The sequence below is a fragment of the Lathyrus oleraceus genome, chromosome 3 (genome assembly GCF_024323335.1).
Source record: "Lathyrus oleraceus cultivar Zhongwan6 chromosome 3, CAAS_Psat_ZW6_1.0, whole genome shotgun sequence".
In the NCBI taxonomy this organism is placed as follows: Eukaryota; Viridiplantae; Streptophyta; class Magnoliopsida; order Fabales; family Fabaceae; genus Lathyrus; species Lathyrus oleraceus.
The window spans coordinates 398,709,091-398,781,179 of NC_066581.1; the positions used below are offsets into that span (position 1 = coordinate 398,709,091).

The following is a 72,089-nucleotide window of genomic DNA, read 5'->3' on the forward strand; positions in this document are numbered from 1 at the left end:
AGTTCAAATAAATCCCAATACTTGCACCAGATGAAGGCTCAAATCTCAATGACTTGGTTTCAAAATATTGTCATTGGCCAAGTCCTTTTGCATATGGAATGTTGCCTAATCCTAAGTCCAAAAGTTTAGTTCAAGCTCCACAGTCCACCAAACATTTTTTAGGGTTTTTTGTTGTTTATTAGGTATTTTAAGGTCCTAAGACCACAAGCACAACCAAAATACACAAACAAATATATACAATCACAAGATATGGCTCAAATGAGCAAAGTGAAAATGGCATAAACATAAACAAGTTAAATGAGATGTAAATGGTAATGAATGGTAAATGACTAAAAATTAAATTGCATAAAGTAAATGACTTGAAAGTAAAACAATATTAATAAGAGTTAGTCAAATGTTAGTCAAAGTTAATTGAATGTTAGTGAAGTTTTGCTTTTTAATTGATTAAGTCATTCTTTGGAGAACACTCAACCATCTATTCATAAGCATGGATCCTTGAACCAAGACATCTTCCATAGGAAGGAAAAAAGGCCAAGTTTCCATACAATACCATGAGAGATAGGAGACTTACAATCTCACTTACTAGAATGATATGCCTTTATGGTCAATTTTAGCTCTATGTTAAGCAATTGTAATTGGACTTATGTAGAAGTCACAGCTATCTAAGGTCGGGCAATAAAAATTTAGGTGTTAATGCATGTTAGAGATTTAGTATGATGAACCAAACTCCTAAAACATACCACGCACTAAAAGAAAAGATCAAGAGGGATGGACATATCTCATCCATACTTGTATTGATTCATCTGACACAAGGTCATTAATGAACCAATTAGCCTTAGGATATTGAGACTTCATTGGTCAATGAAAGGAATGGGAAAGAATAGGGATGAAGACGAAAGAGGAGGGGAAGTGAGAGAAACACAAATTGGTCATGGGAGGAATTTTATCAAGTTAAAATCATCCATTCATTTTGGGAGATGAAATGTACATTTCATCAATCCCCTAAATCCAATGATTTTAATCCAATAAAAGTCAAATCAACCTTGACCAAGGCCCAAACAAATAGTCAAACATCACAAGACCATAAAAATGCCTCAACATAATTTTTAAATAATTAATCAATTAAAAATCAAATTAAAAATGCATTAAAATTCAATTTAATTTGGTAAAAACCTAAATCTCTTCAAAACACCAAATAAATGGCCAAGAGATTTATCCTAGGTCAAATAAGGTCAAAGGACCTTGACAAAAAATTTCGTCATTTTTGAAAAGTCAGAAGTATTTTTAAACAATTAAAAATATGCACAAAAACATTTAATTCATGAAAAATATCAAAATTAATCCCAAAAATATTTTTAATTCAGAAAATGAAAGAGAAAAATATTTAAAGATTTTTGGTGAAAGTCCCATATTTTTTGGATTAAAAATGAAATTATTATGAATTAAACAAAATAAAGCAATTAAATGAAAAATCAGAAAATACAAAAAAAACAAGGGCCATCAGATCTCCCTCATTAATTGAGGTGGCAGATCTGATGGTCACGCACGCGCTATTCATGGTGGATCTGAGTCATAGCGCCACATGCGTGGTAATCAAAACCAGGGGCCAAGATTAGAACGTTAGACCAAGATCAGATGGATGAGATGAAGCCAACTCACCACCGGAGCCCTGGCTTCGGTCATCTTCTCCGGTGATCACCACTGGACTGGTCCAACCTAAACTTCGTGAAAAATGAAAAATAAGGCCATTATTTTGAAGAGAAAATGCTTAGGAACACGAATTTGGTCTCAATTTTCTCCAATTCCAAGTATATAAAAAGATACAGGGATTTGAATTTTGAGGATCATGAATTGAGTTGCTTCAATTTGACCTCAAAGCAACTCAATCTTGTTGCCTACATTGGTAGGACTTCAGCCAACCAAAAATCACAAAGAATAGTGAAGAACTGGGAGAGAATTGAAGAGATGGAGTTTCTGAAATTTAACCTTCGAGTAGCTTCAATTCAACTTGATCTTGATCTGGATTTTCTTGATTCTTCCTCCTCTTGCTTGCAGTGATCAATTGAGATGAAAAGGGAAATAAATTCTTGGAGTTTGAACTTCAAAACAGAAGGTGAAATTCAAACTCGATTTCAATGAAATCCTCAAGAAATTCTACGGTGTGAGGGTATGAGTTCTCTTGGAAAAGCTTGGGCAAGGTGTTGATGTCATTTCTGAAGCCATGAGCTTGTTTAAATAGGTGAGGGAATTGATTTTTACACCACTTGAAACTTTGCCAAAATTGAAAACCAACTTGCATAGATGCATGGGTAATGATTTGGGCCTAAGGAATGATGTAATCCATCTCCAATTCGTGTGCAATTGATGCTGAAGTCATTACATGGAAGCATGCAAAGAGGAATGATCACTTGAATCCAAAACTTGCCAAAATAAATCCCACAATGGAGCCATGTGCAAGTCCCTCAATTTTGATCCAAATGAGATGATCTTGGACTTTTTGGAAACTTGAGATCAAGGGGGACAACTTTCATGTTGAACACTTTTCCATTTGAATCTTGGATCATGATGAATTTTGAGGTGGAAGTTTGGAAAATCAAACATATTTGAAAATTTTCTAAGTACCAAGTCAAATGTTCACTTCTTCCACTTTCAATAACTTTTGCTATGGACTTCAAGTGGAAACGGTTCCTTCATAAAAGTTGTATATATTTCAAACCTCTTCAATTTGGTCATAAATTTGACCTCATCTAGATTTGGCATGAAGGAGTTATGCATTTTAGAAGTTGGGGAAAATCATTTATTCAATGGTAGTGGCCCAAAATGACATATAATGTTTCCCCTTGGCACATGTATTTTCAAGTTGAATTTGAACTTCTTCCGAACATAAAAGTTGAATATGACATCTTGAATTTAATCATGAAACTTGAATGGATTTTATATCATAAGAATTGAGCAAGTTATGGTCTTGGGTAGTTGACCTCCTAACTAGGGTTCAGACAAAATGACCTATAATCTTTCATCATAAAAAATGACTTTCCAAGCAAAACTAGCTATTGACTTAAACATGAAAGTTGTTTGTAATGTCATAAGAAGTAACGTTTCTCTTGGAACCATTTTCATATGACAAAAATTGTAAGAGATAGGGTCTAGGGAACCCCAGTTTTGACTAGTTGACTTTCTCTAGTCAACCACCATGAACCAACTTGCTAACTTGACATTCTCTTGATTTTTGGGACTCATGGAGGATCATATATGTATAATATGGTGTAATATAAAGTATCCCTTGATATATTTTATCAAATGATGAAGAGACGTATTGAGGAAGTCACACAAGATACCCAGATGAATTAGGGTTTCCAATGCAATCAAGCTTCACACTCTTGATGAATTCTTGATCAAAATGATATGTGAATATCATGGGGATCCATATATGATGATTAGAGTCAATGTGAACCATCTCTTGATTGATCTCCTTGCATTGAGGGTCTTAAACCCTAGATATGAGCTTGATGAGACATTGGTGGATGTGCAAACTACCTACAAAAGCAACAAACTATACATTGACATATTTTTGGTATTTTGGTTAGTAAATAATGAAAAACAAAGTATGACACAATCAAAATGTGCTTGGTGATCTCTCCCAATGCAAACCCAATGAATTGGGGGGGGGGGGGGGGGGGGGGGGGGGGGGGGGGGGGGGGGGGGTAAAGAGGATGCCAAGGTGTGATCCCAAAGCTAATGCATATGATGGGATAGCATGAGGGATCTTATGGTCAAAATTTGGGTCTTACAATGTCTATAATATATATATATATATATATATATATATATATATAATATATAGATATATATATATATATATATATTATATATATATATATATATATATATATATATATAATATATATATATATATATATATATATATATATAACTTGTATATCATGTTTATTAAAAAAGTGTCAAAATTTTAAGAAACTTGCTAAATAAATTACAATAACTTGGTCCAGAGATTGTTATCCGAACTCACCCTTGGATTAATTCAGAGATTAATATTCGGGTTAGTTTTGGAGGGTGGGAGGGGAATGAAGGTACTGCTCTAATGATGTCCTTTTGTGTTATTAAATAGCGTGCAAAAGGGTAACCGATAACCCGTAGGATAGAGCATTTAACTTGACACTCTCCCAATTAAAACTGACATCCTCCATTTAGAGCTCTCTTATCATTATTTATTTTTTAAAAATCAGATTTTTTTTGAAATTTACCTATTTTTATCGAAAAATTGTAATATGTATCAAAAAAATTCGAATTTTCCATGTTTTTACTGAAAACTCTAAAATTTCCGATTAAAAAATCAATATTTCCGAGAAAAAAAAACATGAAGAATACCAAATTTTCAAAAAAAAAGAATTACACTTCCAAAAATTTTGAAATTTCTAATACAGTATTGAAATTTTCGATAGTGTAAAAAAAATATATTATTTTTTAATTAAATATGAACTATCAAAAATTTTATTTTAGTTGAAATTTCTGGTATAAAATAGAATATTTAGAATTTCCGATAATATTTTTAAATTTACGTAAATTTCAAAATTTTCGGTATACCAAAAATTATAAATACACTACTGAAAGTTCTGATATGTCCACTAAAAATTTCTTACAAAAATTTGTTTTAAATATTTTTAAGGACAATTTTGAAATTATGAATTTATGGAGAGTATCAGATTTAATTGAGGGGGTGGCAGGAAGAATTCTCCAAAAGAGTGAAATATGCAATGGCCCAAATTTATACAGACCTAACAATTCTATTGGGCCTATGCTTATCCACCAGCCCAACCAATCATTGATGACATACTCCATCACCCACTAGCCAATAAGATTATAGAAAACCGTGCAATCACTCATCAGCATAAATTGGAAAAAGCAATCATCATTCATCAATGGGAGGTGGAACTATGCATGTTGAACATATTGTAACTCAATTGAGGAACACCCTCAATAATAATTTCTCATCTTCATCTTCTTCCAATCTCAACCCTTCACTTCCAACAGACAGCAACACCAATAAAACCTTATCTTCTTGTTGCTGTAATGGCAAACTATGCAGAAAACAAGAGATGACATCAAGTGAGTGTCTTTATAAACATGTATTTGAGACTGTTCCATCTCAAAGGGAAGTTGAAGATGCAATTTCAGCTCTTCAAGAGTAAGTTCCTTGCTTATTCTCAACTATAACTTATTAAGCTTTTGGATTGTGGATTAAATGGTTGGTTTTCAAATTTCTGTATCAGGTTTATGAAAGCAATATCATCAACAATCACTATTCAGCAAATTTCAGACTCTTATGATTCAAGGATTATGTTGTCTCAGGGATATAAAAGACTTTATGATGCTCTTCAGATGCTACAAGCTGATCCTGCTGTTAAGGTTTATCTCTTCACTTTAGATATTTAATCTTTTCTGAGTTTAATTGTTGATATCGTCAAATTTTCTGTGTCCATGTAATCTGTGGGACTATAACTTGTAGAGATTAGTGGTTTCATTATCATCTGATGAAGCCATTTGGGATGCTGTCATAAGAAATGTGTTGCATCAAAGGCTTCTGGAGTTGCCTCATTCAGGTCTGTATATTCAACATCCTCAAACCATTTTTGATAAGGCAGCATATAATTGCAATATACTTCTATGGCTCATCTAACACTATCAATTCTTTCATTCAGTTAATTGTGAAAGGCCTCAGATTTCAGGACAAAGAGAGATTGGCATAGAAATCATAAGCTGGATATTTGATATCATGAAAGGAAAGATTTTGGAGCTGATAGAAAGTTTTCAGTCACTTGTAAATGATTTATTTCAGTCGCCTAGGATTGGTAATGCAACACAGTTGGATGAAAAAGTTAGGTCATCAACCCTTCTCTCCATTGTTATCCTCTTGATTGTAATCGTGGCTAGATCCCAAAGTCGTCACGTCTAATGTGTGTAGTCAGATGGACCGTGCAACCATGCATTTGGGGTATTGGTTTGAACAGTTCAGATTTAAGTTCAACATTTTAAATTATAAATAGAAATTATTATGTATTTTGTTGGACCACATTTTAAATTATAAATGGAAATTATTATGTATTTTGTTGGACCACCTCATCTTGATCTGACAGACATCAATATCTTTTAAACTTTAAAATTTTTTACAGGAACCTGATTCTGAACCATATAGAATCGACCACATAACCAAAAACACACGCTTTATACGCTTTAGCCATGTAAATTGTAATATGGAATCAAGTACAGAGATAAAAGGCATGGCAGGACCTGCTAAAATATTTAGAATTTAAATGCTACCTTGTTTATCAATTACAAAAATCATGTTTTGAAGGAGTTCGCTTAAACTATTTGCAAATTCACAAGCAGAAACCAGTACAGATCTCAACTTTTTCAGTAAGGGATCTAACAAGAAACAACTAACAATCTTCAAATTTTCATAATGCTTCAAAACGAAGTTATAGAAGAGATATTGGGAGTCAATAGGAAAATTGATGGTAATAATAATTCTAAAACAGTTCATCCAGAATCTTCGCAATTTACGCTGGCTGCTTCATACAAATGTGTGCTCTCTCTAGCTTGTATTTGAAAGTGTTGATATACTATACAAATACAAATTTGAAATATCAAGACATCCAGCTCCCAGGTACCACCAGTTCACGATCTGAAGCAGAGCCTTGGTTAGCTAGCTTCTGAATGCGGGAAGAAAATTCTTCAGCCTGAAGTAGATTGATCAATGTCAAAGGCAGGTCACTTAAAGACAAACCATAAATAAGAATGAAAATGTTTGAGCATTTAAAATACTACCAGGCTCCATGCAGGAAGAAAAAAAAAGTTATGATTTTTCTCAAAGCTACTAGGAAATGATTCTGCTGAAATTAATTCTAGTGGGAAGAATACAACTAAAACTTTATTCCCTGCTTTTACAACTCTTTACTTTCACTTAAGCAATAATTAGGAGCTTTATGCACATTTCATAAATAATTTCAGAGGTAGACTGGTTAAAGAAAATATTCTAAAACAGAGGAGTGCAGACCGGACTCAAATATTAGAGTGACAATGCATATAGATACCACATCAAACTACGGCCCTTCAGACCCAAATAATCAATTGATTGTTGAATTTGAGCTCAATTTCAGTTTCATTTTCATCCCTCATAACTGAAGCTAAAGAGGGAATTCCCATCCATTAAAGGTAAAAAGATGTAAGAAACCTTTTGAATAAATCTATCAGGACCCACATCAGTCATTTGTCCGCATTTTCCATATTAAATCTTGCTTTTCAGTCCATATCCGTTATTCAACTTGCCTACCAAGATGAAGCAATCATTACCCTTATTTGTCTTTTTACGATCTTATCTATGGGAACATGTTAATGTAAGATAAAAGCACCTTTATTAGGGTTTTGCACAATAAAGAGATATAAATTGTAAAAATAAAAATCTCAATACCAATTAAAAATAAAAAAGTAAATGAAAAACAAGATATCGAAAATATTTATATCAAGCAGCTAAAGTTATACACACATATTTGTAGGTGCGTGTAACATTGACAAACACAAACCTTTTCATCAATCCACATCAGAGAAGTTAGTTGATTATTTAAAATTCGAACTACAGCATCTAGTGGAGTCATTCCATCTGGGGCTTCAACCTCTCCACCCTGAATGAGACACTATTGTAAGCACAATTTCATTTAGTTTGTGTAATAAAAGATCAACTGACAACCTTCACCTGGTTTGAATTAAGGGAATGAATAATTGACTTGATCTGCTCTGTCATTTGCTCTAATTCCCTTTCAATCAGTTCCGACTGCTCATACCTGAAAAAAAAAACATAAATGAAGGAATGCATCAGAAAAGAATGTAAAAGGAGAAACATGGGCACGTCACTTTTAAGAGATATATGATATATGGCTTTCACTTGCATATTGAATTTCATTGAGTTTCATATTATTAAAAAACTATAGAATATTGAGATGACACAATGTTGAAACTACTAACAAATTATTTGGACTTTCTGAATTTAATTTTAATCTAATAAAGGTAATTAAGCCTGGTAGTTTGTCCATATAAATTTTACTAAACAGTTCTGTTTGTAACCAGGATTGTGGCTGGGGGGATAAACTATCGACCTCCCCAGAAGGGGGAGGGGGTCTCATTATATCCTAGTTTCATATATTATGCCAAAAATTAGTCTTTTTCCACTAGGCAGAGTCTACCACGTAAATCAAACAACAAAACGTGACTTATTGTAAATCATGTATATAGACAAATCATTTAAATCTAAAATCATTCTATATAATTTTTCTTGATCCCCCATTTAAATCTAAAATCATTCTATATAGTTTTTTTTTATCCCCCACGGCCCCACCCCATTTCCTCAAACAATCAAACTATACTCCATTAAATATGTGTGTGTGTGCACGCGCGCATTAACATAGTAGCAATTCATATTACATTACAAGAGTTAAACTAAACAATTCGCATACATTAGACCAAGATACCAGTTAAGGGAAAAAATGAGAATTTGAAACTCACATTGCATCTCTTGTGGAAGCAGCTTCATCATCAAGAAGTAAACCACGCTCATCCTTGTAAATACGTTCAGCCTCTTCTTCCACACTCTGTAAGGCCTTATCAACCTGATACAGGGGTTGCAAGAAATGAAGAGACTTTTTCACAATATCAAACACGATCCAAAATTATTTTACATGCAATAGTGAACAGTTAAAATGGTGAACTATTATACTTATGTGAAGGTTTTGAGGGCAACTAACTAGCTTTTGCTTATTACATGACATTGCAGATTTTCTTTCTAATACTACAAAGAAATATTTGACAGCCCGAAAGAGAAGTTAGATGAAATGACTAATATCATCTAGCTTCATCTATAAATTAAATGTTAGAATAAAGGTACAGTAGTCAAACAAACTCAATTGTGATTCAGAATGTTATAATCATAAAACACTGAAGATTTCCTTTGGCCTTGGAGCTTATTCCCAACAATCTACACTTGTTGGTGGAATTGATCCAGGATATGGTAGCATGTAAAATTGTCATGAAAGTTCAGCTCCAAATGGGGTCCAAGTTTCCTACTAAAATGTGATTTTTTGTCGGTCGGAAAATGAAAAAGCCCAGTTTCACTCAGCTATTACAAAAACAATGGCATCTTATTTCCATTCAACCATCCGAACCTTCTCAAGATAAACCCTAACATTCGGGTAGTGCGATATGTGTTGCTTCTAGATTACATTACCTAATTCGTGCAAGACCCACTATGCGACCATGTTTTCTCTTTTGTAATGTGAACTGTTTTTTATTAGGTTCAAAAGTTTCACCAGTTTTCTTTGTGAATACTGTTGGCTGGTGTTCTTGTCATCTGTTTCTACTCTGTTTCACCAGTTTCCTTTGCTCTAAATGGTCTAGAAATAAAGCAACTCCAATAATGCTAATGCTCTAAACACTTCTAGAAGTGGAAAGTGTTTAGGAAGACCATTTAAAATTATATGTTAATTAGGATCATCATTTTTTTGTTTTTTAATCATTATTTTATGTGTTATTTTATTTCATATGCATACATATTCAAGAGCATTGGCAATTCAATGTTAGAATAAATGCACTAAATTTTTGGAACTTTTAAAAATAGAATACATGCACTAAATTTGATGAACACTGAGCCAGAACAATAAAATGAAATTAACCCCGAGAAATGCATGAAAAATAAGTTCACCAAACAATTTAGGAAGAGAAAAGTTCTCAAATTACCTCATGTTGATGAGTCTCTATCAACTCCAATTGCCGCTCCAAATTTGATTGTGTTTCAACTACTTTTGCCACTTCAATCTAGATTATAACAACATAAATAAGCTATAGAGAACTAGTAATTATGATAGAACCTGGTTGGTATTGTGATTGTTTATTTAGGGCAGTATACTAGAGAACGGATACTGCACCGGTCATAGATATTGGTGATATGATGAACATGTGAATAAAGGATAAGAATAGAAACTCTAGAACGGAGAAACAAAGCCTGCGGATGTAGCTTCCAGCAAGGAAGTTATTAATAATACAAACTGTCTACAACCGGCAATTGACAAATAAACCAACCTCTAGGATTTAGAGTCTAGTCTCTCCCAAACCAACCAGCATACAAAATACCTAACCCCCTCCCTTTTCCCTTTCCCCCTATAGTTATAATTCTGACTACCTAAAGCAGTCACATAGCGGTTACATAAATAAACTGCCTATAACTAACAAATGAGGGCTAAATTAAACTGTTTTCATATAGAAATCATGGAAAAGGATAATTTAAAGACAGACAAACCTCAAGCCTCAATAGAACATCACGATTTTGTAAAATCCTGCGGTCCCATTCAGCTATTGCATTAGCTTGTTTTCGAAATTTTCCAGTTCTCTCTTGCAACTCGGAATTCCACTCCTTGATAATCTACATAAAGTTACAAGAATAGGGAGGAGAAATAGAGAGAAACAGAGGATAAATTAACAAAGAATCCGTAAAAGAATGTTAGTGTGGGCAATACCAAACAAATTTCCCATCAATCATTTTATTATAAAAGAAAACATTTGCAAACAGAAAACAATATTTGTTAGTGGTTTGTGCTTTCTTTAGTACAATTTGACGAAACGGTGGTTCCAGTCTTACTCATTAACAATCAAATACAGTCTCATTTTAAGGCTCTAAGTTAAATATACTCATTATTAATAGCTAATTTACTAACAACAAATCTTGGATGATAAAATAAACTCATTACTAATAGTCTTACTCAAATAAAAGAACACATTCAATACCTCCTCCACAGTCTTCCCTGTGATTTCAGATGGCAATTTTGGTGTAGCAGCTACTGATGTGCTGACAGTTGAAGTAGTTCTACAGGACAAATAGAAAAGGAAGTATTAAAAGCATCGTCCTATAATTTATTAGTAACTTCTCAGTCCTCATGCATATATAATGAAATTAAAAGCATTGTATTCAATATAAAGTGAGGAAAAATAAAGCACTAAACTAGATGCAATAAACAGCATAACAAGTGTGATTAGTTCTACTTTAGAAAAAGCATAGCAAGAAAACAATCAATTATAAGGCTTGCTCTGGAATATCAGAGCACACAAGAGAAAACAATGCAAAACCCTCCTAGTGAAACTTATAGGCAAAAAAGTAGGTTTGATATTCAAATAAGCATTAGCATTCTTTATTTGTTTTTACATAAGAGTATAATGCATATGTTTCAGAATTAAATTAGCATCAATTTGCTACCAATGTAATTAATTGCAAATGGAAAAACTTAAATCAGAAAATCCAGAGTGAAAAGAAAATGAATACAAATATACAGAATAAAGAAATATTTTGGTTGTGTTTTTCCAGAAAGGTAAAAAGGATATTACTTTAACTACATCCATATAAAAATGTCTGCATACCCACTACTGGAAGCCACAACAACAGCGGATGACAACTGGGTTGCACTGGTGCTCGAACTAGAAATTGCTGGAGCAGTAGAAGTTGAAGTGCTCACCCCTGCAGAATAAATGATCAACAATGAGAAAAGAATGTAATAGAGAAAAGAAACTAATTTACAAGAATGAGAAGGTAATTTTCTTCAGTGAAAAAAAAAGTATTGAAATGCAAATATGAATCCCGAATTCGTGCAAAATACAAGGACAGGCATCAGAAAAGTCTGGACACTTCTTGTCCTACTTCTAAATTTTTTAACTTGACAAATTTAAATCAAATGCATCTGGTACCAATATTAAAAAGTTATTCGGTTTCAACTGAAAAAGTTTAGTAATTTAAGAGAAAAGATATCTTGACACATTAAGTTGACACAAACACCGTATCATTATGTGATTTAGATTTTTTAATTACTTTCTTGTTTCTCTTCCAATCAAATCAATGTTTATATTGAATGTATTTTAGACAGTGTCCCTATACAGTGTCAGATTTTTGTGTCAAAATATTCCTCCTTACAGTTTAGTAGTTCTAGGACAAGGTAAGAAAGTATGGTTAGGCTAGGTACAAGTAGATTTAAGGGCTGAACCCCTATATAAATCCCAATCAATTTTAATTTCATGCTAAATAAATAGTGTGTCAAAAGTAAATAATTATGTATCAGATTCCTGTTTTACAACTTTAACTACCACAAACAGTGGTTCTCACTGTGGTTATCAAATCAAGATGTGCGTGTATTAGAGGACAAATTCTCCAAGTCATTATGTGATTTAGATTTTTTAATTACTTTCTTGTTTCTCTTCCAATCAAATCAATGTTTATATTGAATGTATTTTAGACAGTGTCCCTATACAGTGTCAGATTTTTGTGTCAAAATATTCCTCCTTACAGTTTAGTAGTTCTAGGACAAGGTAAGAAAGTATGGTTAGGCTAGGTACAAGTAGATTTAAGGGCTGAACCCCTATATAAATCCCAATCAATTTTAATTTCATGCTAAATAAATAGTGTGTCAAAAGTAAATAATTATGTATCAGATTCCTGTTTTACAACTTTAACTACCACAAACAGTGGTTCTCACTGTGGTTATCAAATCAAGATGTGTGTGTATTAGAGGACAAATTCTCCAAGTCATATTTAAGCATTAAAATAAGTAACATTAGTATATAAAAAAAACACAAGCTAATATATAATATATGAACTTAAAAATAAACCAAAGTTCAAGTCCTAAATAAATAAACAAAGGTTCCACCCAACTCCTAAAAACATGATTTAACTACACTTCCTTTTCAATTATGATTTACCCTGTGATATTAATCGACGGCAGCATAATTCATTTTGTAATATACTTTCTACTTACTATCATGGTTTTCACCATGTCTATAAAGTAAAATCTATGATGAAATGCTAATCAATCCAAGCTTTGAATCCAGGCAGCTCTCATCCTTTAACTCAACAAATATTCCTACCTACAATATTTTAACTCGTTCAAGTTTAAATTTGCTGAAATAAAAGTAGAATCTGGATCAGTATCTTCCATTGATTGTTTGCAATTACATAATATCCAAGGCATGGCTCACAGTTTAAGTATAACATACAATGATACTATTTCCTTCCAAAACAGACCTACCCAGTTATGTTGGAGGAAAATTGAACTTAACTTTTGATCCCATTATACTCTCTAGCCACCTAGCAATTTAAAGAAACCTCACCCTAAAGTAATACAATAGAAAACTTAGATATATTTGTCCAAAAGAAAAACTTAGATATATGAAGAATACAAGTTAAAATTTGACACAAGGTAACCCATAGATATTACAAGTAAATGAACTTAATAAACTTATCTCATTATATTTGATAAATATAAAGCAGGCCTACGAGGGGTTTTAAATCTAACACTACTAGAATAATTACCATCAAATTTAAATTGACCAACAATTTCTCAAACTAATGCAAGAAATAACGGATATCCTACCAGAAGCAAAAACAAATAACATAATATCATGATCAATGAATCAAAACAACTAACTCACAAACCCTTGCAAGTTTGTCTTACAACATATTCTACTTGTAGAATTCACCATCCTACCGTCTTTACATTGAATTACTGTAGATACAAATTCAGAATATAGAGATTAACAGAAATAGATTAAGGACAATTTAGTGAATATCACTCATGAATGAATGAACATTGAGGGTCAAGAAGAGAAAGAATCATACATGATAGTATCATGATCATCCACAAAGATTTGAGAGCCTGGTCACACACCTAAACCTAACGGATCAACTAACTCGCCTCACTTACATTCTTTAATTTTTCTCCTACTGCAATTAGATGAGTAACTAAATATATAACTAACAAACTCTAACAAGTTCAACTAATAAGATGTAACCAACAAAGGACAGGCCAATTGGCTCTTTGAATCCAAATCAATTCGCCAAAGTTGTAACATGTTATTTAAATAATTCCCCTTCCATCCACCCTATACTACATCTCAGTTAGTCACTCAACATTTTCAATCTACCACATTCTATAGCACAACTTCATTTGTGCAAGCATCAAATAAATTCAAATATAAAAAAGAAAATCATATATGAAAGAAAAAATATCCATTCTAACAGTAATAGAGACAATTCACACACCTTAAAGACAGACCACTAAACATGATCTCAATTCCAAAAACATGGCTTACCAAATGCAGGAGCAGTAGCTGCCGATACGGCAGGAGTTGAAGCCTTGTTAGCAAATGAAAACCCGGTCCCAAAAGAAACAGTTGATGCAGTAGATGCAGTGCTTCCTACACCAAAACCTGCAAAAGATGATCCTCCACTGGCTGACGACGAGCCAGCACCTGTAGATGCCACCGGAGTAGCTGTCAATGAAAAGCCGCCACTCGCTGGAGCAGAAGAAGCAGCAGTGGCACCAAAGGCAGGCACAGAAGCCGAAACAACTGCAGTCCCAGTCGTGGTTGCCGAGGTTGTGGTCGTAGTCACCGTCGAAAACAGTGGTGCTGAAGATGTTGTGAACGAGAAAGAACCCGCCGGCTTGGAAGCCGCCTGTGTGCCGGAAACAGTGGAGGCGGTCGAAGAAGCTGTAGATGAAGGTGCATTACCGAACCCAAATGAGGGTTGAGAAGCAGAGGAAGTTGTGTTTCCTAAGGTGAATCCCGATGAGCTAGACGAAGTTGTTGCAGTTAAAGTACTTGCTGGAGCAGATGGCTTTGCAAACGATGAAAATGGCGTTGTCGTGGTTGAAGTTGAAGAAGCATTTGTAGAGAACGCGTTAGAAAACAAAGGAGGTGTTGTAGTTGTAGCTGAAGAACCAGCAAACGCTCCAAACGATTGTGTTGCAGCAGAAGAAGATCCGCCAAACTGCGTCGGTGTGGCAGAAGCTGTTCCGCCAAACAGAGTTGAAGTCGTTGAAGCAGATGAAGTTCCTCCAAACGGTGTGGTTGAAGCTGATGAAGTTCCTCCAAACGGTGTGGTTGAAGCTGATGACGACACAAATCCAAACGGAGTCGAAGAAGCCGAGGACGATGACGGTGCCCCAAACAGTGTTGAAGAAGTCGAAGAAGCCGAGGACGGTGCTCCAAATGCTCCAAATGGCGTTGAAGAAGTCGAAGAAGCAGAGGGCAGTGCGCCAAACAGATTTGAAGAAATAGAAGAAGCCGAAGACGGGGCTCCAAATGGTGTCGAAGAAGTCGATGCCGGTGCTCCAAATGGCGTCGAAGAAGCCGATGACGGTGCTCCAAATGGTGTCGAAGAAGCCGATGACGGTGCTCCAAATGGTGTCGAAGAAGCCGATGACGGTGCACCAAACGGTGTTGAAGAAGCCGTGGACGGTGCACCAAACAGAGTAGTTGAAGCCGTAGAAGTTCCTCCAAACTGCGGTGTGGAAGCCGTTGCTGACGCCGATGATGTTCCTCCAAAAAGATTCGTTGGAGTTGGGGGAGTTCCACCAAACGGTGTCGTAGCAGATGAGGATGAGGAGAACAGTGACGATCCTGTGGCAGCGGAACCGAAAATGGAAGGAGCTGAGGAAGCCGGCGCGGAGGAAGCCGATGAGGAGCCGAATAGAGAAGAAGGTGCAGTGAACGAAGAGGATCCAAAGTTGAAGGCAGAGCCAGTGGAGGAGGAAGAGGGGGCGAATGCGAAAGAAAGAGGGGAAGGAGAAGAAGAAGCGGCGGAGGTAGGGTTTGTGGTGGTGGAGAAAGGGGAAGAGGATCCGAATGAGGGGGATGACCCGAACGAAAATGGGGATGAGGATGAAGATTGGGTGGAAGAGGAAGATCCGAATGAGAAACCCGACATTGTAGCAAACTTGCAAGCGAGCTCTGGAGTGGAGATTGAAGGGTTGGAGCTTCTTTTGTTTTTGGTTTTCAAAATGAGGAGGAGCGGGTTCGATTGCGCAGGGGTTTGAGAGTTTAGGTTCAGGGTTTTGCTTCTACAAAGCCAGCGAAAAGTTTAACGGGATTCAATTTTGTCAATTCCAATTCTAACCCTGTAAAAATATTTATTTAACAATCTATCTTATTTTTAGATTGATAATTCAAACCGATTGAGAAATAAATAGACATATCTATCTAGTGTTAAAATTGATGGGAAAATATGGAATGAAATACAATGATATCATGTTGCTATGATATCATGTTGCTTTATAAAAAATGAAATAAAATGGGATGGAATGGAATATAGTGATATCAGGAATGGAATACAGTGATATCATTACCATCTCCCATTTGTATTATTTTATATGTTTTTAAAATAAAAATCAAGGTCTGGTCCAATATTCAATGTCTATGATTAATTGATTGTGTAAAATCTTTTTACACTGTCATTGTATTATTTTATATGTTTTTAAAATAAAAATCAAGGTCTGGTCCAATATTCAATGTCTATGATTAATTGATTGTGTAAAATCTTTTTACACTGTCAGTGTATTTCAATTAAATTCATTATAATTTTATCTTTCAAATTTTATATTCATTAATAATATTAATGTTTTTGAAGTAAAGGATAAAAATGAAATAAAAAAATTATAATATTTTTTTTCTGTCTATTTCCAAACATTAGAATTATGGATGTTTGTGATGCGATTTGCGCGGTTTTGACGCAAAAAGTCATTCGAATAGTAAGAAAAAAAATATGCGGTTTGTTTTGGTTCGGTTGACTTTTAGAAATAAAACTGAATCAAACCAAACGAAACTAATGTGGTTTAGTTCGATTGATTTGATTTTTTACAAAGAAAATCATTGAGTCATGCATACACATATAGATGACAACATAATTTTATATTTAGTCATTCATACACTATCAAGTAACAAAAAAACTCATCATATTTGGACAATAACTTCTCGTTTAATATCTAAAAATTATATAAGACAAAAGTGAAATAATAAACATTTTATAATAACATAAAATAATATCAAAAACATTATAAAAAAATTATTTTCTTTTCATCTTATTCTTTTTTTATTGATGACAAGGGAGAGAAAAAGAATATGACTTTGATATATCTTTAACCCGTATAAAATTCCAAGCATGCTATTCTAATGCTTTAAATTGTTGGAGATTTATTAATCAGGAAATCAGGTTTGTGTTAAGATTATCAACCACACAATCATATTTCTCGTTGAAACAAAGCAAGAATTGAAACTATTATGTTATACAGGTGAACGTTTTTATCATACTGACTATTTATTTCTGAATTATCAAATTTTTTCTAGTCTCAATCTCAGGGGGGAGCTTACAAACTCCACCCTGAAGTAGTTGAAAATAATTTTGATAAGTATAAAACTCAGGGGGAGCTTATATAATTGATTATCCAAGTAAAAAAGTGTTCATCAAAATATATGGATTTGTCATTATCAAAAAGGGGGAGATTGTTGAAACAAGTTTAGTTCTACAACTAACCTTGAGTTTTGATGATAACAAAGTTATATATATATATATATATATATATATATATATATATATATATATATATATATATATATATATATATATATATATATATATATATATATATATATATATATATATATATATATATATATATATATATATATATATATATATATATATATATATATATATATATATATATATATATATATATATATATATATATATATATATATATATATATATATTCTAATTATTTTGTTAAGTGCCCAGATCATAAAAAACAAGTTTGGACTCTAAAGAAGTAAACTCTGAACGACAAGACTCTGAATTGTAAGACATACTCTGAACCAAAAGAAGAATCAAAAGCGTGTTTAAATGAAAGTCAATAATATGGATTACAAAGTTAATGCTTATGTGAAGATCTATCCAAAATGACTCTGATGATGACTTTGAAGTTTCAAGCCTTTGAAGTCTCAGGAATCTGAACTCAATAGACTATGAAGTCTCATCTTCACCAATTTCTGAAGAAGGACTCTGAACTTTACTCAAGCTTCATCAACTATTATACGAAGCCTCTAACTAGAAGTTAATGACCTAAAGTCAATGACTGAAAGGAGAGCACGTGGCAAAAGTATAATCAGTACAAAAAGCAAATATCCTTTCCACTACCCTAAAGATTGGGAAAAAGGACTATACTATTCTACCAATGTCGTTTCTCACGCCCCATCCTCGCTCACTATCTACTGCAAGCGTCACTCTAATGTTGTAGAAATAAGTCTTTGTCATACATTTATGATATTGAGGATATTACAAATTCAGCCTCCAACGGATCTATTCTTCATCTATATAAAGAGGTCTTAGAAAGTTAGAAACATTATAACACTAAATAATGCTCATACTGAAGAAATAATAGAAAGAAAAAGTAGTGTTTTCACACTAAGAACACTTGCTTGAATATATTTCTTAAGTGTGATCTTTGATTATAACTTGTGTATTTGCTTATTTTTTAGAAGCAACTTGTAAACATAATCTTGTATATTAACTTTTGATTAAATTCCTTGAGAGACTAAGGTATAGTCAGGATTCTCAAGAAGTCTTTGACAGATTGTCATTGAGTTTGTAATCATTTCTTTGATTAGTGGATTAAATCCTTATTAAGAATGCAAAATCACTTTGACAGGTGGACTAGACGTAGCCTAGTTAACAACGAAGTATGATAAAAAGAATTGTGTCTTTTATCATCGTTGAATATTTGCTAGTTGTGTTCTTGTGTTTTTTGAACCTTCAACTATGAAGAACAACTAAAAAATGCTGATATTTGAAGTTCTTGGAATTTTATATGAAGACATCAAACATTTTCTTTTCATGATTGAATGAAAGAAACCTTTGTTATATCTTTGCCTTGGTGAAAATATGTTGCACATTAAATAGATGAAAGAATAACTTTCGACTTGGCAATATGTTCTTGTACTTGAACCATTATTAAAATACCTTCACATATGCCCAATCATTGGGTGAAGTTGTGAACGAAAAAGTTGTAGACGATTTAATATCCCCACTACAAACTCGTTGAAAGGGATTCTAAATCCCATCTTAAAGAACAACCACTTATGAAAAAACAACAAAAATTGTGCATATCAATTTATAACTATTACCTTCTTTTAAAAGTAAGGCAAAAATCATGTAATTTTTAGGCATAATGTTTTATGAAAATATAATCAATGAAATTTAAATAGTCGGGAATAACATAGGAAAAATAATCATAGTTGCACTTGATTTAATACCATTCATATAATACTTGTACATCTTCCTCAATAAGCTTGAAATTTATCTAATACTTACTACATAATAGTTTACAACTTAGCCATGTGAACAATGTTTCTCCTTCCATGTGATGGTTATCTCTTTTGAGTTTTTACTCCTTCAGTTGATAACAAGTTATCATTTTATTTTGCAATCTTACTCATCTCATCACCTTTAATCATATAACACACATAAGAATCATTCATATTTTAAAAACAAAAATGATATTCTTACGCTATATCATACACTTACATCGTATTTCACTGTTCATCAATACGATGAATAGTAAAATATTATAATAATATTTTTTAAAAAATATTTATTTATTTTTATTAAGGGATACCGATATAAAATTGTGTGATTAGTCAACTTCGTAATTTTATTAACCAACGTTTTACATTTCATTAACCAACTTTGTTTTATTACAAAAGTTATTTTTAATATCTAGACATTTATTAACCAATTTCATCACTTCATTAACTAACATTTTACTTTTCATTAACCAACTTTATTTTACTACTAAAAACTATTTTTAATATCTTTCGTTTATTAATCAACTTCATCATTTCATCAACCAATTTTTTATATTTCATTAACCAACTTTGCTTTACTATAAAAAGTCATTGTTAATACATTGTACACAACCACTATTCATGTACCTAAGACTGTTCATTTGGAAATGTTCACAATATTATTCATGCATTGTTCACGATATTATTCATGCACTGTTCACGATACTGCTTATTGTATTTGTGAGAATGCATATGGTGTAGGTATAAGTGTGAGTGTAGGAATAACATTGATGTTTTAAAGATCTTGTGAAGCGATACGGAAATCTCATCAACTACCTACCTATTAATTGAATATGCCACCAAAAAATAAAAAATGTCATTTACTGTTTTCAAAATTACATTTGTAATTGTCTTTTTTTATAATTAACTAAGTAAATCTAAATCATTCACAAAATTCTCTGAATGACTTACTTGTCAACATCAAAATGCAACATCACAGTACTAGAGTACCATAAATTTTAAATTTGAATCCTCTAAATTAGCTTTCAATCTAAATCATTTCTCCCTCTCCCTTTCTCTCTCTTCCTTGTCTTTCTCTATGTTACTACCTATTCTTATTCTTATTATTATTATTTTCTCATTCTTTTCTCTTCTTTCTTTTCCATATTCTTCTTTCTGTTCCATACTTCTTCTATTTTTCCATACTTTTCGTAATGAAATTGTCTGGAAAAAAATGGGAAGATCAGAAGATTAGATATGGGGTTAAAGTTGAAAGTAAAATTATAACCCAAGATGAAATCAAAGACAGAGATAATATTCGATCGATTTGGAAACAGAAAAACCCTAGATCTAATGGAGAGAAATAAGTGGATTACGAGATATATCTATATTAGAGTTTTTATAAATTTGATGTTTTTTTCTTGTATTTTTCTATTTCTCCTCAATGTTATCCTTTTTGAGATCTCTATTTCTTTATTTGGCATATTGATATATTTTTGTTATTTACATGTTATTTCTTATTTTATTACTTCATTTGATTTAAATGGAATAATCCTCTGTTCTGTGTGTTTGGTTCACTGTTGAGATTTTTGTGCAGATTGATGAACATGTTCTAAGAGAAATCATAAATCATATATCGATGAAGCATTCTAATAGCATTAGATTCAAAGAGGTTAGTTAGTTTACTCAAGATCCTTTTTATTTTGTTAGATTCAAAGAGGTTAGTTAGCTTAACCAAAATATGAATCTTTTCCTTTTATTCACGATTCATTCTTTTTTTTTTCAAGTTAAATACTATGTTTATCTTCTTATGCATAAGTTTTCCATAAACTCACAAACTTTAGTAACTTTGTTCACTCATTTGAGGTACTTTGGTGATGAACAAGTATGCTTAATACGTCATTTATTCAACTAAATATTAGGAAGAACTAAATATTTTGTTTCGAATCTAACTTAGATGTTTCATACTCATATTGTTTATGTTATATGCTTTGTCTCAACTTAAATTTTTTTTTATATTTTAAGAGCTGTCAAGAATACTTTGAACAAAGGCTTCAATCTGAGAGGGGGGAAAGGACTAGGCAAATAAAGGAACATTGAGATTCACAATGTAAGCTTTCATGGGCGTTTAAGAAGATCATCAACTTTATTAATGCTTTTTTGTATAACATATGATTACTTTATAGGTTGAAAAAATGCATACATATTATTGTTATTTTACTAGATGAATGAAGACTACAATGTTGAGTTCTTCTTTATCACTCAACATATATAAAAAAGAAAAAAGTTTCATTGGGTTAATTATATGAGAATCTGTTAATCATGTCATTTGATGTTATTGGTATTTTATGTGTTCCGGTGATTGTCATTGATAGTATTGAGTTAGATTTAGAAGACACTATAGATTATGAAAAGATTGTTATAATTGTGGAAACTCCTCCTGCAGCAGAGATAAGATATTTATTGATAGAATAGAAAGATATTTGTTACCAACAATATATGTTGTTTGGGGCGTTGATCTTGGTACCGACACTACTAACTTACTCTAAAAAAAATTATAATGTCATTGACAACCTATGGAGCTCCGACATGCCATTCACACGACATGTCGTTGTGTCATATACGTGTCCGATACGGATACACATACGACACGCGTACGACACATATCTGACACGTTTTTGAAATGTACAACCAAAAAAATTGAATCACAACGGACATAATACAACATCTTAATTTAAATAAAGGACACAACAAAACTCAAAAGAATTAAAAATTAAAAATTAAAAAAAAAACATTTTCAGATATAAAAAATAAAGGTTTTTTTTACCTTTTATATTTCACTTTCCACTACAAAAACAACATAATTAGGACTCGTTATTTTTTCATATTCCACTTCCCACTATAAAAATAACATAATTAGGACTCTTTATTTTTCATATTCCACTCTTTTGTCTCCCCGAGATATTTTTTATCTTTTTTTTTCATATTCGTCGCACACCGTTGCTTCGGTCTTCACAAGATTTTTTCATCTTCTCCATCTTTTAATATAAACTATTATTTTATTTTTTAGATATTTTTGGATTTTTATTCTTCACCGCCACAAGATACATATATTAGATGACAATGAATTTCTTAAAGTTGTTGACTTATCTTTGGATGAGTCAGACTTAGAGATTGATTTTCTCAATGTGGAGTGACTATGATATGATTTATATCATTTTGTTTTGATAGATCTATGTCTTTTTTTTCGTTGATTGAAAATATTAAATTTAAATAAATATAAATTTTTCTTCTCATTTTAAACTCTTTATAAATTATGCTCATAAATTACATTATTATATTAGTATATAAAATATATAAAGCCATGTTTGTGTCCTGTGTTTTTTATATTAATAGGGTCCTCGTATCCGTGTCCCGTGTCCGGGTTCAGGCTTCATAGTTGACAACAATGAGGATTTCAAATCTACAAAATATTTATTGAAGATAGATTCATGCATTAGTTGTTATGTCTTGTATAGAGATCGTAATATATATATATATATATATATATATATATATATATATATATATATATATATATATATATATATATATATATATATATTCTGATGATCATTTACAAATTTATCCTATGACATGTCATGTTAGGTTATTAGCCACCGCAATCGCTCCATTATATATATTATGTATCTCCTGTGACTATGTGTTTAGAATATCACATTGTTGTTTTTAAAAATAACTATAATCTTACTGAGCCACAAAGATTAAATTATTATCATATTTTGACTTTATTACACATCTCAGACAAATCACAAGCATTTTATTGTGTGGTGGATCTTTTCAGTTAAGACTTGAGGTTTTTTTACAAAAATAATCCACTTTTTCAAAGAAATTCCCAAAATACCCTTGGTTTTAAAAAAAATCCCAAAATACCCCACTTTTAGGAGGAGTCGCCAATTGAATTGGAGACTCCTCTTAAAACTTGAATGGAGGCGCCAATTGGATTGGCTAGGGCAGGTGCCCTAGCCAATCCAATTGGCGCCCCTGTGTAGGTTTTAAGAGGAGTCGCCAATTCAATTGGAGACTCCTCCTAAAATGCATTTTTTGTCTTATAAATAGATGTGTTGTGTGACTAATTGTTCCACATCTCATATAATCATTTGGCAATCATGTTTGGTGTTTGTTGCCGATACAGAAAGGTGATTTATGCGAGAGACAAACCTCAAATGCTGATGCTATTTTGGAACATCACCACGTTCGATCAACTGAAGAGGGAGCTGGTTCGTTGGTTAGATTGGAAAATACCAGAAGGGGGAAAAATCAGAAGTATTGAGAGATTTGACAATATCTTTGGTTGGGTGCGAATGAAGACTGATAAGGATGATAGAGAAATGATGTTTGGTCGAGACGACATCAATTTGATTGTTGTAATTAGTTAGAAATATATATGTTTTCAGATGTTTTATACTGATGTTTGTTGTGAACCTCATTGTAACAAAAACTTAATGATATATAATGATTGAAGGTTACAGAAATACAATGTTACAAAAAGCTTAAGACCTAGATGATGCTCCTCGATTGGGACAGTTGTTCTTATTGTGTCCTGGTTGACGAGAGATACTACATAATCTTATCATTTTATTTATGGAATCCATCTCTGTTCTGATACGTGTGTTGTTTGGCCTTCCTTTCTTCTTTCTACGCATCTCGTCATTGTGCCAAATAATATCACCTTCATATGGAGGCCAGTAATCCTCCATTGGTAGTACTGGGAAGCTTTAAGTATATACATTTATGATGGTGTTGGCCTTGTACACATCAGATAAATGGTTGTAAGCGTCTTGACGAATATAAGCGCATGCTACTATGACATGGGAGCAAGGTATGCGGAAGACCTGGAATTTTCAACAATCACACCAACTTATGTTTAGTCTAACAGCGTAGGCTAAATTTGGTCTCCCCTCATTGTGGTCCATTGTTTCCTGGACGCTGAAATTTTGTCCATGACGGTCAAAGACTGTTACAGCGTGTGTGCTAGCTTTGATGCTCTCCTTTTTCATGACCTTCATGCAACACTCACTGAATACTTGCCCGGACATTAACACCGTACTCCATCTTTCACCTCTGGTTGCGAACATAGAAGCCAACCTATAATAGGTTGATCTTACCAAGGCGGTTATCGGCAGATTTCGAATTCCTTTGAATACCCCATTCATGCATTCCACAATGTTTGTTGTCATGTGGCCCCATCGATAACCTCTGTCAAATGCCCTTGTCCACTGCTTTACTGGTATGTTATTTAGCCATCTCCCTGCGTCTTTATTAGACAGTCTAATTTCATTACGATAATATTGAAATGACGAATGAGTTAAAGCATACCCAACATTCACAATCTTCTTGCGAAGATTCTTATCTTTTGTAACACGCATGAAGTTTTGTGCAATGTGTCTGATACAGTGGACATGGGTAGAAGGAGGATCATGTCATCCGTTGTCATGTTTGTTGTAGGCACTCTCAATGACATGCGTTCTGAGATGTCGAAGAAAGAAACCCCATCCACCAGCCGTTTCACCTTCAACAAGAGCAAAGGCAATGGGAAAGACATTGTTGTTGTCGTCTTGTGCAACCGCCATGAGCAAAGTACCCTTGTATTTTCCGTATAACCAAGTGCCTGATCGCGACTTTATGAGTCGAATTTGGGGTACAAACTGCAAGTGCATAGTTCTATCATGTAGTTTTAAAAGATATCGATCCCACAGGGACTTATGAATCGATATACCGTTATCTAAGGTTACTTCGTAAAGCTAAGGCGGATAATACTTTGATTGTTTGGGGGAAAAGTTAAAAATAAAATAAGATCTAAATTAAATATTAATTAAGCGGATATCGGTATGTAGTTCGTCGTAATTAGGGAATCAATTCTTCGTTGGTTTCTTGGTTTTAAAACAAATCCTTTCAGTAGACACTATTGATTAAAAGTCATATCTCAAACTCTCGCTCTGTTGAATAAACTATGGTTTTATATTAACGTAGCTGTCACTTATTAGTTAAGTCCAAAATCACTTTTTGAAAACAATAGAATCCGTAGAAACTCTTTTTAAGAAAACACTAAACGTTTAAACATCCTTGTCTCAAACTCTCGCTCTGTTGACTTAGATTATATAATTAAATTCAAATGCTTAACTCTCGTCCTCACATTCAACCTTTAAAAATACTTTTTGAAAAAGATTAGAATTTAATTAACTCTAAAAATTGCTTTCGCCCTGATCTAGAATTAATGTCTAATTTACACTGTCCAGTTAAAAACTCAAACTCTCGTTCTATTGATTTTAACTTCTTTATGTCTTTTACTTTCGTACAAAACCTTGTTATTAAACCTGTAAATTGAGACCGTAAAAAGAGTGATTTTATTTTTAAATGTAATTGAACCAACTTAGTTTTGATTCCTTCATTCCGCTTACTCTACATACCGATACCTAAATAAATTAGCCAGACATGCTTAACAGATCTAAATAATCAGCATGCATAAATAATTCTATCTCAGGCAAATAATATAAATAAACAGTAAAGCAGAGCATATATAAATTCAAACAATAATTAAAGAACCTGAATAATTTATAGCAATCTTGAACACTCCACCACAGACCGGTTGGATTTGTTCTTGAATTCTTCAATCGGACAGGAAAACAAAAGTGAAGGAATAAAAATCTAGGGTCTAACGTAAGGTTAGATCTAGTAAAAGATACACAATAGTTTCCGGTGTAGAAACTATTGTGCGAAAAGATAATTAAGTGCTGAAAGATTAACTGGAAAAGAAAGTAAAAATAAGAATTGCAATTAAAAGCAAAAACAGTAAAGGAAAAATAATGATGGTATGCTTGCACGGCTGGAAGAAGAAAATTGAACGAAGCGGAGAGTCTCGCAGGGTTTGCCAAAAGCTACTATTTATATTGGTCACTTGTTGTAACTGTTTCCAGAGGTCTTCCGTGTAAAGAGTCTTCACGTTGCAAATGGTCAAGCGTAACAATAGGCCTCAACGTCTTTGTTGCGCTTCCGAAGCCAAAAATATAGGGGAATGGTGTGACGTACGTCACACCATTACGCTCGTAACACAAGTACGTAGGGCGTGACGCTCGTCACAGCTTGTGTGACGCTCGTCACGGGCGCAACGCCTTGCTTTTGGTCTGGGCTTTGGCTTGGTGGAATTTGCTTCTTTTCATTTTTTTTTGCACCTCCTTTTCTTCCTTTTTCACTTGTGCTTCAAATAAGCTACCTGAGATAAATAGAAAGAAAATACCGAGTAATATCGAATAAAATGAAGTAAATTGAAGTAAATAATAATATAATTTAATTAAATCGAGTCCTAGAATGTGATATTATTTCATGTTATCAAACTCCTCCATACTTAGACCTTTGCTTGTCCTCAAGCAAAATACAGTATAGAACTCGTTTTAAAAATTTAGCTAGATGAAATTTCAAAACACACATCAATTCGTACTAGGTTGCAAGTAGATTTTGTTTAGAAGCAACTTGAATTTAATCTCGACATCAAGAACTACCGTTACCACATCTGATAAACTTACCTCATGCAAACCAGTTCGAGTCATGCTATTATAGCTAGCCTGGTTCTTTTTCTCTTATTTCACCCGTTTTCATTCTAGCGAAATCACATTAAGCCCTTTATCGTTTCGCGCACATAGTGGAGTGACCGGTTAGTGATTCTGATCCCCTTTTTAGCTTGAAGCTCTGGTACATGAGTCGGATAACTTCGTTATTTAGTCCATTGTGAATTGTGGGGGATCGGACCGTAGTCCTCCCTACCAAGTTCAGTACCAGATACCTCCTGAACCAACTCATAATGGGTCTTTCGTATTATGTTTTTGTATGATCTGCAACCTTTAGATTAAATGATCTGGTAAGGATCACCTAACTTAGTTAGTGCATTTCCTGATATATATTTTTATTTTGGGAATCATTCACTTATATTCATCGGCCCTCCACGTAGTTTGCTATTAAGATGGTGCTGACTTCTTGTATAAACTACTCGGGGTTACTATAAAGTTAAAAATCCAGGGACTTGTATAACAGTTGCCTTTCTGATCTAACAAGTTGAGGTTTGTTTAGAGTGTTGGGGTGGTAATAGTTTTTGTCTTAATTTGTTCAAGTTCGATAAAATAAGCAACCTTTATACTTACTGAGTGTGTTGAATTTTTGTTACGGCTCATGAAAATTTTTGAGGGAATAGATAATAGAAAATTTTCACACTAGGGACTTAACTTAAAATATATTATAAGATTTTTTTTTTTTTTATAATTCAAGGGAAATAACAATGAAAAGAAAGGTACATACTTGAAGAAGGGAGGATAGAAAGAACACGGTTTTCCCCCCAATACTTAAATGAAACATTGTCCCCAATGTTTCAAGGAAATCAAAAGAAATACAAAAAGAAAAGGAAATTAAATCAATGTTGCCTTCCGCCTCTTGTTCTTGGACCTGGTGATCGTTGACGTACTTCTAAGTCGTCAAACCTGCTGAGCAACTCAGTGAACCGCTGATCGGTTATAACATTCCTCGCTTCTTGTTGTTGTTGCATTTGGCGCATCATTTCGAGATTCTGCGCTTGCATACCATCAATAGCATCCATGATGTCGTTGTTGGTTGCAGGTCTTCTTCGTCGACGACGTCGTGAGGATGGGCCAGCTGCATTATCGGAAGGGTTGAGCGGGACTGATTGTTGTGCTGGAGCATGATCACCTAGCTCCATTTCTTCGAACTCGTCTGTAGACGGGTTTGCGTGTGAAGGCTCGGTAGCTTCGGGAGCATTCAGATCATAGAGGTGGCGGTTGGGGTTGGTGACATCCGTTAGGGCAATGTTGGGTAGAACAACGCTTGGGACTTCCTGGTTATTCACCATAAGGTAATATTTTCCACCTACTCTGTTCTTAATTAGGCGGCTGGACCGACAATAGCTTATATCCATAAATAGGGGAGGTAAAGATTCTAAAGTTTGGAGTCGGTCCCCTAGGTTTAAGCCAAGTGCTATGGTGGTGATTAATCCACCAATTACAAAAGGTTGACTTTGCTGTTGTTCGGTCTTCCAAAAACTGTGTTTTGCAGGATGCGGATAAAGTACCGGATAGTTGGGTTATGTATATGGGAAACAAGGAGCTCTTCCCAGTTGTTGGCATCTACACCGGATATTTTCCTAAAGAGGTCGAAGACGTGTATGTTCCACTGGGAATTCGGAGGGATTCTCGGGTGGACTTTACCTTCTACAGGGAACTGTAGCATGGTACTCAATTGGTTTTGGGATAAGGAGTATTCGGTGTTGAACATACGGAAGGTTGCGGTACCGGTTAAGTACTCGTCTTCACCGGTGGGAGTGTTGTACGCATATGAACTTAAAAATTCTAAGGTTAGGGAGGGGTAGGTAGGTTGATTATGCGTGCATAGAAAGGTTAAATCAGCAAGACGGAGCATCCATTCTATACCTTGAAGTAATCCTAATTCTTGTAAACAAGTTAGATCAGGATACCTGGTAGAGGTGACACGTCGTTGTTGGAAACGCTCGAACTGCTCCCTTTGATAATTGTCATCTTTGGATCGGAAGATGATATTTCCGAAAGCTTGGTTGCCCGCCATATCGGTAAGCGGTTTGAAAGAAGTAAAGGTAATAGGAAGAAATGTAGTTTATAGAATGATTTGTGGTGTATGAAGAAAGGTATGGTGGGTATTTATAGGAAAAAAATTGGAAGTTGGAAAGGGAGTGGTTGAAAAGTAAATAAATGTGGGTAAATGTGAATAAATGGGGAAGGTAAAAAGGTGAAGTGGTGTAACGGGCATCTCCCAACGGTTAGTAACGTTAAAATGGTCAGACGGTGCCACGCTCGTGACAGGGGCGTTACGGGCGTCACAGGCACTTGGTGTGACGTCCGTGATAGATTGTGTGACGCTCGTCACACAGTCTTTCTGTGGCACGTTACTGCTTGCGTTCTTTATAATAATTATAGTAATTTATTTTTATTATTTTGTTTTGCTTCAGTTTATTTTATTTGGCTATTGTGATACTTTAAATTGCCTTGCATGCTATTCTACTTTCCATAATATATATATATCTTTAATAAGTTATGTAGGTAGCATACAGTAGAAAGCATTATTGCTAGATATTGCATAATTCATAGTAAAGTAAAATAAATCAATAGCTTCATAAAATAATCATAATGTAACATTGGAGGAGAAAACAAAAAAAAAATGCGAAAGAGAAACAAATACAAACATAATTTGAAATAACATTAATGAATAATCTAACTAAAACTAAATAACTAAGAAAAACAACTTCTATCCATCCGCACGATCTCTGGCCGAATGAGCAAAGGAGTTAACATGGTTCAGCAACTCGTGGAATTGAGTTGTCATACTGTTCATGTATCCCAGAAATTCTTGTCCCATGTTAGCTAACTCTTCTCTGAGGGCGTTCTGTTCTGACATCAAAGCTTGAATGGTGGTGTTATAATCAGCTCCGGGCATATGATGTCTAGGATCAGGTATTGCCGACTCTTCGGTCGGGGTAGGTTGAGGAGGAGGATCAATATCATAATAACCAAATGGTGTCTGAGGGTCAGATTCAGCATAAGGGATCTAGTCATCACAAATCTCATAGTCCTGGATGGACTCAGTAGATCTAGCTGGAGAGGGTGTTGCGTTCAGATTGTAGAGCCAGTTATTGCGGTTATGAACACTAGTCCTAGGACTGGGCAAGGTGAATAGGCAAAGAACTTGGTTATTAATTATAAGCTCAAACTCTTCAGATCCTAGGTTTGCTATAAACATAGTGTTGAAGAGGAAGGGTATACTCATAATCGTAATGCCACAAAAAGGGCTTAAGTCAGCATAGGTTGACGTAATCCGATAGCATTACCAATCATGGTTATCAAACCGCCTATTCGAATTGGTGCTCGTTCATCTTGGATAAGGTGGTCAAAATTTGCCAACATAAAAGTGGCACCGTTTATTGGACGGTTCTGGGAAGCACAAAATATGATGAAGAGCTCATCACGTGAAACTGAGGTACTGTTTGACTTCTACCCAAATAAGGTGTGGGTCAGGATCTTATGGAAATAACGGAAGGTCGGGTTATGTATGTTCCCAGAGAGAAACTCATGTTCCTCGGGATCGTCATTTCCAGTCAAGCTTCCCCAAAAGTGTTCAAGTTCTCTATATTCAAAAATTTCTTCTTGGCTCACTGTGAATGTATCAAGGGAGGTAGGGAAACCTAAAAGGTTGGTAAAGTCTTGAATATTAAATTGATACTCCATGTTAAACATTCTGAACTGGATGAAACCTCTACTTATTCCTTTCCCATGGCTGGGTAGATAGATCAGGGAGTTAAGGAGTTCTAGTGTTAGTCTCCGGTAGGTGACGAAATGTCTACGGATAGGAGAGGTTTCCCACCCAATCTGACTCAACAAATACAGGACACTTTCTCAGTCCAAGGGCAGTCATTGCCCAGTCATCAGCGTACAAACTAGGCAGCATCTCTCTCGTGGCTAGTTCCTCAAACCTTTGTTTCTGAGCTTTCCCTCTGAATTTGATACCCATACGATCAATTTGTCCCATCAGGTTAGTGTTAGCTAGAGAAAAAGAAAACAAGAGTTTTAGTCAGGATTTGGCCAAATGCCGAAAGAAGAAGAGAAAAGTTTTTAATAAAATAAATTAATAAAGAATACTTAATAAAATTTAAAAGAATAATTAAGGAAGAAATGAAAATATAAATATTTGTGGGTTGTCTCCCACTAAGCGCTTTGTTTAATGTCGCAAGCTCGACATAAAAACTATCAATTATAATCTATAAATTCTGGAGGCATTTCGTCTAAGTGCAAGACTTGTGAATCTTCATTGTTTTCTGCATAGTGATAATGTTTTAGACGTTGCCCGTTTACGGTAAATGGTTCCATAGATTTTCCTTTAATTTCCACCGCTCCACTAGGGAAAACATTGGTAATTTGAAATGGACCTGACCATCTAGATCGTAGTTTTCCCGGGAATAACTTTAGTCTAGAGTTAAATAACAGGACTGTATCGCCTTGTTTGAAGATTTTCCTTGCTATGCGCTTGTCATGCCATTGCTTTGTTCTTTCTTGGTAGATTCTGGCATTTTCGTAAGCGTCTCGTCTGAGTTCCTCTAATTCACTTATATCAAGGATTCTCTTTTCGCCGGCGGCCTTATAGTTTAAATTTAGATTTTTAATAGCCCAATAGGCTTTATGTTCTAATTCTACCGGGAGGTGGCAGGATTTTCCATAAATGAGCTTAAATGGGGCTGTCCCTATGGGAGTTTTGTAAGCAGTTTGATAAGCCCATAAAGCTTCTGGTAATTTCAATGACCAGTCTTTCCTTGAGGCAGCGACTGTTTTTTCTAATATCTATTTGATTTCTCTGTTAGACACTTCCACTTGCCCACTAGTTTGAGGGTGGTAAGGTGTCGCTACTCTATGCCTTACGCCATACTTAAACAGTAGTTTTTCGAGTACCTTGGATATGAAATGCGATCCACCATCACTGACTACTATTCTTGGGACACCAAATCTTGGAAATATTATATTCTTAAAGAGTCTAGTTACTACTCGTGTGTCGTTTGTTGGAGAAGCTATAACTTCAATCCATTTTGATACGTAGTCAACTGCCACGAGTATGTATTTGTTACCGAAAGAGGATGGAAAAGGTCCCATGAAGTCTATCCCCCACACGTCGAAAATCTCTACTTCCAAAACGCCCTTTTGTGGCATCTCGTCACGTCTAGATATGTTTCCTGTGCATTGACATCTATCACATTTCTTAATAGCCGCATGCACATCCTTCCATATATTTGGCCAATAAAAACCGGCTTGTAGGATTTTAGAGCAGGTCTTGGATGTACTTGCATGTCCACCATAAGGAGCGGAGTGACAGTGTTGGATTATATTTTCTACCTCTTCTTCGGGTATACACCGACGGAAAATACCATCGGGGCCTCTTTTAAAGAGTAAGGGGTCATCCCAGTAATAGTGTTTTATGTCATAGAAGAATTGTTTCTTCTGCTGATAGGATAAAGTAGGTGGAACTATTCCGGCAGCTAAATAATTGACGAGATCAGCGTACCATGGTGTAACAGATATGGTTAAGGTGGTTTCTACCTGTTTATCAGCGTTATTTTCTCCCAAAGTAGCTATAAGTTTATCGTACGAGAAATCATCGTTAATTGGTGTTCTTTCCGGTTCAAGGTTCTCAAGTCTAGAGAGGTGATCTGCTACTACGTTTTCAGTTCCTTTCTTGTCTTTGATTTCCAAATCGAACTCTTGTAGCAACAGGATCCACCTTAGGAGTCTAGGTTTAGCATCCTTTTTTGTTAAGAGGTATTTGATAGCAGCGTGGTCAGTGTAAATGATTATTTTGGCTCCGACCAAGTAAAAAACGAAATTTATCTAGCGCAAATACTACTGCTAGAAGTTCTTTCTCGGTCGTGGCGTAATTCATTTGTGCTTCATCTAGAGTTCTACTTGCGTAATATGTAACGTGAAGCTTTTTATCCTTTCGTTGTCCTAAAACAGCACCTACAGCGTAATCACTGGCATCACACATTATTTTGAATGGTTCATTCCAATCTGGTGTCTGCATTATGGGTGTGGAGATCAATGCTTGTTTAAGCGTTTGAAATGCTTCTAAACATTTATTGTCGAATATGAATTCAGCATCCTTCATCAATAGCCCGGTTAAAGGTTTAGTTATTTTAGAGAAGTCTTTAATGAATTGTCGGTAAAAACCGGCATGTCCTAAGAAGCTTCGTACTTCTCTCATAGTTTTCGGAGGTTGAAGGTTTTCGATTACCTCTATTTTGGCTTTGTCTACTTCAATTCCTCTATTTGATATAATGTGTCCTAAAACAATTCCTTCTTGTACCATAAAGTGACATTTTTCCCAATTAAGTACTAGGTTTACTTTTACACATCGTTCTAGAACTCTTTCTAGGTTTTCAAGACATTCCTCAAAGCTTTGTCCGCATACGGAAAAGTCATCCATAAATACTTCCATGATGTTTTCGAGAAAATCAGCGAATATTGCCATCATGCACCTTTGGAAGGTTGCAGGAGCATTACACAAGCCAAACGACATTCGTCTATAAGTGAAGGTACCAAAAGGACACGTGAACGTTGTCTTTTCTTGGTCATCAGGATGAATTGGTATTTGAAAGAAGCCTGAGTAACCATCTAGATAGCAGAAATGAGAATGTTTTGCTAATCGTTCTAACATCTGGTCAATGAATGGTAAAGGGAAATGATCTTTTCGGGTTGCTTTGTTTAGTTTCCTATAGTCAATGCACATTCTCCATCCCGATTCGATTCGTTTGGTTATAGTTTCTCCTTTTTCATTTTCAATAACTGTTATACCTCCTTTCTTCGGTACTACGTGTACAGGACTAACCCATTTGCTATCAGATATAGGATATATGATACCTGCCTCTAATAACTTGGTTATTTCCTTCTTCACTACCTCACTTAGGATCGGGTTTAGTCTCCTCTGGTGTTCCCTAGAAGTTTTACAGTCTTCTTCTAGCATGATGCGGTGCATACAAATAGAAGGACTTATTCCTTTAAGATCGGTGATGTTGTATCCTAGTGCGGTTGGATATTTTCTTAAGATATGTAGGAGTTTTTCTGTTTCGAGTTTTCCTAGGTCTGCATTAACTATCACTGGTCGTTCAAGTTCTAAGTCTAGGAATTCATATCTCAGATTTTTGGGAAGTGTTTTCAGGTCTAGGGTTGGTTTCTTAAGGCATTGCGTAGGGTCCGGTGTTATTGCTAAACATTGGTTAAGTTTGTCTTCTGCAAGATAGTCAGATGATTTGTCTTTTTCTAACTCTGTTTCTTTTATGCATTCATCGATAATATCCATGAAGTAACATGTATCTTCTATTGCAGGTGCTTTCAAAAATTGGGAAAGAATGAACTCAATTTTCTCTTCTCCCACTTCGAAAGTGAGTCGTCCTTGTTTTACGTCTATGATCGCACCGGCAGTTGCTAAGAACGGTCTTCCCAGTATAATGGGTGTAACTTCATCTTCTCTAATGTCCATAATTATAAAATCAGTTGGAATGTAGAATTGACCTATGCGCACGAGAACGTTTTCAAGAATTCCTACAGGATATCTAACGGAACGATCTGCTAGTTGCACATACATTTTAGTTGGTCTTAATTCTCCCATTTCCAGTTTCTTGCATATGGATAAAGGCATAACACTAATACCGGCTCCTAAATCGCATAAGGCTTTGTCGATGACAAATTTTCCTATGTGACAGGGTATAGAGAAGCTACCCGGGTCTTTGAGTTTAGGAGGCATATTCTGGATTATAGTGCTACTTTCAGCAGTGAGTGTAACGGTTTCGCTATCTTCAAGTTTCCTTTTATTAGAAAGAATTTCTTTTAAGAACTTGCCATATGAGGGCATCTGCGTAATAGCTTCTGTAAACGGAATTGTGACGTTTAATCGTTTCAGTAGGTCAACAAATTTTTTAAATTGGCCCGCATCTTTGGTTTTAATAAGCCTTTGAGGGTAAGGGATAGGTGGTTTATAAGGTGGTGGAGGTACATAAGGTTCCTTCTTTTCTACGGTTTCCTTATTACTCTCTTCCTTTTCCTTAGTTTTATTTTCTTCCTTAGTTGACTTTTTAGAGTTTTGGTTTTCTATCCTTGGGTCAGACGGTCCTTCCACTTCCGTTCCACTTCTTAGTATGATTGCATGAGCGTGGCTTCTCGGGTTAGGTTGGGGCTGTCCAGGAAATATACCAGTTGGGGCAGCAGTAGGCGCTTGTTATTGAGCTACTTGTGATATTTGTGTTTCCAGCATTTTGTTATGGGTAGCCAGGGCATCTACTTTACTTGCTAGTTGCTTAATTTGTTCGCCAGTATGTACATTCTGGTTTAAGAAATCTTTATTGGTTTGCTGTTGAGAAGCTATAAAGTTTTCCATCATGATTTCCAAGTTGGATTTCCTAGGGGCGTTATTGTTAGGTGTAGATGGGATCAACTTTTGATATCCCGGAGGTATAGCTGGGGCTTGATTCGGAGATTGTCCAGGTGCGTATAAAGCATTATTACTCTTATATGAAAAATTTGGATGATTCTTCCAATTTGAGTTATAGGTATGCGAGTAGGGGCTTCCTTGAGCATAGTTTACTTGCTCCACTTGGATTCCTGTTAGGAGTTGACAATCTGCAGGAGTGTGACCTTGGATTCCACAGACTTCGCAATTCTGAGTTAGGGCAACCACGGTGGCTGGAGGTGATACATTTAAACTTTCGATTTTCTGGACCAGAGCATCCACTTTTGCGTTAACATGATCAAGGTTACTTATCTCGTACATGCCACTTTTAGTTTGAGGTTTTTCTACCATTGTTCGTTCGCTTCCCCACTGATAGTGGTTTTGGGCCATGCTTTCGATAAGTTGGTAAGCATCAGCATAAGGTTTGTTCATTAGTGCACCACCTGCGGTGGCGTCTATTGTTAACCTCGTGTTGTACAAGAGACCATTATAGAAGGTATGAATTACTAACCAGTCCTCTAAACCTTGGTGTGGATAAAGTCTCATCATGTCTTTGTATCTTTCCCATGCTTCGAAAAGAGACTCGTTATCTTTCTGTTTAAATCCATTTATCTGGGCTCTTAACATAGCTGTTTTGCTCAGCGGAAAATATCGGGCAAGAAAGACTTTCTTTAACTCGTTCCATGTGGTGACTGAGTTGGAAGGAAGAGACTGGAGCCATCTTCTAGCGCTATCTCTTAACGAGAAAGGAAAAAGACGAAGTCGAATTGCCTCTGAAGTGACACCGTTAGCTTTAACAGTATCAGCATATTGGACAAATACGGATAAATGAAGGTTTGGATCCTCGGTAGGATTTCCAGAGAATTGGTTCTGTTGTACTACTTGCAACAGTGAAGGTTTAAGTTCGAAGTTGTTTGCTTCGATTGCGGGTGGAGCAATACTCGAATGCGGCTCATCTTGCGATGGAGCGGCGTAATCTCGAAGAGCACGAGCTGGTTCTGCCATCTCGGGTATCGGCGAAGGAAGAAGATTTTTGAGATCAGGAAGTTCGACAGGAGGGAGATTGTTCACAGCACGGTATTCCTGAATTCGTCGTAAGACTCGGAGATATAGTTTGATATCGTTGATTCGCAAGTAGAACGGCTCGCCTTGTGAGCGAGTATGTGGCATACAAATCAACGAAAGAAAGAAAAGAAAAGAAAAAAATAAGCCTTAGTCTCTACAGCGTAACAGAAGAGTTACGATATCGACTAAATAAAAGTCCCCGGCAACGGCGCCAAAAACTTGATCGCGACTTTATGAGTCGAATTTGGGGTACAAACTGCAAGTGCACAGTTCTATCGCGTAGTTTTAAAAGATATCGATCCCACATGGACTTATGAATCGATATACCGTTATCTAAGGTTACTTCGTAAAGCTAAGGCGGATAATACTTTGATTGTTTGGGGGAAAAGTTAAAACTAAAATAAGATCTAAATTAAATATTAATTAAGCGGATATCGGTATGTAGTTCGTCGTAATTAGGGAATCAATTCTTCGTTGGTTTCTTGGTTTTAAAACAAATCCTTTCAGTAGACACTATTGATTAAAAGTCTTATCTCAAACTCCCGCTCTGTTGAATAAACTATGATTTTATATTAACGTAGCTGTCACTTATTAGTTAAGTCCAAAATCACTTTTTGAAAACAATAGAATCCGTAGAAACTCTTTTTAAGAAAACACTAAACGTTTAAACATCCTTGTCTCAAACTCTCGCTCTGTTGACTTAGATTATATAATTAAATTCAAATGCTCAACTCTCGTCCTCACATTCAACCTTTAAAAATACTTTTTGAAAAAGATTAGAATTTAATTAACTCTAAAAATTGCTTTTGCCCTGATCTAGAATTAATGTCCAATTTACACTGTCTAGTTAAAAACTCAAACTCTCGTTCTATTGATTTTAACTTCTTTATGTCTTTTACTTTCGTACAAAACCTTGTTATTAAACCTGTAAATTGAGACCGTAAAAAGAGTGGTTTTATTTTTAAATGTAATTGAACCAACTTAGTTTTGATTCCTTCATTCCGCTTACTCTACATACCGATACCTAAATAAATTAGCCAGACATGCTTAACAGATCTAAATAATCAGCATGCATAAATAATTCCATCTCAGGCAAATAATATAAATAAACAGTAAAGCAGAGCATATATAAATTCAAACAATAATTAAAGAACCTGAATAATTTATAGCAATCTTGAACACTCCACCACAGACCGGTTGGATTTGTTCTTGAATTCTTCAATCGGACAGGAAAACAAAAGTGAAGGAATAAAAATCTAGGGTCTAACGTAAGGTTAGATCTAGTAAAAGGTACACAATAGTTTCCGGTGTAGAAACTATTGTGCGAAAAATTAATTAAGTGCTGAAAGATTAACTGGAAAGGAAAGTAAAAATAAGAATTGCAATTAAAAGCAAAAACAGTAAAGGAAAAATAATGATGGTATGCTTGCACGGCTGGAAGAAGAAAATTGAACGAAGCAGAGAGTCTCGCAGGGTTTGCCAAAAGCTACTATTTATATTGGTCACTTGTTGTAACTGTTTCCAGAGGTCTTCCGTGTAAAGAGTATTCATGTTGCAAATGGTCAAGCGTAACAATAAGCCTCAACGTCTTTGTTGCGCTTCTGAAGCCAAAAATATAGGGGAATGGTGTGACGTACGTCACACCATGTGTTACGCTCGTAACACAAGTAGGTAGGGCGTGACGCTCGTCACAGCTTGTGTGACGCTCGTCACGGGCGCAGCGCCTTGCTTTTGGGCTGGGCTTTGGCTTGGTGGAATTTGCTTCTTTTCATTTCTTTTTGCACCTCCTTTTCTTCCTTTTTCACTTGTGCTTCAAATAAGCTACCTGAGATAAATAGAAAGAAAATACCGAGTAATATCGAATAAAATGAAGTAAATTGAAGTAAATAATAATATAATTTAATTAAATCGAGTCCTAGAATGTGATATTATTTCATGTTATCAGTGCCATCAATTTGAATAATAGGTTTGCAGAATGCGAAACCTTTGATGCACGGGTCAAATGCCCAAAAGAGACGGTGAAATATTCTATTACCTGTAGCACATGTTCCGTCTGGCATCATCACTGACAATGTCTCCATAATTGCCACAGTTCCTGGGACATATGTTTTTAGTGCCCATAAAAACCGTGGCAATTCCTTGTATAAATCCTCCCAGTTGCCGAAAACTTGTTCAACAGCCTTTGTCCTCGCAATCCAGGCTTTCTTGTAAGATGGAGTATAATTATATGTTGTTCTGATATGGGATATAATTATACTCACCTTCACTGATGGATCTTTATTAACCAACGACAGAATGTCTTGACATATCAAAGTTGCACTTAGTTTACGGTGATCTTGTATAACGTTAGTTGCAATGAAACTGTGTGGTGGGTCTATTGAAGCGATCTCCCAAGAGTCGTTTTTCTTCTTGTAAGACGCAGCCAAACGAAACTTATAAAGCATGTTACGACATTCGATAACATACCTTCTAGAATCAGTGTGTTTCACTGTAAAGTCAGGAGAGTTGTTCATGTGGAATTTTTTGATTGCCAGAACACATTCTTCTTTGGTACGAAACATGTCTCCCACCTTTAATTCGCCTTCTGATCTCGGATACGGATTATAGAAAACACTGTTGGATGTTTCATCATCGTGAAGATCCATATTTATCATATGTTAAGGCGGATTGTAGACATGACTAGGAGGTATTAGTGGTGGTTGATCATCATCTTCATCGTTGTTGTTCAGCATGTGATCAACCTGTATCTCGGTCTCCTCTTCTTCTTCATCAACAACGTCCACTTCTGCTTCTGCTTCTGGGGTGACGTCATCTGACCATTGTCGATCATCTTCACCAGATTCATCCTGACCGGTTAGTTGAGATGGTATACATGGTTGAAGAGTAATGTACAACTCAATACAGTTGCAACCTGAATGTTCATGACTAACAAACACGTATTCAACATCTTCATCGTCTCGTACCTTAAGGGGGAAATACTTGCATTGACCATTCTCAAAAAATATTGGATTTTGATATGTGATCTTTGACACAATACCCGATCCTATAAAGGATTGTATTCTTTTTGTCAAATGCAAGAAGGTTGCATTTCTCTTGATCGTGAGTCTAATGGTATCGGTGTTTCGAAAACAAAAACCATGTAGCTCAGACTCGTATGTTTCATCGTTGTAGTGAATGTTGACATTCTATAATGATGAAGATGACATTGTGCAGATCAAACTATTTTCTTACTGCAAATGAATGTGAGTGAAGTGTCTTGGATGTTGATAGTAAGACACTTAAATAGAGGAGTGAAGTGTCTCACATGCTAGCTAGTTCGGAGTGACGTGTCGCACATGCAAGCTACTCCGAAATGACGTGTCGCACATGCAAGCTACTCCGAAATGATGTGTCAACCATGCAAGCTACTAAGAAGTGACATGTTCAGCATGCAAGAGACAAGACAGCCATGTGTCAGACATGCAGACACACACTCCAAATGAATTGGTGCCCCCACTCATTCCTTGCACATGGGCGCCAATTCAAGTGGAGACGCCATGCATTTAGACCTCGAAACCAAGCAATCAGACCTAGGTATTGCATGCATGTCCCTATGGAGGCGACAATTTGAATGGCGACCCCTCTTAAAGGTTGTACATGGTCGCCAATTCAAGTGGAGACACCATGCAAGCACAATTTTTCATGCTCCCATTCATTTTGCCTATAAATACATCCACTCCATCAACACTTCTTCCACACCATCACTCTCACTACTTCTTCTACAATACTTCTTCTACAATTTCATCTACAACAACTTCTTGTAGTTTCATCTACACCAACCCCCCGATAAAATGTCTATCCTCACAATGGGCGAAGCACATAGAGGAACGATTGCAAACATCGCAACATATATAAGTTTTTTCTTTTGTTAACTTTTTATCTTTCATCTTCACCAACACCTTTTTATTTTGACATACCAACTTAGTCAAGTTTTTTATTCTTTCTTTTATAGGATGTATCAAGGTTCCGAACTCGGGTCCACGAATATGTCCATATGGACCCGATGATTCAACCTTATGTTGAACTCGTCGGTTTTGGTCATATTAGCAAGATTTTGTCTTGGTCCATAGATAACAAATTCATTCTAGCTTTATGCGAAAGATGGAGACCAGAGACACACACATTTTGGTTCCCAACCGGTGAGTGTACCGCGATGTTAGAAGACGTCTACATGCTTTTAGGACTACCCATTAAAGGTAAGGCTATTAATGGTAAGACCAACTATGCAAATTCAATTTGCATGGAGCTCTTAGAGACTGATTTGTTAGATGATAATGCAAGAGGTCAAGGTATACTACTCTCACGCCTTAAGTCATACTATAATAGTTTATACTTAGATGAGCATTCTACCGAAGATGCTCGAATAATAAAAACCAGGTGTTACATTATGCTGTTAATTGGCTCGTTTTTATTTCCCGAAGGTAGTGGTTCTAGCATGCATAATATGTACTTACCTCTACTTAGATATGTAGATAGAATAGGAAGTTACAGTTGGGGATATGCTTGTCTAGCCTATCTCTATAGCTCATTGTGCAAAAACTCACACAAAGACACACCTATATTTTCTGGATGTGCTGTTTTGCTACAAGCATGGGGTTGGTCAAGACTACCGTCTCTAGCACCCGTCAATAACAACCCTTTCACATTTCCGTATGCACAAAAGTGAGTTGTTTAAATTGCTATATCTTTACTTACTTCTTCAAAGATTATTACCTCTAACTAATATTTTTTTACTTTTTGGTGTAGATGGTCTGCACATGGTATGAGTTACAACAGATGTCCAAGAAACTGTATTACTCAGTATCGCAACCTGTTGGATCACCTTCGACCGACAGACGTAAGGAAAATAACTTAATTATTTCGTTATATTTTGTTAACTTCTTCTACATTGACTATAATCCTATCTTCTTTCACATTTCAGTTCATTTGGCATCCATACCTTAATTTGGATCATGACCATGAGGTCAACGCTGAAGACGCGGCCGTATGGACTGCATGCACACCGATAATACGGTTCACAACTATGGAGATGCACAATAGTGATCGTGTCAAGTTGCAGTTCGGTATGCTCCAAAATATCTCAGATCCCCCAGCTAGCCTAGGAGAACGGCATCTGCGCAAAGTTAACGACCAATGGAACTTCAATCCATGGCAAAGCTTCGCAAGATCGGAGTATCGCAAATGGAAGCACCGTCATGACGATGTGTTAACTGACGCAGTCATGCCAACTGAAGAAAAACCAAGTCGTACTTATATGGCTTGGTACAGATCAGCTGGTTTTCAATTCATTGTCGAGGATATGTACTTGTACGACCCACGCCAGATGACTTACACACTTGACACCTCAACATCAAACCCCCAACAACAGTGTCAGACCGGATATACACAACCCCCTGTCCGTCAAACGTTCCGTTCAACCAACACACAATACCTCATTGGAGTCTGAATCTGATTTTGATCCATAATAAGATGCCTCTGAGCTAGTCGTTAGTGCCATCTGCACATGCTCTTCTTCAGGATCATCTTCCAAACTTTCTGAGTCATCCCAGGTATCCATTAAAACCTTCTTTTCTCTAGAGAGTTTCTTCACATACATGAGTTTAGGATACTCATTTTTGTAATGCCCAGGTTTTTGGCATTCCTAACAAGTGAAATCTTGATCGACTCCATACTTTCTCTTCCCAGAGGTTGACTCAGCATGTCCACTTGTTCTTCTGTGGCCTCTGAATTTTGTTTGTATTTTCTTCCATAGAGGGTTGACCCTTATGGAGAGAAGAGATAGTTCATCTTCTTCTTTTGAGCTTCCTTCAGACTCTTATTCTTTAGCTTGAAGAGATTTAGTTCTCTCAAATTTGTCCTTGGACTTTAAAGCCATAAACTTGACCTTTTTATAAGACTCATCTTCCATGAGTTCAACTTCATGACTTCTCTGAGAACTTATAAGTTCCTCCAGAGTAGCCTTGTTCATATCTTTTGACACCTTTAATGCTATCACCATTGATCTCCATTTCTTAGGTAGACTTATGATGATTTTCTTAACATGATCTATAGTGGTATAACCTTTATTTAGGACTTTTAGTCCATCCACAAGAGTTTCTTGAGAAAATTTCTTTAACTATTTCATTCTCTTCCATATTGAAGGATTCATATTTCTAGATTAAGGCCAAGGCTTTTGTTTCTTTGACTTGCTCATTTCCTTCATGAGTCATTTTAAAAGAATCAAATATAGACTTAGTAGAGGCTCTATTTGTTATATTCTCATACTCAGTGTAGGAAATTGCATCCAACAATATAGTTATGGATCTATGATGATTCTTATGATAGTTCTTTTTCTGATCGCTCATTTATTTCTTTCAATCCGAGAACCGCTGTCATCTACAGGATATGTGTAACCATCTTACACCATATCCATAATTAAACATCATACCAAAGGAAGAAACTTTCAATTCTATTCATCCAGTAATCAAAGTTTTCTCTGTAAGAAAAAATCCAGTATCTACAATGTATCTCTAAGATTTTGATGATAACAAAGGATGAAACAAAAATGATACCCTAATATAATTTATTTAAGTGTGCAAAACTCTAATCAGAATATTCAGATAGGCATTCATCAAATACATATACAAGTTCTGAAATACCACTTAGAAGATACACAAGCAGAAGCTATGACTATGATTAAAGAAAGTGTAAACTCAACAAGAGACATCAGACACTCTAAAGTGAAAGAATCCACTCTAGGATCTGAAGCTTTGCACTCTGATTTAATCAATCAGAAGAAACTTTGAAGACAGTCAGCGACAAGCATCTATCTGAAGATACACCTACTGAATAGAGACTCTAATATTCGATCCTTCTGATTCAGAATACTTAGCTACGAAGACTTTCACTTTTGGAAAGAATCTAATTCAGGAAGAAAGTTATGGCGCCCCAAAACTGCTTTGGAAAGAACACAGAGATTAATGACATTAATCATCCATCATTGCCAAAGATTCTGACATTCAAACATTCAACGGTCTTCTCATCACTCTTATATAAAGGATGGAACGCTTCACTAAGAACACAACTAAAACACACGAGAATTCAAGACCACCTTCATATCTATTATTCATTCTCTTTCTCACACGAGTTGCTGCTCTAAAAGTGTGAACAATTCTTTTGCTCTTACCTTGTGTAATTTCTGCTTACCTAGAAGTACTAAGCATTACTGTAATTTTATTTTATTTGTTGAGTACTCCTCAAGTGACTTGTGAAGTCTGTAAACTTGAGAGGGCTAAGAGATCTTTATTCTCTTAGACGATCTATTTGTAATCTTTCAAGATTAGTGGATTAAGTCCTTATTTATACTATCAATTGCGCTTGTCAGTTGATATTATAATCGAATAGGAATAGTTAATCTGCGGTTGGAATTACGATAGTCGATGATAGGCAAAGACCGAATCAGTAAATTGTTGCTACAACTTATTTCAATAATCACTTATTTTAATCTATTTTTTAATTGAATCCTAAACCAAACAAAACCCCATTAATCGTTACTATCATTGGTTAATTCATTCAAGAATCCTTGTGAGAACGATAATCCGAGTCAATTTGTCGCTAACTATGTTTTGTAAAAAATACTCGTTTTTGATCCGCGCGCGACAGCGAATCAAATTGGCGCTGTTGCCGGGGATTCTTGATTATATTAATTGTCTTTATAGTCATATGTGTTGTTTTTTTATAGCATTTTTTGCCTTAACTTTCTTGCGTTCGGGTCTTTTTGCGGTTTAGGAAAAAAAATCTGTTTTTAAACAAATTGTCTCAGATTATTCCGATTTTTTGTCGATTCATTAGGAAAAAATCAGTAAGGATGCCGCCCTAAAAAACTGAAATTCCTTATTTTTCTATTTTTTATGATTTATTTTCGGTTTTGGTAGTTTTAAAAAAATCTGAAAAAATTCTCAAAATTCTTAATTGACGTCATTAGATTAATTTCGGTGTTAGTTTATTTTTCTAAATTTATTTTAATTGTTTTCCTTCATTGTGTTTGTTTTTGACTATGGCTGACCAAAGAACTTTAAGGCAGTTAGCTGTCCCTGATGTGAATTATAATGGCATGTGTATTGAATATCCTGAAGCTGACACTCCTTTTGAATTGAAATCTGGTTTAATACACTTGTTTCCAAGGTTTAGTGGTCTTGTAGGTGAGGATCCGCATGAGCATCTGAAGGAATTTGAGGTTGTGTGCTCTGCACCTTTTGGACCTTCACTAGAAGATATTGTCAAACAAATGGCTGCAAATAATCTCCAGTTTCAACAACAAGTAGATTCTACTTTAAAGACTTTGCAAACACAGATTGGGCAGCTTGCCACTTTGGTGAATGCCATGCAGCAAGCTCAAGGATCAAACCAATAACCCATGGAAGAACATTCTGTTTTTCAAATAGATTTGATTTCTGAAATTGTTGATGATACTTGTAGTGATTTGTTTGCATCTGATTTTCCATCATTGTCTGGTTTTGATGATGTTTATTCTTGTGATATTTGTACTGAAACTAAAATTTGCTCTGTTTGTGCTGAAATTGAGGCTGCCTTGCAAGTTGATATTCTTACTGCAGATGAGGTTGCAAATAAAGTTGTTCATGTAGATAAAGCTCTTGACATCCCGACTGCCCCAAACACTCCTTCTATTGAGCAACCACCTTCCCTCGAGCTGAAGCAACTTCCTGAAAATATGAAATATGCTTATTTAGAGATGAATGAAAAACTACCGGCTATAATTTCTTCTAACATTGATTTCGATCAAGAAAATAAGCTTTTGCAGGTCTTAAGGAAGCATAAAAAGGCATTTGGTTGGACATTGGCTGACCTTCCAGATCAGATCATCTTCACGTGTCCATATGACACTTTTACTTTTAGAAGATTCTTTGATCCTGGAATAAAAGGCAAAGATACTAATAAAAATTTCAAGTTCAATGAACATTACCCAAAGCTATTCCATGACAGCCCCACTTTGGAAGAAGAAAATGTAGAATATATCTCTTTGGGAAAGGCTGCTTATGTGATCACCTATCCTCCTTGACTACTCGGGTGTGTTATTTCCTCTCTCTTCTCTCTCTTCTTTTATGTTTGTTTCTTTCATTGAGGACAATGCATATTTTAAGTGTGGGGGAGGGAATACTTTATTTTCTTTGTTTTTGTTCTTTGTTTTGTTTTTTTTGTTTTCTTTCTAAAAAAAAATTGCATTTTTGTTGAAAGTTTTAGGCTATAGACTAACTAATTTGAGATTAGTTTGCGGAGACTTGAGAAAAATTCACAAGATCGGTATCGTCTTAACACCGTAAGTCTCCTGTATATGGAAATTGATTCGAATTCTTATTATGTTTTAGCCTTAAATTCTCATTCTCTGACAGCTCTTGAGTAGTTTATTTCAGCAGTCAGCACCATCTCACACGCACTCTACGCAGGGAAGCCGATGAATATAAGTGAGTGCTCCGGAAAAAAAAAACAAGGAATGCACCTTCTAAGTTTGGTGACCCTCACCCGGTCACTTAACCCAACAGATGTAGAACCTTCAATTATTTTTTTGAAAATAAGACTAGTTGTCAGTTGGTTCAGCGGTTTCTGGTACTGAACTTGGTAGGGCGGATTACGGTCCGATCCCCCGCAACTACAACTGAATAAGCAAAGGATTATGCCACGTAAGTACTAGAATCCCGTGTAAAAAGGATCAGAGCCACTAACCGGTCGCCTTGCTATGGGTGTGTGGAGATAACGGGCTTAATGTGATTGCGCCTGAATGAAAAAGAGCAAAAAGAAGGATGAGTAAGTTAGACTTTAACATAATAACATGATTCAAGTTGATTTGTGTATTCAGAAGGTTTATGATTGCACAATTACGGATTAGTGTTCCTACGATATCCTTAGTGTGCAAGATTAGTACCTATCGATGCAAACTTAACCGAAGAAGACTTGTAGCCTAGGATGAGTAACTAATGATGTGTTTGTGTTTTCTTTGTTTTATTTTAAATTTTGCTCGGAGTGCAAAAGTTCAAGTGTGGGGGAATTTGATCAGTGCATTTTGGATGCACGTTCTTCCATGTTTGTACTTAAGCATTTCTTCGGTTTGCTTTGATTATTTTTATGTTTTAATGTGTTTTCATAATTTATGTTATTTTTGCACTTATTTAATTTTCGTTTTTAATTTTCAGCATTAGCAGCTTTCGCGAGAAAAATCATATCTTGAGCTAGGAGTATCGGATTGAGACGTGCTACCAGTAGATGGAAAGTTAAGAAAAAGATCTACAACTTTTGTTCAGAAGTCGAGAGCTGAATCAGACTGTAGCAGGGCCAGAAAATTCGTTGAAGTTGCAGCATTAGTTTTATTTAAGTTTTGGGTCATTAGTTTTGGGCTTGGGTTATGTTTTCGATCCAGTTGGGTTGTAAACCAAATTCCTTGTTTTCCATATACCTAGCAGCCGCATGACATTAGGATCATCATTATTCACGAAATACTAGAAAGCTTTGGCAAGAATTCTCATGAAGAACTAATCGATCCAAACAATTTGCTGTATTCGGGTTCCGATACCTTGAGATTTTAGTAATTCTTATTCAGGTTTTCTTTATTCCTTTCAATATTAATATATGTATTTTGTTTGCTTAATCCGATTTACATATGCTATATTGATTTAATCCGATTGATTATGCGATCCTAACTATAGTCACGATTTTGTTTGCTTAATTCGTTATCGAGTCCGTTTAATTCATGTTTGCTTAATTCATGAAACTTAATCCCGTTTGCTTAATTCGGATAATAGGAACATACAACTTATACTATCAATTGTGCTTGTCAGTTGATATTATAATCGAATAGGAATAGTTAATCTGCGGTTGGAATTACGATAGTCGATGATAGGCAAAGACCGAATCAGTAAATTGTTGCTACAACTTATTTCAATAATCACTTATTTTAATCTATTTTTTTAATTGAATCCTAAACCAACCAAAACCCCATTAATCGTTACTATCATTGGTTAATTCATTCAAGAATCCTTGTGAGAACGATAATCCGAGTCAATTTGTCACTAACTACGTTTTGTCAAAAATACTCGTTTTTGATCCGCGCGCGACAGCGGATCAAAAGATCCTGATCAGAAGTAACCTTATCGATTTTTATTCTTGATTCTGGATAGTTATTCCATTTAATGGTTGTTATTTCGTTTGATATCATGTGGTTCTTAGTGGTGACAGTTGTCCCATTTTCTGAGCATTCGTGATAATGGAGTGACACATTGGGTTTCTCCTTCTGGGAGCTAGGTTAAAACTTTGACCTTTTCCCCTATGGCAGTGTATCACTTGTTTTCATCATTACTAAAATATTTATATACACCCACTTCACTCACATTTCAAACTACGCTCACAATATTCCCACACTTTTTTCTCTTTCAAACTGCCAACCTCTCTCTCTCTCTCTCTCTCTCTCTCTGCAACTATTCATCTCCTGGAACCTTCCAGAAACCTACCTAGATGCTTATGGGAAGAGGAAGAAGAGCATCAAAAAGAAAGTGGCTCAGGGATAAGGAACTTCTGGACCACTTAAGAAGAAGAAGAAAGTGGAAATGGTTTTGGATGATATGGCTCTTAGTGAGCTCCAGAAATCGACGATTCTGAAGGATACTTCTGGTGTTACCCAATAGTCATCCAAGGCATCTGATATACCCACGTCTGGTAAGTCTCTTACAACCATAAATCTTTTTGTTTATGATGCTGATGTTTATGAAAATGTCTTACCAACATCACCACCTCCACATACATCTAACACCTTCTCAAGTCCAAATCCAATATTTTTATCTTATTAACAACAACATATACTAAAACATGGTTATATAACCACTTTAGAACCTGTTACAGAAACTCCTATAGTTTTTGAAAATCAGTTACAACAACAACAACAGAAGCCACAAACACCCCCTCCTCCACCAATTCTATCTTCACCCATTCCACCACCATCTCTAGATGTTTCTGCTCCCCAATCAAATAATCCAAATGAGCCACCCATAAAATCTCCTTCGAGAGATTATGGTGACCAAGAGTCTGAGGGAACTCCCAAAGGCCTATTCAACTTTGAACCAAATCACGTTGTGTATGATTTTGATGATGAACAATATACAAACCTTCTCTCTCTTGTTATTCCAAATGTCTATGGCACTAACTTTCACCCTACAATCACTGATGTTTCTATCAGATATCATAGCCAACCAAAACCTAAAGAACCTAATACTGGTAAGATTTTGAAGAATATTGAATCAGATTCAAAAAGTTTTCTTCACACTGTTATATGGACTAGTGTTCTATCCACTAATCCAACAGAAAGTTATGCGGCCTGGGAAGCATATTGGAGATAGGTTAACTCCAAAATTTCTAAGCTGAAGAACTTTGGATACAAATTTTCTGAAAGGAATTTATGTTCAAGGTTTGAACCTACAATGGAAGCCTTATAGTTACAAAATGCTCCAATATGTATTCCTCCTCCTGAAATTGAGGAAGTAGAAACAGAGATTGAGGAAGTAGAAACGGAGATTGAGAAAGCTTCTAGACATCCAGATATTGTCATGGAAGATACTTTTGCTCAGCTGGATAAAGGAAAGAAAGTCGTGTATGAAGATCAATAACAAGCTTAAGACAGTGAGCTAGAACAACAAATTGTTGTTTACGAGAATCAAAATGCTTCTAGAATTTCTTCTGGGATAATTCCTGAAGCTACTCCAAAGACTCTTGCTGAAATGAAGGAAGAAAGTGCTCTTATCAGACAACGCTTGGACAAGCAGGATCTTCTATTCAAAATGATTCTCTCCATATTGCTACCTCCTCATCCGCCAGAGAACCCTTAGTTTTTCAAAATAATTTATGCATTATTGTGTTATTTTATCTAAGTGTTTTTGTATTTGTTTTGCAAACTTTTGTACTATTATGCCTTCTGGAATTTTGGTATTAATAAAATCTTGTTGTTTCTTTATTTTATTTTGTCTATGTTTTTTTTATCGATGATAAAGGGGGAGAAACATAATTGATCTTGATATACCTATGTTCATGAATCAAAACCCAACATTTTCAAATGTTTATGCTAACAACTACTTCAAAGAATAATTTGTTAATTATTTTTCAAGGAAAGTCAAGAACATCAGAAGTTCTCTAGTTACCAGTTTCTGAAGAAATGATTTACTCTATGAGTATGGAGTTTTAACTGAAGGTGTGAAAAACACAAGAAAAGGGGGTTTGAATTGGATTTTACAAGCAAAAGCTTTTTCCAAAATAAAAACACCACTAACAAGTTAATAACAAAGAAATAAAAACACAAGTACTTTTATCCTGGTTTGCTTGAACTCAAAGTTAATCCAGTCCACACACCAAGGTGATTTTGCCTTGTACACAAGGGCTCAATCCATTATAATCAACAGATTACAACAATCACAAAGAATAACCTTTTTTTGTCTTCTCAAGGATCCAACTAAACCTTAGTCTCCTTAAGGACTCACAAAGAACAACCTTATTTGTCTTGTTAAGGATAACCTCCTTAAGGAATCAAATAAAGAGTTTATATAATATATTGTATGTTACAAGATGCTTCTACACAAGCATATTTTACACAAATGAATAGCAAACACTTAAAGAAAAACTGTATACAAAAGAATGATAACTTTTCACAAAGAAAATAACTTGTCTAAAATATTTGCGTAACATGTAGGTTTTTCTCCAAGTCTCATGGTCTTGCTTATATAGCATGAGCATATAACTATTGGAGGGCAAAATGGGGAAAGCTCATTTGAGCGGCTGTCCACTATTGGATGGGAAAGGAATGATACTGCATATGTCCTTTCTCCCATAAAAGCAGTGACATGTGTGATGTATAGTACTATCCTTGTCCATGAAATCAGGTAATGGAAAAGTGGTTCATTTTGTACCATGTACTATTTGATCATATTCCCATTTTGATCTTATCTTTAAATTCACTGGCTTCTGATGAAATTTGATGGAGCACGAAATAAAGAAATACAGAGCTGGATTCAGAAACTTCAGAATCTTTAGTTAGAACCTTGATGGCATCAGTAGTATGACTTAAGGTCTTAAGTATATTTAAAATCTTCAGAATCCTTAGTCAGAACTGTAGCAACCTGAAAAATACAGTGCGCGAAAAAACAACCGGCGAAAGAAAATGACAAAAGAGTCGCCACCGTGCGTTATTCATTCCAAAGGAAGGAAAGGAAACGCTCGAAGTAAACCTGAAAAAGGAAAGGAAGGGACGGGGTCTCGCAACCAAATCTTGGGTTCAGGAGTCGGTTATGCGAAGGGAAGGTATTAGCACCCCTACGCATCCGTAGTACTCTACGGGATCCACTTTTGTAGTTCTTGTCTAAAGGGTGTGAGTTTATCTTGTGTTGTTTACCAAAAAAAATAAAAATAAAAAATAAAAAATAAAAAATAATAATAAATAAATAAATAAAAATAATAATAAAAAATAAATAAAATATAATAGAAAAAACTTGGACTTGGACCTCTCTCATTTGAGCCCACAAAGCCATGAAAATCAGGTTATAAAAGAGGGAGATCAGACAGAAAAAGGAAGAGAAGCAAAATACTCTGAGGTTTCCTTGAAACAAAACCCTGGACAAAACCTGGAGAGGAACCTGACAGAGAACTCAGAGCAACCCCCATCTCACGCAAACCCTAACATTTCAATCGGTCTCTCCCATCAGGTTTGCCTCATTCCCATAATTTTATGCTCTTAATTTGGATCATCTGAATGTATGAGGTATAATGGATGGATTTCATTATGTTTTTGCCCACGGGTTTAACTATGCATGAATGGGTGAAACCTATGCCTTGAATGTTTAATCACATGATTTCTGAAATGTATGCCACAGGGTTTGAGGTTTCTGAAACCATACTGTTATCCATGAAAAAAATGCTTATCGTGTTTCACTAACCCTTTTGTTGAGTTTTTGTGAGAGCTCACAGACTCTTGCAGAGATGGTTTGCGTGGTTTTCCCACTTTATTTGTGGGATACCCCCTGGAGGTTCATTCCGATTACCTGTACTGACTCACCTTTCTTTGATGGCATCAGCTTGGGAGATCCCTGGGTTTCTTACTCCTTTAATTGCTGTTACTTCGGATCTTCATCCGTGTGGTACTTTTACCTCTTTTCCGCATTTTATCGCTTTCTTAGCTGGAAGACCTCGATAGGAGGCATTTGTTTTCTTTTGTTTATTTACTTCTGAGCCCCTTGTTGGCACGTTTACTTTATACATGTTTGTTTTGTATGTGTTCGTATCCCCATAGGTAGCGCGGTTCCTTCGTCGAGGACTGCCTTTTTGCCATTTTGCATGAGTAACCCCTAAACCCTAAAACCCAAAGCAACACGTTAACTCCTTCTACTACAGGCGAGTAAGTCTCTAAAGGTCGAGCATCCGGTAGATTGTGTAGTGACGTCGTTCGTCCAAAACCCAATCCATAACCCCGTAGTTAGACGAACTACGGCTTGCTCTGATTCTCATTCCAGATGAGATACGTAGGCATAAGACGCGATGTCTTAGCGAGCACACATCCCCCCAATCCCATAAGTCAGCCGAGCTACGAAGACTCTGATTCTCATATTCAGATGAGATACGTATGCAGTGGATGCGACATCCGCGCGAGTCATTTTCACTTAACCCTTTTTTTTTGGTAAACAAAGTTTCTTGGATCTAATTCTGGTTGACATGATAAAATGCAATATGAAAAGCTAAATGAATGCATGAATGAGGGGGGAAAATTTTGGGGTGTTACAAGAACCTTGATAACTTCAATCGTCTGGCTTGAGATCTTTATAATCTTCAACTTCATAACACAACTTTAGAAGCTTGCCATTCTTTAGAAGTTTGGTTATTAGAGTCTCGTTCAGAAGCACGAACTGAGAGAACATTGCAGCAACAATATAATGTATCCTTAGAAGTTTCTGATGAGTGAAATAACTCAGAAGCAGAAATAACATTGCAACAATAATATTGACGTCTTTCAGAACTTCTAATAACTTGTGCATAAGCGGATTTAGAACACATAGTTCAGAAATTGATGATGTTGCATATCATATATTCAAAATCAGAACTGGTTGTTAAAGCTACACAATAATAAACCATTAGTGTACCAAAATTGTTTTCACACAAATACAATATTGTTATCATCAAAACTGAAGGTATAGATGCAGAACTAAATCTTGTTCTAACAATCTCCCCCTTTTTTATTATGACAAAACATGTATTTTGATGAACAATTTTGTACAGGGTAATCACAAAAGAATACATCTTTCAAAAGCACAAAGCTCTCATTCAGATGTATACTCCTAAAAAGATAAAGTCAGAATGAAAGAACACTTTCCTCATTAACCTTTTTGAAGTATCAGAGTGAATATTCAGTCATAATTTGATTTATCTTCAGAAGTTAGATGATATTGTCCAGAGCACTAGTTGATAACATCATCATTCTGATAGGCTTTACTTCAAAAGCTTTTAAAGGAGAAGGTTTTCTTATTTGAACCTTGACTTTTCAAGTCAGATTACTCTAGATGAAAAACTCTCTTATCAAAAATAACATATTCAGAACCATTCTGATTCTTGAGAAATAACCCTGCAAAAACACTTAACAAACTCTTTTTCGAAGTAGTTGTTAGCATAAACATTAATCAATGTTTGGGTTTTTAATTAAGGAAATTAGATATCAAAATAAGCTCTAATTCTTCCCCTTTAGAATGTTATGGTTTCTCCCCCTTTGTCATTAATCAAAAAGATATCAAAAAAAATTAAGAGAAACAAAAAAATGTCATTGAAACTTGCCAAAAGGCAGTGCAAAGTACAACTCGATAAAAACAAGAAATAAATTCAAGAAAGTAAAAATAAAAACTAAGGGTTCTGGGTAAGAGGTGGAGGAGGAGGCAGAAGCCTTGAAAGAATCAGCTGAAACATGGGATCTTGCTTGTCCATACGCTCATTGACCTTTGCAACCTTGGTTTCCTCGATAGTCCTCAAAAGAGAAATGGGGATAGGCTGAGAGGCATAAGATTCTAAGATAACCATTTGAGTAGAAACTTCTACAATAGCACAATCTTGAGGTTCAAAAGCAACAACAACTTCTAGAGCAGACTCAATATGCTAGGAAGTCTCTATTTCTGGAGCAACTTCTTCTTCAGGAGTCGCTTCCTTGATTTCTGGAGCAGGAAGGCAGAGTTGGGAATTTCTTAGCTTACAGAGTTCCATTAAGGGAACGAACCCAACACAAAATTTACTCTCCACAAGAGTATACACAATATCCTTCAACTTAGAAATCTTGGAGTTCATCCAGCTTCTGTAAGCTCCCCATGTTGAATCACTCACAGTAGGATTTGCTAAAGAACGATTGACAGTCATTGCTCATGCAAACGACTTTTAGATTCAAATTCAAATTTCCTCATAACCTTACCAAAGTTAGGGGAGGATTTTGTTGGTTGTTTGGGGCATTTGACTGTAAGATTGATTTTGGACTCATCAAAGTCAGGACCATATACAGAAGGATATGATGGTAAAATAATAGGGGTGATTCAGGTGAAATGGGTTCTGGTTCAAAATTGAACATTCCTTCAGGAGTTCCATCAGAAATGTGTCTATCAGAAACTCTTGAGGGAGATGCTATAGGAGTTGTTAAATTTGGATTAGCTGGTTGGGGAGCAGTAATATTTGGTGGTGAAATGGGTGAATTTTATAACTGTGGAGGAGATGATGTTGGTGAAATATGTTGTTTTTCTAACAAAGGAGCAGAAACTAAAGGAGTTTCTGTGATATGCATTTCTATAATAGGAGTTTCTATGATGGGATTTTCTACGATAGGATTGATAAAAGTTGATTCTGATGGTGGAAGTGGGATTGGTTTAGAAACAGCGGATTGAGATGGAGGAGGGATTAGTAAGATCCTTTCAGAAGAAATTGAATCAGAATTAAAATGAGTGTTATCAGAAGGAAGCTTACCAGATGTTATATCAGAAGCTCTTGAAGAAGACTGGACTATTCCAGAAGTATCCTTTAGAATCATTGCCTTCTGGCGCGCACTTAGAGGCACCTCATCTTCATCCTGAAAGAAAATCTTCTTATTCTTTTGAGCACTAGAAGACCCTTCATCTCTGAATTCCTTCTTTCTCTTCCCATGAACATCATGGCAAGTCTCTAGAAGATTAAAAGGATCCACCAATGGCTCAAGTCCATCCTTCAGACAACTTTCCAAATAAGCCATAAGAACCCGTGGAGGATCAGTTTTGGTGAAGATTGGGTAGTCATCAATTGGATTCCTTGTACCATAGATATCATCCTTAGACATAATGAAATCTGGCCTTTGAATTCTGGAGATGATACCCATACTCTTCAGATTCTTCCCCCAAAAGACTTTTCCAGCATCCTTCACCAGCTCTTTTGTCAAACCACTTCCCATAAGAATATCAGAAATTAATCTGCCATTGGGAATGGATTTTATCTTTGTCTTCTTGGAAGAGCCAGCAGTTCTGGATTCTCTGATAGAATCCCTCATGAACTTAAACAAAATTAAAGGAAGTCCCAGCTTGACACCCTTTTCCAGATAGAATAACATGAATTTCTGACGCGTGTTGCTGTAGTTAGAACTATTTGTACTTGGCCTGTGGTGAATACAACCCAAAATAATCTTAAACCAAACTCTTAGGTTCCTTGTTAAGTCCTTAGCGCTATGAGATTTTTCATCAAAAAAATTAGTTTCCTCCTTGAAGATGATTGGAGAAATGATAGCTTCTCTCTTAGAAGTGATCTTAGCATTGTGAATCCTTTTCCCTTTGCCATCATGAGAAATCGTATCAGCTATAGACTTCTCAGTAATAACTATTTTCCTATTCATAACATAGGAAGTAATAGTTTCCTTCTCAACAGTTGTATGAACCCAAAATTGCTTCACTAACACAGGGTAAACCGGGTATGTGAGTCTCTCGAAGAAGGTTTTCCATCCTTGAATATCCAAAGTTTCAGTGAAATCAAAACCGTTTTCCTTCAAGTTTTTGAAATCAACAATGGTTTCACATAACACCATTAGCTCATTGACAGGAGTATTGAGGGATAATTCTGGAATCCCTTCCAAAATGGTGTTGCTTTCAGTTTCCTTTGAAGAACTTGAAGAGTGTTGTTGTTGTTAAGCCATTTGAAGAAGATGAAGATGAAGAACAATTGTAAAGAGAAAAAAAGGTTGTTTTTAGTTTGGAAAACTGAAAGTGTGGGAGTAATATGTGCGTAGTGTGAAAATTTGAGTGAAGTGGGTTTATATAGAAAAAATTTCAATGATGACAAAAAGGGAATGCAATTTTTTCCAAGAAATGTTAATCCCAATATGTCACGCTTTTTTCATGCATGCTCAGAAAGTGGGACATCTATCGACACTAAGAACCACATGAAATCAAATAACAAGATAACTATTTAATGCAACTATTATTTAGAATCAAGAAGAAAATTTAATAAGATTGCTTCTGATTCATGAAAACTTCCTTACTTCAGAAAGCTCATGTTTCAGAGTCAGAAAGAATAACAATCTTAGAATGTAATCTAGAGTTCTGAAGACTTTGACATTCTGAAATACATCTTTTCATTATGGACATAATTTCATAAATAGTTTTTTTAGAATGAACACGAATCTATCTTCAACAAGGGGTTTTGTAAAGATATCAACCCATTGATGGTCTGTATCAAAATATTTTAAATGAGAAATTCCCTTCTGAACATAGTCGCGTAAAAAGTGATGTTTTATTTCAATATGCTTAGCCCTAGAATGTGCCATACCCTAATTTTTAAACATAATATCCCATATACCATTGGCATCCTTGCACACAAACAAGGCCACATCTTGGTCTTTCCCCCTATCCATCTTTGGGTTTGCTTCTTGCAGGGATCACCAAACACCTCTTTGTTGGTTTGTTTTACCTTTGTGTTTACATGATTAAATGCTCATCTAAGCACTAATCAAAATAGAAATTATTTTATTTAAGTTTATGTTGCAAGATAGGGCTTTTCAATCAAGAGCATCTCAAAGTTTTGTGGCTTACTTCTCAAGGAAAGTCAAAGGTTCATGTGTTTATTTTCATACCTTCTTCAACAAGCAACTTCAAGCTTTGAGAAATTTAATAAATAGTTAATCAAGTACACCTTATTTTGAGTTACTATGGTCACCCATGTGCTTTGGAATGCAACAAAAGTCCAAGTACACAAGCTTGTTCCAAGTGGTTTGACCAAAAAGTCAACATTTGAAGTCAAAGTTCCAAGGATCATAACTCCTTCAATTCTCAATATTTTTGAATGCTTCTTTTTGCATATGACTCTTCTAAATATCCTCTACAACTTATCTTTACATGACAAGATCCATTTATTCTTGGAGGATCATCAAACATTTGGAGACATTATAGGTCATTTCTGGAGTTAGTGAAATTTGACCTATTTTCAAAGTGACTTTTTCTCAACTTTCAAAGATCACAACTTCTTCAATTTTTAAAATATGAGGCTGATTATTTTTGAACAATGTTATTTGTGATACCCTCTACAAGTTTGCTCCAAGGATCAAGGTCAAAATATGCTTGTAAGGCCATGGAATTCATTGAAATATTATAGGTCATTTTCAGCCATGAAACACTCGAATTTTTCTAAGTTATATGATCAGTTTTTCATGCCATCTTCAACATGACATAACTTTGTGCTCAAGAATCAAAATACAACCTTTCTTGTTGTAATCTTGGACATGATGTTAACACATTGCAAAAAGAACGGGATCAAAAAGCCTCCTGAGTAGGATGCCCCATTGGGTTGAACATGGTAACTTGGAACTGAAGAAATTGTCATTGCCCGAATTTTGAAATTCACTAATCTCAATTCCAAGACAAATTAGCATGAGTTTTGGATTGAAACATGTTTAAACAAGTCTTCAGAAGTTAATTGACCCTTAAAACGCATCATTTGACAGAGTTTTAATGAGTTTCAAGTAACACTTTTCTCACATTCAGATCAAATTTGTTTTGCACGAATTCAGCATCATTCCACACGTATTTGGATCCAAACATATTCCATATAAATAGAGGAAGCTATTGCATTCATTTAAAATATTTTGAGAGCAAATAAATACCTATTGCAACTTGAAATGTTTCCAAAAAATTCAACTACGTGTTTTGAGTTTCAGTTTGTTTCAATCTAATTTCTTAATTCCAATAGCATCTTCGGCATCCTCTAAAACTTTTGCAACAATTCCCAAGCTTTGAGACCTTCTGAATTACTCTAACCAGATCAAGGTTCATCAACTTATGATCACCATCTGGACAAGGTAGTTATGAGCATCATTTAAACTTAAACAAGTTACCACAATGCAACCCTTCACTCTCTAATGCTTTCCCCTAACTTATCTTATGTTGATTGATCATGTTCATCATTTTATTTTATTTTTTGTGGCTTGCTTGCTTCTGAAATTTATTTGAAATTCCCTTTGCTCAATTTAGATAAATGAATTTGGAGCATGGGGTTGAATTCAGGATGAGAAGAGGATTACAATGGTAGTGGTCTTGTGTTTTGAATTTACCAAACGATGAAGCTCCGATGAGAGTTTACCGAAGAAGACGACTGAAGTTTTTTTCCAGGTTGTATTAGTTTGACCAGACACGTTGGAGGAACAAAATGTTCTGATTGGTTGGATTTGATTTAGATTCGGTGTGTTGCTTGTAGCGTGTTCCATCGTGCATCCTAACATGTAGAGTGTTGGATCTGCCACGTCAATTAATAAGGCATGATCCAAAGCTTCTTGTTTTTTTATATTTTAATTCATTTTCTTTTACTATTTTTAATTTCTTTTTTTTTTTAAAAACTCATAGTAATTTCATTTTTCATCGAAAAAATCCCTAAATAATTTCTAAAATTCTTTTTTATTTTTCTTCATTTGATTTTTATTTTTTCACATTTTATTTCACTAACTTTCTATTTTTCATGAATTTTCTCCTTTCTCCTTTGTTTAATTGGTTTAAAAATATTTTTCTGCATTTTTAAATTTTGGAAAATTTATTATATGCTTCGTATTTTATTTCCACATCCCATAATTTTCTTGGCCATTTATTTGGTGATTTGAAGGACTTTATGGATTTTCATTTTATTTCTATTTTAAAATTCATTTAAAAAATACTTTTGGTGCATTTTATTTCATTTAATTGCATTTTATATTTGTGTGACCTTGTGAACTTCTGTTGGTCTTGGATCATGACGGTTTGGACTTTAAGTCTCATCAAACTCAATGGATCTTGGGTGTTGATGGGGTGAAGACCATAATCCACCAAAATGGATGATTGATTTTGATGATGACTTGTGAGTCTCCTACCCCTCATGGTATTATGTGAAAATATTGTTTCTTTTCAATTTGTGAGAGCTAGTGACATACTTGTTGATTTCATCCAAGTTGGAACCCTTCTCATAAATGATATACAAGTTTATACTTTCATGCTTGTAGGTGAATAGTTGAGTGTTCTCCAAAAAATGACCAAAACATCCTTGATTATAATTTCTAGCCTTATTTACTAACATTTTACTTGTATTAACTTTTATTTCCAAGTCATTTACTTTATGCTTTTTTACTTTATACCATTTACTTTATACTTTATGTTTAGAATCCCATATTATATTATTTGTGATCTTGTAACTTGTTTTTTGTCAATTTGGGCTTTACTTTCATATCATTGTAAAGAAAACACTAATAAGAAAAAACCTAAAAAGAAACTTGGTTATCCTGATTCATGGACTTGTGGTTACTATCCTTGGCATGATTGTGGAGTTATGGACTTAAAATTAGGATCCCGACCTTTGCTTTGCGACTTGTGATTTGAGACCTTAGAATCCATCTTGTAACTTTGACTTTGGACTTCCTTTGGAGACTTGGTTGAGTTACTCTAGTTTCATCTGATACATGGATTTTATTTGCTTATCTGGCTTGCTTGAGGCTTAACCCAAAGGAGGTAATTTTTGCTTGAATTATGTCATAAGGCTTGCTATTTCTTGGTTACATCTTTTCTCCCTAGTTTTTACTTTATGCTCTAGGATAATCTCTTCTTCTCCTTCCCTTCTTTAATTTTCAAAATCTTCTCTCTTTTTCAAAACCTTTTTGTTTTTTAAACTTGAACCACTTTATCAATAAAACTTGAATTTTGTCAAGATATTTTCAAAACCTTTTCCTAATAAATGCTAATTCATCTTAAGCAACCCAATTTCAAAAGACTTAAGAAATGTACTACTAACTAAAATCATTTTGTGACCTTTGTGCACTTTTCCTTTTAAATTTTTTCTCAAGGTATTAGACATAAGTCATTTCCATGGTTGAGATATAATTCTCCTATGTCCATAGTATTGATGATAATTCTTTTCCATCTAAGAGAGTTAGTGGCATACTTGTTGATCCTTATTCAAGTTGGAGCCATTCTCATGATGATGCAAAATTCTCATACTTGTGGGTAACTAGTTGAGTATTCTCCTTAAAATGAAAAAATATCTTTCCATTAAAAAGTGAATCAAAACAAACATCTTTATTATTTTTACCATGAACTACGAGGTTTTTATCCTCCATTGCACTTTGTTGGTACGTAGGCATGAGACTTTAAAAGGTCTCGACAAACACAAAAATCATAAAAAAATATTTCTTTTCCCATCTCTCTAATCTCTTGCAAACAATACCCATTTTTCAAACCAAAAGGCACATTTTCAAAGAGGTTCCCATGGAGTACCATGGATGTTTAGGGTGTTAATACCTTCCCTTTGCATAACTAACTCCCAGACCCTTATTCTCTTTTTATTAGTTTTTGTCTTAAAACATCTTCAGGGTTTGTTCGTACTTTATCCCCTTTCCTTTGGAAACAATAAAAGCGTGATGACGACTCTTGATTTGTGAGTTAAGCTAATCGATAACTTAATCTCAATTTTTTTTATCGTTACAGAAAAGTGGAGACTCTGCTTGGGAGTAGTCCCCAGTGAGTTAAGACCATCTTTGTTTTTGTGCATATATTATGTTTGCTGTTATTTGTTATTGCTTGTTCTGTCTTGTGCTTGGTGATCTCTGTATGGTGAAATAAGTCTTATACCTGGACTTGAGAGATCTTATGATAGGAGGGTGGTATAGTCATGTTTAGCTTATGTGGAGTTAATCCTTAATAAGCTGACTTGAGATCCCCCACTTAGTGGAGGCCCCTTTGGGATTACTGATGTCAGACGAGTAATCGTAGTTGGCATTACTTTTTCCGACATGGGAGCCCGAGAAGTTGAGGACCTTAGAAACCTTAACCCATCTTGACTTTTTAGGATGTAGTGTAGTGGATATTCAGGTGTAGACTTGAATTAGTTGTTACATGATACTACACTCGGACGAGTTTCTCTTGAGAATATTATTGGTTGACGAGTAGTTGTTTAAGCCGATAATATCCAAAAGATGGAATTATGACTCTGGGAACTTTTTAGAACTTTGTTCTATAGGTAATTATCCCCTTAGTACATACATTTTGGACCGGTTCTTACCCTTGGCTCCACGCTTGTGACTCCGAACCTTTGGACCTTGTTTGTGTGCCTTGCGTGATCTTGTTTGTGATTGTTGCATCATGCACTCATCACATTCATAAGAATTTTTCTCAATTTTCAAGGAACTCAGAGACTCTTTTTGCAAACATTGCAAATATTGTAATCATGGATATTGGAAGGAGGAATACTCGGAAATACAGTTTCAGATGTCCCGATCTCATGGAATTAAGGAAGCTAGCATCTTTTGTGGATCATCCTAAGGGCTTCAGAGACCGCTTTGGAAGACTTTTATTTATTATATCTACTGATGTTGAGGATGGTCTTCTTTGTACTTTAGTTCAGTTCTGTGATCCTATTTATCGATGCTCACTTTCCCCAATTATCAGTTGTTTCCCACCATGGAGGAGTATGCTTATCTTTTGGGTATACCGGTTTCTGATAGAGTTCCTTTGAATGGGGTGGAAGGAATTCTTGAATCTCGAGTTATTGCTGAAGCCATTCACCTGAAGAAATCTGAGATGGATGCCAATCTCACTGTCAAAGGAGGTATCAGAGGGTTGACTTCAAAGTTACTAATGGAGAAAGCCTTTTCTTTTGCTAATGCTGGTAGCGTGGTGGCCTTTGAAAGCATTCTTGCCTCGCTCATCTATGGTTTGGTTTTGTTTCCCAACATTGATAATTTTGTTGATGTTAATGCTATGAGGATCTTCTTGATTGGAAATCTGGTTCCACCTTTACTCGGTGATACTTATTTCTCCATTCATCATAGAACTTCTAAATGAGGTGGAACTATTGTCTATTATGCACCTTTACTATATAAGTGGTTTATTTTGCACTTGCCGCGGTCTCCCATCTTCAAAGAAAATAAGGGTTGTTTAAGGTGGTCTTAAAGACTTATGTCCCTCACCAATGATGACATAGCTTGGTATTCTTATATTTACGATGACGTTGAGATTATTGATAGTTGTGTGCCTCTTCTTGGTACACAAGAGGGAATCAACAACAAGTTGACTCTGGCAAGACGTCAACTTGGGTTCGCCATGAAGGACAAATCGAATAACACTTTATTAGAAGGTTTATTTTTCCAGGAAGGGAAAGACACTCAAGGGTTGAAAGCTAGGATGATACGTTCTTTGCACAATGTTCATAGGAAAGGAAAAAGCGAGCTTGCATTGAGGAATTGTATAGCTTTGGATCCTTACACTAGTTAGGTGAAGAAGAGAGCAAAAGAATTCAAAAGACCTGTGTCCTTAGTAATGGTCAAATCGCCCACTATTAAAGGCATAGAGGATTTGCAAGAGGCTTTGGATAGGATAAATCAAGAGATGGATGATTGGGAAGACAAATTTCACACCTCACGCCTTGAGAAAGTATAATTGCATGAGCAGTTAAAGGAAAAGGACGACTTGATAGAATTGCTTGAGCAACATACTGTAAAGGGATCAAGGGACCAAGAGGATTTATTTTCCTCTAACAGCTCATCATCTACTCATCTTCCTACTTCTGGCGTTTGGAAAGGCATTGTAGACGAGCTCGTGATAGAGAAGGATGCTATGAAAATCAGCTACGAAAGAGAGATCAAAAGGCTTCATAAGAAGTATCTGAAGGAGAATGGCGATCCAAAACGCAACGGAATTTAAAATTCTCCTTTAATGATCCTTACGAATGGTCATGATCAGTGATAGAATCGTTACCTCTTGTGGTGATCACGAACGTTGAACGATGACAACGCCTCTACTCAGTCCACACGAATGGATTCCTTCAATCTCAATGCTAGTTACTACGAATGAAGGCTTTGAGTGAGAGAGAGAGGAACAAAATTTTCCAGTGTTACAATGCTTCTACACAAGGGTTCTATTTATAGAACCACTTGTGTGGGCTGAAGGCTAAAAAGCCCACTCAAGTGTATATGGCCCATATCTTATAATATGCCAAAATCACTTAAGTGTGTGGTACCTTACCATATTTCGTATTCTACTTAAGTACACCGTACCTTACAATGTTCTATAATTCACTTAAGGGAACCGTACATTACAGTATTCCTTAATTACTCTATCTCTCATCAATTCGTCCTTTGTGTGTGACCCTATAGGTTTTCGCGGCATTGACAATTATATTAAATCACGTATTTAACATAATAAATAGTGAGCGGTATCTAGCAACACATCACTGCTACCTAAGACACGAAAAATGTCATGTGATCTAACAAATCCTTCTGTGATAATAATTATGTGTATAATTACCCTTTTGCCCTTATGTCTATATTGAACACAAGGCATATACCGTGTCATCCTTGTCCAGTTCAATATTGGGCCCATAGACATTTATCCTATTATGCAGAATGGGCAAATTCCATCTAGGTCACTCATGTCCCTTAGCATGCTTCGTGGAGTACCCATCAACTGTCTTTATGGTCATCCAGTTACGGACAATGTTTGATCAACAATAAGGCACTCGACTCTACATCTAGGGTCCATAGTGGTTTCAGGTCGAAGGGTGGTATACACCATTATCACCATGAGAATGACTTATGACACTTTGCATAACATTCTATATAGTATTCTCATAGCGGGTCAATCCAGTATAAATATTACTCTTAATATTCATACCTATGTTTAAGACTTGATAACTCCTTATCCATGATCCATGAGATGTGATCATCAGTCTATAAACATAATAGTCTTCATGCTTTAATGTTATCCCACTTCACAATAAAGCTCGACTACGGATACTTTAAGAATAATGTCCTTATGTTTAATGTGATCTCATGATTAAGTCACACTTGATACATTAAATGGACTATCTATTCTAGGGACTTTATTAAACAAACATAATAAAGAAAAAGCCTTTTATTATTAATGAATAATTCGATACAAGTACCAAAAGTATTGGCCTCTACGGCTTACACCAACAGTATCAACTTGGAGTTGGGTCGTCATCGGACATGATTCTATAGATCTAGTTTCTTTCTGTTTATGATCATTGAAATTGTATTTATGATTATAATCTTTTACATTACTAATAAAATGAGATTTTCAGTAAATCAAAATGTGTTATTCCCATTATGATGTTTGCAATTCATGTCTTAAAGTTCCTTGAAAAATAAAAATAATAACATTCGCATTTGCATTTGCATATCATGCATCATGTTACATCTTTGGTCTTGCTTTGAGTAAGTTCGCAGAGGTCTTATTTCTTTCTTGGTCTTCATCCAGACAAGTTGTCTCACCGGTATAATACTCGAGCTAATCAGTTGAAGAAGATGGACCACCTAGAGCAAGAGAATCGTGAACTCCATGAAGAGGTGACAACTTTGAGGGACAATTATGATAGGCTTACTGCTATGATAGAAGCTTTGGTAGTTGCTCAGAATCAACCACCACCTCCTTTTCAAACTTGAGAGGACCATGATTTCTGAAATTGTCTCTACACCCATCTCCGTGGCTTCCGTTAGTGCTCCGCAACATCACATGCCTTCTAGTTTCCCTTGGGGCATGCCTTCTAACTTCATGCCTGAGGGGTATCAACCTGCTATTGAAGTTCTTATGGCTCAACCTGTGATGTCAATACCACCTCTTGTGGTTCATATTGTTCCTTATATTGAAGAAACTGTTTTTCATGCTGACTAGAGCAAAAATGTTGGTGTTTATGAAATAATGGATGAATTCCAAGATCAGTTTCAGGATATGCAGTAAGAGATTCAAGCTTTGAGGGGGAAAGATCTGTTTGGGAAGAATGCTCATGATTTATGTTTAGTTCCTAATGTGAAGATTCTGCACCATTTCCAGGTTTTAGATTTTGAAAAGTATAAAGGAAACTCTTGTCCTCTGAGTCAACTGGTGATGTACGCTAATAAGATATCGGCTCAGACTGACAACCATCAATTATTGATCCATTACTTCCAAGACAATTTGACTGGTGCTGCTCTGAAATGGTATATGGGGATCGATAGCACTCAGATCCAAACATTCAATGACCTAGGTGAGGCGTTCGTTCTCCAGTACAAATATAATATTAACATGGCACCAGACAGGGATCAACTTCGTGCTATGTCCCGAAAAGATAAAGAAACTTTCAAAGAATACAATCTAGGCAAAAGTTTGGGATCATGGCAAGTAACTGCATCAGGCCAGACTTGATCGTTTAAAGGAACAACGCCTATCATAGGTTCCTATTCAGTCATCCTCGACCGAAGTCCAGAGCATAGTGGAATTCAAAGTTGATAGGGAGAATAATAGTCATTGGATTTCAATGTAGCCATTTCCATGTATTTACTATTTTCCAACTTTGTAATGATCCATGGAGTCACGCCATTTGCGGACTACCATTCTATCAATAAAATTTGAGCCTTTTGCCCATTTGTTTGCTATTCTTATTTTGTTTCAGTTTACGAAATTTCATTTATTTTTTATGATAATTTTTGAAACAAAAAATATCTAAATAATCATATTTTTGAAAATTTACAAAAAAAGATATATATTTTCCTCGACTTGTGAATATAAAAGAGGAATGTTAATAGCAATCTCAAGGATGGTAAGTGTAAGACCCCAATTTTGTCCCTAAGATCCCTCATGGCATCATAACATTGCATTTGCAAAGCCTCAAGGATCATGAGCATCTTGGTTCCCTTTGCCTTTGGGTGCGATCCTTTATGAGTGGTTTGAGATCACCAAGCATGCTTGAATTGTATATTATTGTTTTTCTTATTTTGTTTACTAACCAAAGGCAAAGGATAGGAGAATGGCATAGTCTTGTTGACTTGTGTGGAGTTATTCCTTAGCAAGTTGACTTGCAAGACCATTCACTTGGTGGAGGTTATGTTGGGATCAATGATGTCACACAAGTAGTTGTGGTTACACATTACTCTTTCCAATATAGACCTTAGAATCCAACGACCTTAGTTTACCAAGCCCATCTTGGCCTATTCTTGGGATGTAGTGCGAAATTCGTTCAAATGTAAGATTTGATACGATTGTTACGCGATACTACACTCATAAGAGTCTCTCTTGAGAATATTTTTGGAATACGAGTAGTCGTTTCTCCGATAATATCCGAAAGATGGGATGATGACTATGGGAACCTCTTGTAGAACATGTTTGGCAGGTTTAAACCCTAGTACACTCCCTTTGGGTGGTTCTAAACCAAGACCCCATGCTCGTGACTTGCAACAAACCCTTGATAGCACTCAGATCCAAACATTCAATGACCTAGGTGAGGCGTTCGTTCTCCAGTATAAATATAATATTGACATGGCACCAGACAGGGATCAACTTCGTGCTATGTCCCGAAAAGATAAAGAAACTTTCAAAGAATACACACAAATATGGCGCGAGATTGCTGCACAGGTTAGTCCTTCGTTGGAAGAAAAGGAAATGACAAAACTATTTTTGAAGATGTTGAGTCCGTTCTATTATGACAGGATGGTTGTAAGTGCGCCTAATGACTTTACTAAAATGGTAAATATGGGTTTGAGATTAGAAGAAGTTGCCCGTGAAGGACGTTTGAAAGAAGGTTATTCGATCGACAATTCCCAAAAGTATGGGAATGGGTTACCCAAGAAGAAGGAACATGATGCTAACGCTATCTCACAAAAGAAACGTAGGAGGCTTCCGAGGAACAATCAACATCATCATCATGTGGCGTCTGTAACTCCAGTTATTAATTCTGCTCTGGTCATTCAAGTAGCAATGAGTTATCAACCGCATTTTCAATAACGAATGAATAAAAAAAACCAACATAATCGTGCCAAGAGACCCGTACAATTTGATCCAATTCTAATGACCTATACAAAGTTATTTCCTGCTTTAATTCAGAAGAACCTGGTACAAATAAGAACTTCACAAGCTGTTCCGAAAGAGCTTCCGTGGTGGTATAAACCTGATCAACATTGTGCATTCCACCAAAGAGAACCCAACCATGATATTGAGAATTGTTTCGCTTTGAAAGATGAGGTAAGAAGGTTAATTCAAAGTGGAATCTTGTCGTTCGAAGACTCTAGTCCCAATGTACAAGCTAATCCGTTGCCCAAACATGGCAGTGTAACTATGAATATGGTTGAAGGATGTCCAGGAAAGTACCGAGTTTTTGACGTCAATCTAATCAGAAGATCCTTAGTTGAAATGCACACAACTTTATGTGAGTTGAGCTATTATGAGCATGACCATGCTTCTTGCCATGTTTGTTCTAGAGATCCCCTAGGATGTGCTGTCGTGAAAAGAGACTTACAAGACATGTTGGATCAAAACCTTATTCGGGTTACAAGGGATAGAAATGAAGATGAGCATGAAGTGAACGTCATAGTTCCCCATTTTAATCTCCCAGAACCAGTTGTGATTGCATATGATGGGTCAAAAGGCTACTGTTTCTCTGTTGGTTATTCGTCTGGCGGGTCATATGCCTTACGAGTTTGATAAAGCTGTGCCTTACAAGTATAATTCTACTATGGTGGAAGACAAAAAAAGTGCCTATTCCTGCTTTCTCGTCTATTGTGAACATCGCCGATGTAAGTGGTGTGACCCGAAGTGGTCGGATATTTGCTACTGAAACTCCTAGAAGAACTGAAGATGTTGTGATGGAGAAATCAACTCAAGAGAAAACTCCTGTTATGCAAACCATCCAATCCAGTAGTGTGAATCAGAATGCTGATCAAGATGAAGTTATGAAATTGATTAAGAAGAGTGATTTCAATGTGGTGGACCAGTTGTTGCACACTCCATCCAAGATACCCGTATTATCTTTATTAATGAGCTCAAAAGCTCATCAAAAGGCTTTACAGAAGGTCCTAGAGTAGGCCTATGTGGACCAAGACGTGAATATTGATCAATTTGATGGCATTGTGGCCAATATTACCGCATGTAATAATATGAGCTTCAATGATGAAGAGCTGCCCGAGCTAGGGAGGAACCATAATTTGGCTATGCATATCTCTTTGAATTATCAGGAAGATGCCCCCATCTAATGTGCTGATGGATACCGGTTCTTCTTTGAATGTTCTGCCTAAGTCCACACTATCTAAGATTGCTTATCAAGGTACTCCGATGATGTTTAGTGGAGTTATTGTGAAGGATTTCGATGGCTCAAGGAAGACTTAATTAGGGAGGTTAATCTCCTAATAAATATAGGTCCGTGCTTATTTCAGATCACTTCTCAAGTGATGAACATTCATCCTGCCTACAGTTGTCTCTTAGGACGTACGTGGATTCATGAGGCTGGGGCAGTTACATCAACTATACACCAGAAGCTTAAGTTTGTGAAGAATGGAAAGTTAGTGATCATGGATGGCGAGTAGGCCATGTTGGTGAGTCATCTCTCTTCATTTTCATACATTGATGTCGACGAAGCCAAGGGAACATCGTTTCAAGCTCTTTCAGTTCAAAATATTGTTGTTTTAGAAGAATGATGAATCCATGTCATACTTGAAGGATGCCTAACATGTCTTGAAGAATGGTCAATCTGCTAGATGGGGACAAGTTGTTGAGCTTGCCAAGAACAAGAATAGCGCTGGTTTGGGTTTTTCACCTGATACAACCCGAAGAGATTTAAAGCGAATTTAAGAAGTGTTTCACAATGTTGGTTTTATTCATTCCAAAGATCAGTCTGTTGCCGCAATTTTAGAAGATGATGAAAAGAAAGGAGTGCCAAACTTTGTGACACATGGATCGATGTGCCAAAACTGGATTGCTGTTGATGTTCCTTCTGTTATTCACTTATCAAAGTAATGTGTTTTTTTTGTTATTTTCAAAATCCTTTCACTATGCCCAAGGTGAAAGTGAATCTATGTGGGCTTTGTTTCAGATTTTCATTATCATTAATAAAATGTTATTTCGTTTATCCATATTATGTTTTTCCTTTTTGTTTTTTTTGGAAAAATGTAACATAAAAAGCAAGATAATAATCACTTTTATATCTGCATCACAATGTGTGTTTATTTGTTCATATTATAAAATCAAGCATAAAATCATTGTGCAGATTAATTGTTAAACCCATTGAAAACAATGGCCCTATTCCCTATCCCAACTTTTAATTTCCTATGTTCAAAATGGAAGAAGAGGATGTTGAAGAGATTCTTGAAGAAATTTCTTGGTTTCTTGAGCACGAAGAAAAGACCACTCAGCCTTAAATAACCGTTGGAAATTATTAGTTTGGGTTCTAATGATAACAAGAAAGAAGTCAAAATTGGGGCACTACTTTGTCCAAATGTTAAGAAGAGGATGGTATAGCTTCTTAGAGATCATGTAGATGTGTTTGGTTGTTCTTAGCAAGATATGCCAGGTCTTGATACTGATATTATGGAGCATTGATTACCGTTGAAGCCAGAGTGTCCGTCGATTAAGCAGAAGTTGAGAAGAACTCACCTTGATATGGCTGTCAAGAATAAAAAGGAGGTGCAAAAGCAGATTGATGCTAGGTTCCTTGTTACTGCTGAATACCCTCAATGGGTGGCTAACATTGTACCAGTTCCAAAGAAAGATGGTAAAGTTCGGATGTGTGTTGATTATAGAGACTTGAACAAAGCTAGTCCGAAATATGATTTTCCTCTACCACACATTGACATGTTGGTAGATGATATAACTAAGTTCAATGTCTTCTCATTTATGGATGGGTTATCTGGTTATAATTAGATCAAGATGGCGCCCGAGGACATGGAAAAAACAACATTTATTACACCCGGGGAACATTATGCTATAAAGTGACGCCTTTCGGTTTAAAGAATGCAAGTGCAACGTACCAAAGAGATATGGCTACTCTTTTCCATGACACGATGAACAAAGAGAGAAAAGTATATGTTTATGATATGTTTTCTAAGTCAAAGACTGAAGAAGATCATGTTGAGTATTTGTTGAAGCTATTTCAGCAATTGAGAAAGTTTAAACTCCGGTTGATTCCTAATAAATGTACTTTTGGTGTCCGTTCAGGAAATATATTGGGTTTCATTATCAGCCAGACAGGTATTGAAATAGATCCTGATAAAGTCAAAGCTACTCAAGAGATTCCTACACCAAAGACAGAAAAACAAGTCGGAGGGTTCCTCGGGCGTCTGAATTACATATACAGATTTATATCTCACATGATTGCCACGTGTGGGCCAATATTCAAGCTTCTCCGCAAAGATCAAGGTTGTGTTTAGACAGAGGACTGTCAGAAAGCATTTGACAACATCAAGGAGTATCTACTTGAACCTCCTATCTTATCTCCTGCAGTGGAAGAAAGACCCTTGATTATGTATTTGACTGTGTTAGAAGATTCCATGGGATGTGTGCTTGGACAACAAGATGAAACTGGTAGAAAGGAGCATGCCATCTACTATCTGAGTAAGAAGTTTACAAACTATGAGTATAGGTATTCCATACTTGAAAAGACTTGTTGTGCTTTAACATGGGGGGCAAAATGTTTACGGCAGTATATGATCAATCATACCACTTGGTTGATATCTAAAATGGATCCAATCAAGTATATTTTTGAAAAGCCTGCTTTGACTGGAAGGATAGCTCATTGGCTGTCTGAATATGATATTGAGTACCATACTCAGAAAGCCATTAAAGGAAGTATTCTTGCAAATCATTTGGCTCACCATCCGATCGATGATTATCAATCCATCAGGTTTAACTTCCTTGATAAAGACGTTAAATACTTAGAGGTTAACAATTGCGATGAACCGTTGCCTAAAGAAGGGCCAGAGCCTGGATCCTATTAGGGTTTAGTGTTTGATGGAGATGTTAATGCTTATGGTAATGGAGTTGGGGTAATCATTATTACTCATAAGGGTTCTCATATCCCTTTCACTGCAAGATTGATGTGTGATTATAGGAATAATATGGCAGAATATGGAGCTTGTATCATCGGTCTTGAAGAGGCCATCAATTTGAGAATTAAAATCCTTGATGTGTATAGAGATTCAACCTTGGTGGTTAATCATATTAAAGGAGAATGAGAGACTCATCATCCTGGCTTAATTCCTTATAAAGATTATGTAAGGAGGTTGTCAACTTCCTTCAATAAAATAGAGTTTCATCATATACCTCATGAAGAGAATCAGATGGCGGACGCGCTGGCTACTCTATCTTCTATGTACAAAGTAAATCGGTGGAATGACGCGCCCAGTATCACGATTATGCACCTTGATAGACCTGCTCACGTGTTTGCAGCATAAGAAGTCACATATGATAAGCCTTGGTATCATGATATTAAGTGTTTCCTCCAGAGTCATGAATACCCTCTTAGGGCATCCAACAAAGATAAGAAGACTTTGAGAAGACTTACTGGTAATTTCTTTCTAAATAAAGATGTGTTGTACAAGAGAAACTTTAACATGGTTTTGCTCAAATATGTGGATAAACACGAAGCAAACATGTTAATGCAAGAAGTTCATGAAGGATCCTTTGGTACTCATGCCAACGGACATGCAATGTCTAAAAAGATGTTAAGGGCATGTTACTATTGGTTGGCAATGGAATCTGATTGCTGTAAATATGTGAAGAAGTGCCATAAATGTCAAATTTATGCTGATAAGATTCATGTGCCTCAGAAACTTCTCAATGTTATCTCATCTTCATGGCCTTTCTCTATATGGGGAGTCGATATGATTGGCATGATTGAACTCAAAGCTTTGAATGAACATCGTTTCATTCTAGTGGCCATTGATTACTTCACCAAATGGGTTGAAGCATCATCCTTTGCTAATGTGACCAAGCAGGTTGTGGTCCGATTTATCAAGAATCAAATTATTTTCCAATATGGTGTTCCAAGTAAGATCATCAATGATAGTGGGTCGATCTTGAATAATAAGATGATGAAAGAGCTTTGTGATGACTTCAAGATTGAACATCATAACACTTCTCCTTACAAACCCAATATGACTGGGGCTATTGAAGCTATGAATAAGAACATTAAGAAAATTATCCAGAAAATGGTTGTGACATATAAAGATTGGCATGAGACGCTCCCGTTTGCTTTGCATAGATATCGTACGTCCATCCGCACTTTAACAGGGGCAATCCCTTTTTCCCTTATATATGACATGGAATCAATGCTCCCTGTAGAGGTTGAGATCCCATAAATGCGAGTCTTGATGGAAGCCAATTTGTCTGAGGCTGAATGGTGTCAGAACATATATGATCAGTTGA

General features: G+C 35.6%; 3 protein-coding genes and 1 pseudogene across 3 annotated transcripts; 2 read left to right on the forward strand and 2 right to left on the reverse strand.

The window, feature by feature from the left end:
- Positions 1 to 4,891: 4,891 nt before the first annotated feature.
- Positions 4,892 to 6,136, forward strand: LOC127127933 (uncharacterized). Its single transcript, XM_051057203.1, has 4 exons — positions 4,892 to 5,206; positions 5,292 to 5,427; positions 5,528 to 5,621; positions 5,721 to 6,136. The coding sequence occupies exons 1-4, from the start codon at positions 4,941 to 4,943 to the stop codon at positions 5,972 to 5,974; spliced, it is 750 nt and encodes a 249-aa protein (XP_050913160.1). The 5' UTR covers positions 4,892 to 4,940; the 3' UTR covers positions 5,975 to 6,136.
- A 151-nt stretch (positions 6,137 to 6,287) lies between these two features.
- Positions 6,288 to 15,976, reverse strand: LOC127127932 (nuclear pore complex protein NUP62). Its single transcript, XM_051057202.1, has 9 exons — positions 14,194 to 15,976; positions 11,476 to 11,572; positions 10,849 to 10,927; positions 10,364 to 10,486; positions 9,805 to 9,882; positions 8,578 to 8,681; positions 7,772 to 7,859; positions 7,602 to 7,700; positions 6,288 to 6,758 (listed from the first exon to the last, which is right to left on the reverse strand). Exons 1-9 carry the CDS (start codon positions 15,809 to 15,811, stop codon positions 6,666 to 6,668), a joined length of 2,379 nt encoding a protein of 792 aa, XP_050913159.1. The 5' UTR covers positions 15,812 to 15,976; the 3' UTR covers positions 6,288 to 6,665.
- Positions 15,977 to 35,815: 19,839 nt separating this feature from the next.
- Positions 35,816 to 35,916, forward strand: LOC127134149 (uncharacterized; annotated as a pseudogene).
- An 18,223-nt stretch (positions 35,917 to 54,139) lies between these two features.
- On the reverse strand, positions 54,140 to 55,486 carry LOC127131441 (uncharacterized). The gene has a single exon (XM_051060362.1). It carries the CDS (start codon positions 55,484 to 55,486, stop codon positions 54,140 to 54,142), a length of 1,347 nt encoding a protein of 448 aa, XP_050916319.1.
- Between the last annotated feature and the right edge of the window lie 16,603 nt (positions 55,487 to 72,089).

Coding starts and splice junctions, on each gene's coding strand:
- LOC127127933 (XM_051057203.1), top strand. CDS start 4,941: ATGGGAGGTGGAACTATGCATGTTGAACATATTGTAACTCAATTGAGG. Junction 5,207..5,291: donor GCAATTTCAGCTCTTCAAGA/GTAAGTTCCTTG, acceptor TTTCTGTATCAG/GTTTATGAAAGCAATATCAT. Junction 5,622..5,720: donor TCTGGAGTTGCCTCATTCAG/GTCTGTATATTC, acceptor TCTTTCATTCAG/TTAATTGTGAAAGGCCTCAG.
- LOC127127932 (XM_051057202.1), bottom strand. CDS start 15,811: ATGTCGGGTTTCTCATTCGGATCTTCCTCTTCCACCCAATCTTCATCC. Junction 9,883..10,363: donor ATGTTCTATTGAGGCTTGAG/GTTTGTCTGTCT, acceptor GTTATAATCTAG/ATTGAAGTGGCAAAAGTAGT. Junction 8,682..9,804: donor TAGAGACTCATCAACATGAG/GTAATTTGAGAA, acceptor CCCCTGTATCAG/GTTGATAAGGCCTTACAGAG.
- LOC127131441 (XM_051060362.1), bottom strand. CDS start 55,486: ATGGTGTTATGTGAAACCATTGTTGATTTCAAAAACTTGAAGGAAAAC.